This window comes from Taudactylus pleione, unplaced genomic scaffold, assembly GCF_031769625.1.
Source record: "Taudactylus pleione unplaced genomic scaffold, aTauple2 ptg000201l, whole genome shotgun sequence".
Classification (NCBI taxonomy): Eukaryota; Metazoa; Chordata; class Amphibia; order Anura; family Myobatrachidae; genus Taudactylus; species Taudactylus pleione.
In genome coordinates this window covers 50,063,982-50,136,070 of record NW_028284603.1, presented here as the reverse complement: position 1 = coordinate 50,136,070, position 72,089 = coordinate 50,063,982, and the positions used below count along the sequence as shown (strand labels likewise).

General features: G+C 44.3%; 1 protein-coding gene and 1 pseudogene across 1 annotated transcript; both read right to left on the bottom strand.

Moving 5' to 3' along the window:
- Positions 1-12,348: 12,348 nt before the first annotated feature.
- On the bottom strand, positions 12,349-66,605 carry LOC148518387 (uncharacterized). Its single transcript, XM_088477449.1, has 8 exons — positions 66,469-66,605; positions 54,761-54,944; positions 52,520-52,534; positions 37,760-42,745; positions 35,423-35,602; positions 30,610-30,782; positions 20,907-21,027; positions 12,349-12,755 (listed from the first exon to the last, which is right to left on the bottom strand). The coding sequence occupies exons 1-8, from the start codon at positions 66,603-66,605 to the stop codon at positions 12,639-12,641; spliced, it is 5,913 nt and encodes a 1,970-aa protein (XP_088333575.1). The 3' UTR covers positions 12,349-12,638.
- On the bottom strand, positions 23,431-24,093 carry LOC148518388 (RNA-binding protein 7 pseudogene; annotated as a pseudogene).
- Positions 66,606-72,089: the final 5,484 nt, after the last annotated feature.

Here is a 72,089-nt window from a genome sequence, read left to right as displayed (position 1 = left end):
AGGGATTTTTCTGGGTTATATGAGATTGTATGATATATATAATCTGTTCAGGTGCATGGCATTAGCCTTAATGAGAATGGTTATTAATATATGTAACCCTCTCTCCCGTACCTTATAAAGAGACCCTAGGTTACCAGATACTATACTTTACAATATATGTGCCTCCACCTAGGCTGGGGTTATAGGGCTAGCCTAGGAATGCCCTGTTTGAGTTATATGGTGTAATATGATGAATTTAATGTGACATGTAATTCATACAATACTGGTGCATTAACACTTTACGATAATGAATTGAACACCTGTTACTTTTCTCCACAGGCTTCCCTCGATGACGATCCTCCAATTCCTAGAGCAGTGGTACTCAAACTCGGTCCTCAGGACCCCACACAGTTCATGTTTTGCAGGTCACCCAGCAGGTGCACAGGTGTAATCATTACTCACTGATACATTTTAAAAGGACCACAGGTGGAGCTAATTATTTCACTTGATTCAGTGTGGAGACATGGAAAACATGCACCGTTTGGGGTCCTGAGGACAGAGTTTGAGAACCTGTGTCCTAGAGGTAAGTATTGCACACTGCTTATAGTAGGTTAACACTTTGTATTTACATATGTCATAAATTCAGAGGAAAAACATATTGATACAAGAGTCACTACATATATAAGACCAATTTTACTTCCATATGCAAATGGAATACCTTTTACACTAATATAATGTGATAGGATCACTGGTAAAGTGGTCAGTGGTAGATACATTTGTCCTAGGTTTTTGACCTATGTGTTCTAAAAAACCCCCAGGAGAAAAGTCTGCAGTGTAGCAGATTTGAGTGTCGGCTTTTTGAAAAGCTGGTTTGGGACCTGGGGGTGTGGATGTGAGGAAAGGGAGGGCTCCATCCACAGGCCACTCCAGGTTTTGGCCTTTTTGGCCTATTAGCCTGCTCATTAGGGTCTGCACCTGGAGCTGGCTGATATAGGCTGTGTGTGATTGTAAGCTAGTGTCTCATACCTGGCAGAGCAAGTAGACTGGCTGGCTCAGAGACACTTGGTGGAAACTACGTGTAAGTTTTGTGCATACTCTTGTGTTGATGGTGGAGGCAGTAGTCCCCACTATTTGTTTAGAGAGGGAACTTCTTGTCTAGTTAGCGCCCAGACGGGCTAGCGTTTACTTTTATGTTTTGTTTACATTTTACGTTGCACAATAAAGACTGGTGCCGACCAGCTAGTATGAGACCCCAGACTGGTGTACTATTTTTCCAGCTGCTGTGTGCGTGAAGAGGGAGTCCATCTACCCCAGGAGAGGGACCCCTAATCCGGTCATGTTACAATTGGTGGAGAATGTGGGCAAGCACACACAGAAGTTGCAGCGAGAGGAAAACTTTTCATTTAAAATTTAAAGGGACAGACACCAATTTGTCAGTGTGGTTGTAAAATTGAGTCCTTTGAAGTCCATAGAGGTGGCGACCGCAGATGCTTAGGGAAGCCAGGTTCTGCTTCCAACCTACACCCCAGGACAAAATGAAGGACATTATTAAAGCCTTGTTCCAAGCTATGGCAGCTAAGCAAGAAGCAAGCAAGGCTCAGCAGGAAACTAACAAAATCCAGAAGGAATCCACTAGGGTGCAACTATTGGCCTTGGAGACCACCCAGAGGCAACAACAGGTCACCATCAAGGAAACTTGCCAGGCCTTAGCGGAAAACCACCAGGCTTTAGCGGAAAACAGCCAGGCTATTAAGGAGGTGGTACAGCAACTGGTCGCTCGGCCTGGAGATGCTAATACTGATCCTCCCACCACCACTCACTCCATACGTGCCAGTCACTTCCTACAAAAGATGATTTTGGGCTATGATGTGGAAGCATATCTCACCGCATTTGAGAGAACAGCCCGAAAGGGAGCATTGGCCCAAGGAACAGTGGGCAAGTCTGCTGGCACCCTTCTTGTCTGGAGAACCGCAAAAGGCCTATTATGATCTATGCCTGGCTGATGCAAAGGACTATGTAAAATTAAAATGGGAGATCCTAACTCGCTTGGGGGTCACCACATTTGTTTGTGTCCAATGAGTCCACTGCTGGGAGTTCCAAATGGACAGACCTCCACGCTCGCAGATGCACAACCTCGTCCATCTATCCACCAAGTGGCTACAGACCGAGACGCTGACAGGACCACAAACCGTTGAACGAGTCATGATGGACCGGTATCTACGATCCCTACCTGCATCCTTGCGCAAGTGGGTGAGCCATGCCAACCCTAAGTCCGCCGACCAGTTAATCGAACTGGTGGAGAGGTACGTAGCAGCTGAAGAGCTGATGAGTCAGCCCCACCAAGCCCCGATGGCGCACCGGCGAACTCCCATCCACAATGGTAAGACTGTTCGACTGTTCCTGGGGAGAAGGGTACTGGGAGGTGGAATGTGCTTAAGACTGAGGGTGGGGAACCTGAAGACAGGCCGGCCAGGCCAGGAAGGTTCCTACCCCGCAAAAGACTAGACATTAATGTGACTCAATGTTTCCGATGTGGTGGCTTTGGCCATATAGCAGCTAATTGTTCACTTACCTCTGAGCCCATGCAATGTGATACTGCTTCTGTCAACCGCAGGGGATCTTTCTTTGCCCAGCCAGCTTGTACTGCTGACTGGCAGGCTGAGACAGATAAACACCTGTGTGTACTCACTGTGGAACCGAGTAGAGGTTCTGTTAGACTCAGGTAGCCTGGTTACACTTTTGATAACCGAGCTGGTGAACCCTTTGAAACATAAGGGAAAAACTGTTGGTATGACATGCATCCATGGGGATACTCGGTATTATATTACTGCCGAAGTGAACATAGAGATGCCATGTGGTTCTGCGGTAGTCTCTGTGGGTTTGGTACCAAGCTTAATGTATGATGTGATATTGGGAAGAGACTTTGCTCACTTCTGGAAGTTGTGGGAAAGCCGGTTTTGCACAGTGGTAAATCACCCTACCTCGTCTGAAAGGGTGATTGATGTAGTGGCAGAGTCAGAGATGTTCCCATTTTCTAGCATGATTGGCGAACTAGAGAATACAGAGCGTGATGGTGGCTCGCCAAGTGTTGTAGAGCCCGTTGATCGTCTGCCGTATTTAGAGGTCAGAAGAGAGGTCTTTGCCGTAGTGCAGTTAAATGACCCTACTCTGGTGAAAGCCAGGGAGAATGTTACGGTGGTCAACGGTAAACTCGTAGATCCCGATAGTCCCTTAACGTATCCTCACATGGTAATATGTCAGGATCTGTTGTATCAGATGACTAAGAGAGGGGAGGAGATTGTGGAACAATTAATAGTCCCCAAAGCTTACAGGAGAATGGTGTTAGATCTGGCCCATTGTCATATAACAGCAGGCCACCTAGGGGTAGAGAAAACCACTGAGCGGATCGTGCAGAGGTTTATTTTGGCCCGGTGTCCATAAAGACGTGTCTGACTTTTGCGCCTCCTGCTCTGAATGCCAGTATCATGCTCCCAGACCACATTTGAAAAGTCATCTATTCCCACTACCAATTATAGAGGTACCATTTGAAAGAATAGCTCTGGACTTGGTGGGACCATTGTTGAAGTCTGCCCGGGGACATCAATATATTCTGGTAATTCTGGACTATGCTACCAGACACACGGAAGCGATACCGCTACGCAAAACGTCAACCAAGTCCATTGCTAGAGAGCTGGTCCATGTTTTTAGCAGGTTGGGAATACCTAAAGAGATACTAACTGATCAGGATACCCCATTCATGTAAAAAGTTATGAAGGAGTTGTGCCGTCTGTTTAAGATTAACCAGTTAAGGGCCTCGGTTTATCACCCCCAAACCGATGGTTTGGTCGAGAGGTTTAACAAGACCTTAAAACATATGTTAAGGAAAGTAGTCGACAAAGATTGTAATGATTGGGATTATTTGTTGCCTTATCTGCTGTTGGCCATAAGAGAGGTTCCCCAATCCTCCACCGGGTTTTCACCTTTTGACTTGTTATATGAGAGACATCCAAGAGTGTTACTGGACATTGCCAAGGAGATGTGGGAAGAGCAGTCCAGTCCTTATAAAACAGTGATTGAACATGTTTCCCAGATGCAAGAGAGAATTGTGGCTGTAGTGCCAATAGTTAAGAAGCACTTGGAACAGGCCCAACTAGCACAGCAGAGGGTATATAACCGCAATGCACGGTTAAGAAACTTTGCTCCTGGGGACAGAGTGTTGGTGTTGGTTCCCACGGCAGAAAGTAAACTGTTGGCTATGTGGCAGGGGCCCTTTGAGATCTTAGAAAAAGTGGGACAGGTCAACTATAAAGTTTACCAGCCAGGGAAAAGAAAACCAGAACAGTTATATCATGTGAACCTGATAAAACCCTGGAAGGATAGAGCAGCACTGTCAGCCGTCCAAGCCCCTCCAGAAAAACCAGGTCCCATGGTACCCGAAGTGACCGTGGCAAAAACCCTGTCAGCCAGTCAACAGTAGGAGGTCAAAGAATTTTTGATCAGAAATAGGGTACTGTTTTCTGACCTAATAGAAAGAGAAGGACTGCGCTCTAATGTCTATGCTGGGACACCAGTCTAACACACATGAATAAAATTCACAAATATATTGCATAAGAATACATAAATCACACTACATCAATCATTGAAAGATATTACTTGGAGAACAGTACATAGACATAAATTGGAGTTGATCAGACTCCCATCTAAAACCATATACATTCACAGGTACTATGAGACAATACAAACAAACATGAATGAAAATAAAAGTCAATCTTGAGAGTATCAACTCAGTATTATTGTAGCTAGTAGAAAATTAAATTGGAAAGTTGCAATAATCCTGGAGATCCTTAAAAAATCTGGGTCTAAGTAACAATGTTTCTTTTCATAAATAGAAAAGCAGGATTAGTACCATTGACCTGGGGTGTATGGCATGCACATAACAGTCAAAATACCAGAGGCTGAAATTAAATCCTGTACAATGTATCAGTGCAATGTATATATCAAGGAGACTTCATTGACATCTCTTGGGTATGTATACCTATAACAACCACCCAGATAATAAAAGGAAAGTGGCTGCTTATAACAGGTAAAATTCCAGCGTGATGTACCAGTTGGATTTTAATTAATATCTCCAAAATAGGTAGCCGAATCTCTGTATCTCTGTCTGTGAAAAAACAGTAACGTGGATGATGCTGTAATCACTTGTGGTTACTCACGTAATAGATCACAGACATTTAGCCATTTCAAGACCAAGTGACATAGGTGACAATCAAGTGGATCGGCATCCTTAGAGCTCCATAATATATGTTAGCCCTCTGCTCCAAAGCGGTTTATGCCGCAATGCACCGTCAGTTTAAATCAGGCCCAGGTGCTGCAGAATGGCAACTGCTTGTGGCAGATGAATATCCGGCATGGTGTATCCGCTAAGGTAAATAGCGATCTCCGGAATATAATAGCCGGGTGTCGGAGCGTAACGGGGACAGTACTGTAAGCTGTGATAATCACTCACATTGAGGTTCACAGGCAGATCTCCGTCTCAGGACCAAACAGTGTCAATGGCAGGTGATTAGGTCAGCGTCCTTACAGCTCCATGGTATGTCAGTCCTCCACTACAAGAACATCTCTGCCACGATAGATGAGGAGCAAATTATAATATAAATCTCAGCTCGTTATAAGGCCAGCCAGGTATAGAGATGGACATTAAGTATAAATAGGATCTCCAGTCTCCTTGGTGGGAACGGCAACGCGTTTCGGCTACTGCTGGCTATGTGGCAGGGGCCCTTTGAGATCTTAGAAAAAGTGGGACAGGTCAACTATAAAGTTTACCAGCCAGGGAAAAGAAAACCAGAACAGTTATATCATGTGAACCTGAACCTGTCAGCCGTCCAAGCCCCTCCAGAAAAACCAGGTCCCATGGTACCCGAAGTGACCGTGGCAAAAACCCTGTCAGCCAGTCAACAGTAGGAGGTCAAAGAATTTTTGATCAGAAATAGGGTACTGTTTTCTGACCTGCCAGGAAAAACCATGGTCATCAAACATGACATAGTCACTGACCCGGGGTTTAAAGTTAACCTAAAGCCCTATAGGTTGCCCGAAGCCCAAAGAGAGTCTGTGTCAAGGGAAATTAAAAAAATGTTAGACTTGGAGGTAATTGAAGAATCACATAGTGAGTGGTCCAGTCCCATTGTGTTGATTCCAAAGCCTGATGGGAGTGTGCATTTTTGTAATGACTTCCAAAAGCTGAACAGTGGGCCTGATTCAGAGCCGGACGCTATTTGCGCTCGCTCGTTCAGAAAAAGGGGCCGGCTATTTAAATTGAGCGCTCGCTCTTTGCGGTCTGTTGACGCCTCTATGTCTGAGCAAGCGAACGAAACATGCGCTCGCTATTTTGTAAAGACGCCCCCTGGTCGCTCGCATCCTACGTCATCTCTGCTATTTATTTGATTAATCGAGTACATCGAAAGGCGTTTGAACTGCTCGCAGTGCTTGTGGTAGGATTTTCCTACCGCAATCATGCGAACAGTTCAGGCTAAGAAACAACCAAGTGACGTGGTCGATGACGCTCCTTTACTAATTATGCACTCCCATTAAACGCCCTTTTCACCTTTTGGCACGCCTGCGTTCGGATCTCCACTCCCCGTTTTCAAGCACCTTCCCCTGTTACCACCGACAAACGCCTCATTCTGTCACTCGCTATTAGCAGGCACTCGCTATTTTGCGAGCGCTCGATTTCCGACCGCAATGACTGGTTGGCGCATGCGCATTACGACCCATACGCATGCGCAGATGTGCGAACATCGCGCGGAGCGACGAGCGGCCGCTTACGAGCGGCTCTGAATCAGGCCCAGTGTTTCAAAATTTGATGCCTACCCGATGCCAAGGGTGGATGAACTAATTGAAAGGCTGGGGACAGCAAGGTATTTAACCACTCTGGACCTAACAAAAGGGTATTGGCAAGTGCCATTAACCGAAAACGCCAAATAAAAAACAGCTTTTTCTGTGCCAGAAGGGTTGTTTCATTAGAAGATGTTACTCTTTGGGCTACATGGGGCGCCTGCTACCTTCCAAAGAATGATGGATAGGATTCTAAGACCCCATAGACGATATGCTGTGGCTTATCTGGATGATGTGGTCATACATAGTCCTGATTGGTAGTCTCACTTACCCTGAGTACAAGCAGTGTTAGACTCCATCTTTAAGGCAGGTTTGACAGCCAACCCGAAAAAGTGTTGTCTAGTGATGGAGGAAGTAAAATATCTGGGATACACCATTGGCAGAGGTTTGATAAAACCACAGCTCAATAATATTGAGGCAATACAGAACTGGCCACGACCCCTCAATAAGAAGCAGGTGAGAGCCTTCTTAGGGATCACTGGATACTATAGGAGGTTCATACCCAGTTTTGCTACCATTGCGGTACCACTTACTGACCTTACCAAGGGCAAACAAAAAGTCATGGTGGAATGGGTTTCTGAAGCGGAGAAAGCTTTCCAAGAATTAAAAATAGCCTTATGTACCCAACCTGTTCTGGTGACCACTGATTTTGACAAAGAGTTTGTGGTATAAACCGATGCGTCCAGTGTAGGCATCGGAGCCGTCCTGTCCCAAAGCAGAGAGGGTGAGGAACACATTATTTTTTACCTAAGCAGGAAATTGAATATACATGAGAGAAACTATGCCACAGTGGAGAAGGAAGCTCTGGCCATAAAATGGGCGTTAGAAACTCTCAGGTACTATTTGGTGGGAAGAAAGTTCAAACTGATTACTGACCATGACCCTCTGAAATGGATGTCCAAAAACAAGGAAGGTAACGCAAGAATAACGAGATGGTTCTTGGCGCTACAAACCTTTAAATTTTCTGTAGAACACAGGCCAGGAAGCCAGCTGGCCAAGGCAGACAGGTTGTCAAGTGTTCATTGCTTGGGGGTTTCAGTTGTTCCGCCCCACAGGTCGAAACAAAGGGGGGGGGGGGTGATAGGATCACTGGTAAAGTGGTCAGTGGTAGATACATATGTCCTAGGTTTTTGACCTAAAAAACCTCAGGAGAAAAGTCTGCAGTGTAGCAGATTTGAGTGTCTGCTTTTTGAAAAGCCGGTTTGTATCCTGGGGGTGTGGATGTGAGGAGAGGGAGGGCTCCATCCACAGGCCACTCCAGGTTTTGGCCTGTTAGCCTGCTCATTAGGGTCTGCATCTGGAGCTGGCTGATATAGGCTGTGTGTGATTGTAAGCTAGTGTCTCATACCTGGGAGAGCAAGCAGACTGGCTGGCTCAGAGACACTTGGTGGAAACTACATGTAAGTTTTGTGCATACGCTTGTGTTGATGGTGGAGGCAGTAGGCCCCACTATTTGTTTAGAGAGGGAATTCTTGTCTAGTTAGCGCCCAGACGGGCTAGCGTTTACTTTTATGTTTTGTTTTCATTTTACGTTGTACAATAAAGACTGGTACCGACCAGCTAGTACGAGACCCCAGACTGGTGTACTATTTTTCCGGCTGCTGTGTGCGTGAAGAGGGAGTCCATCTACCCCAGGAGAGGGACCCCTAATCCGGTCTTGTTACAATAAACTATTATAAAGTTTAATACCTTTACACATAAAGTGTTGCTCAGTATTTTAGTCTCTACCTATGAAGTTCATTAATGTAGCAGATAAAGGTCCTTAATATGTCCAGAACCACCTGAGCATAAATCCTAGTATCACTTGGCAGAGCAAAAGGAAGTTCAAAGTCCATTAAAGTTCAACACAGTCTTCCTTAGTAATATTGCTGCAAATGTATATCCATATACAGTGACAATTTTAGAAGAATTACATATAAGTCAGTAGAGGTAAGCCAGTGCTATATATACAGCTAAATTATGCTGCCTTTCTTTCTAATATAAACTGGCTGAGAGCCAAAAGCATTCCTGAAGTGATTCTTCCTCAAACTACCTTTTCCTCCCCCGAATCCTTCATAAAAGATCATGTAAGACCATTAATTAGCTTCTGTCTCCATATAACGACTGCATAATGGTGCATACACACGATCAGATTTTTTCTTCAGATATGGACGATAACGATTTAAAAATCGTTCAGTCGTTCATATCTGATGAAAAATCGTTCATATCTGACATGCCTGAACGATGGACGATCAACGATGCGCGTTCCCGTTTGTCAGATAACGATATCTGACATCTGATGGGTTTGCAGTCAGACTTGGACGATTCCATTCATTTTAATGCAGGTAAAAATCGTTCAATCGTTCAAATCGTCCAAATCGTTCAAAACTTTGGTCAAATCGTTCAAATCGTTTAATCGTTCAGTCGTTCATCTGACAAATCTGACAAGTCTGACAAATCTGACCGTGTGTACGCTCCATTAGTCTTATATTTTCCTTTCCCTGTGAGTCTGAAACTCAGTGCCCGCAGTATGGGTGTCAGCTTCTATACTATATATATTTCTCTCTGAGTTCAGAGGTTAGTGGACTACTGTGGCTACTTAATGCTGTTTGCAGGGCAGTGTACTTTTCTTTATCTTCTCACTCGCTCCGTCCTGCGCTGCGACTCAGCTGATCATGAAGGGTGGGCTAGAGCTACAGTTGCCTGTAACTGCAACTGTGTTACACTGTTTAGCTGATGTACAGGGAGACCGAATGAAGGCCTTGCCCACTGCCTCTGTAGCTTCCTGTCGCAGCTCTCCACCTCTAACTGCCTGTCAGGCGACTCTCCGCTTCTTCACCCTTCTGATACGGCAGCCTGCCTCTGACCAGCATCTGGATCTTCCGGAATAGCCGCCGCCTTTTTCACTGCCGCACTTCTGCAGATACAAAGTCCGCGGCCCGCTGGAGCTCAGCAGGTCCTGCGGTGACTTCTCCCAGCTCACGGTAAGAGCCCTCACTGGCTTCAGTGCCGAAGGCTCTCCGGCACCGCCACCAACCGTCGCTAATAGCCAAACGGTACCAGAGAGACTATCCAACCTGGCGCTCAAGGGGGAACGGCAGACTGACTTAACTGCCACCCCAGTGCCTATATCCCCACTCTACAGCCGTGTGACCAGTCCCTAACTGCCAGCAGCACAAACCCTTCTCTCCTGTCCCTGCATTACTAATAGACTACCTAGCTGCTCATGTCATTTCTAGCACTTTCCTAGGTAGTCTCATGCCACTGCTACTGGCTCTACCTCGAGGACCCAATATGCTTACAAATATACACAATACATATAATGCACTCCATTACATAGATTTTATCTTATGCAGTTATATATTCTTATAATTTCAATATATATATATGTCCTACCTATATTACAGTGACAATCCTTTCTGAATAAATAACATCTAAACACAAGAGTTTATCCATATATACCTGGAAGTATACACCAAACATACAGATATGTCCACATACACTTCCCTAAATATTAGCCATATATAAAATATGGCTACATATATGATAATGGGGAATAGACCCTATACTGCCTTTGAGAAAGCTGTCTGTGACAGAAAAACGCGTCAGTCCTTCCACCAAAGGATTCTTTTCCCATTCCGTTGCTGTTGGAGTGCATACTGTTTAGGGATCGTTCAAAGAAGAGACATCCAAGACTTTCAAAACCAGAGGACTACAAGGACCAGCCATCTTTGGCATTCTCTGCTAAAGGGACTTGACCACAACTAAGGGATTGCACGAGCTGCAAGTTATTAGTAACCCTGCTGGACTCTTTGGACTTGTTTACCCTATGAACTAAGTGGCACCGGTAACTGTATACAGTCTATGACTTCTACACAAAGCACTTTAATTTGGGAATATGTTTCTTTCCTTTGGTGGACAGAGTATTATTCATATTACTCATGCATACTACAGGATGATATGCTATTATATGTGAATAATTAATCATTATATGTGGTTTATGTATGCCGTATATGCACCAGCTTTTTAGTCTGTGATATATTGTTTTAATAAATTTGGTATTTTTTATTGTCAACAATGATACTCACACAGTCTTTTTCTTTAAGATACAAGATTTCTCTCATATATACAGGACAGTACATGCGCCGTTTCTTCTATCTTATATAGTTTTCACAGTAGTGACTTAGTTTACAGGGCCTGAATCAGAGCCGCTCGTAAGCAGCCGCTCGTTCGCTCCGATCGATGTTCGCACAACTGCGCATGCATATGGGTTGTAATACGCATGCCCGAACCAGTCATTGCAGTCGGAAATTGTGTGCTCGCAAAATAGCAAATGCCTGCTAATTTGAGTGACAGAATGAGGCGTTTGTGGGTGGTAACAGGGGAAGGTGCTTGAAAACGGGGAGTGGAGATCCAAACGCAGACGTGCCAAAAGGTCAAAACGGGCGTTTTAAGGGTGTGCATAATTAACAAAGCAGCGTCATCGACCACGTCACTTGGTTGTTTCTTAGCCTGAACTGTTCGCATGATTGCGGTAGGAAAATCCTACCACGAGCACTGCGAGCCGTTCAGATGCCTTTCGATGTACTCGATTAATCAAATAAATAGCGGAGATGACGTAGGATGCGAGCGGCCATGGGGCGTCTTTACAAAATAGTGAGCGCATATTTTGTTCGCTCGCTCAGACATAGAGGCGTCAACAGACCGCAAAGAGCGAGCGCTCAATTTAAATAGCCGGCCCCTTTTACTGAACGAGCGAGCACAAATAGCGTCCGGAATCAGACCCACAGTCTCCCAATACACTAATTAATAAACCTACTGTAGCAAGAGAGACATTTATTTGGATTGCATGTATAGCAGTGGTCACACCAATTCCATGGGTCAGTGGAACTTTAGGAGCATGAAAAATAAATGTTCTAATAGTTATAACAAACTGGTCTATTTAGTATTTATTTTTGCTACTGATAAGGTGGAGAGTAATATTATATTATTGGTTTTCATATGAATGATGCTTTCTTTTTTTAATTTTTGAAAACTTGTTTTCATTTTGTTTCAAGGAGGACAGAACAAATACAGTGGAGGGGAGCAGGACATAGAGTAGGGATACGCAGTTCTCACATAATCAATAAATACTGTAAAATACTCAATGGCAGAGATTACAGGTTTAAAAGTCAAGCAAAGTGGCATAAGGAGGCTGATAACTCTGAAACTTATGCAGCCCAGTCCAAAACGCAATGCTTTTAGAGTAAATACATTTTAAATTATAATTTACAGTACAATGTGGATTCAAGCGTGCTATTTCTATATTTATACATTTATCTTATTTAATCTTGTGTATGGATCCAGTGTACCAACTAGGAGAACAGCATATTCCATACTGATTTACAAGGCATAATTTAATATATATTTCAAATATTATTTTAGATTAGATTTATATTCTATCCTTGTGATGGGAACAATTGAATTAATAAAAAAAGGAAAGATTATTTGTTAGTCCTTTTATTTTTTAAGAGTCTGCAATTCAAAATAAGTGAATGTTTGCCAATTCAAGTTCATTCTGAATTTAAAGTAGAGACAAGATCATATTAATAATAATAAAATAAATAATTATAATAATAATACAAAATAATTGCCCTATACAACTTTTTTGTCCATTTGCCATTCTTTCTGTTTGCGAAGATTTCAGGATTGATTGTGATAACATATTACACCCCTTTTCTCTATTCAGGAACTGAGAACTCCTAACGTAACAGGCCAATGTGCAATATCAGAATTGCCTTCACAGAGTATCACACATTGCAATCCGCATACTCTTTAGCTCTTTGACACATCAATTTCTTTCTCAACTGGGAACAAAATGCTGCAACTTCTGCCTCTTCTTCACTGTAAGTGGGGTTCTCTGTACCCTGCCAGGGATGAAAATGTAAAATACTGTATGAGAATATATGAAATTAATTCAAGCTTCAGCTTTCTTATACATTTTACATACAGGGCCTTAACAGAAAGTGATGTGCGGTGATGTCAATGGCTGGGGAGGCACACATGTATAAAAACATAGTTTTTATATACAAACTCTAGAACATGACAGGGAGTATGATATGGGAGGGAGTATGACCTCCCCTGCCTACCCTGACTACACGTCCTTGGTAAGGGGTACCGTGTGGCCGCTGCCATCGCACAGAGCGTCCCTGGGCAGCACCGTTGCAGCCCCTTGGCCCCTGCATCTGGCTAGCAGGGTGGTATGCGTTTATGATGCCGGCGGTCGCTACGCCGACCGCCGGCATCTCCACTACAGAATCCCAGCGAGGGTTAATTAACTTATGCCGGGAGACCGGCACCCGGCATCCCGATCTAAGGGATGCTGGGCGCCGAGCGCGGACAGCCGCAGGGGGGGAGGGTTAGGTTTAGGAGGGGATTTACAGTTAGGCATCGCCACCGGAGGTTACCGTTAGGCTATGGGGAAGGAGGGTTAGGGTTAGGCACCCCCCGGGGGACTTATGTTTAGATGGCGGGGAAAGGGGGGGTTAGGTTTAGGCACTTAGAGGGGGGATTAGGGTTAGGCACAAGTGGGGGAGGTTAGGGTTAGGCACCCTAAAGGAGGGTTAGGGGGTAGATTAGGTTAGATAATACTTACCTTTCAGACGATCGGGATTTCTTTCCACCTCGGGCTGGCGCTGCCGGGATTTGAACCGCCGGTCATGCGGCCAGCAGTGTAACATATGTATTCCAGCAGGGTGCCTGAAACAGCACCCTGTAGCCAGTATCGGTGCTGCAGTGCCAGCTTCTTTCAGACGCTCCAGCCACCCACCCTGCAGCCTGTACAACTGAGTGTTCTGCACTGCTCCGGGCATGGCGCTCCCACCCACACACACCCTGGGATGCAGCCTTATGACTATATGCGCTCAGGGGGAGGGGGCGGGAGCAGCACAGGGCACACTGGAGCCCTGGTACGGGGAAGCATACATATACATATTACGCATAAATATTTTGATTAATGTTACCTACAGGTAAGACATATTTTATTGTTGTGTGACCAATTTCACTCATTTTGTGGTTTTTGAGAATATGAAACACTTCATATATTATATATAAAATAAAAAATACATATTCATAGTACACAATAAAAACTACATTTTAAGCTTGGTCTGTTCACACTTCCTCTATCAGTGGTTTTTAAAACTTCATTAACCAATCATTTCTTATGTCCATTTAATGAATGATAGGAAATTATTAGTTAGTGGAGGTTTAAAACCCACTGCTGGAAGGGGTAAATACCGTTATTAGACATAGTTCTGTGATTCCCAAGAACTGCAACTGTTTATTGATTGTTCCACACATTGAGACAACTCTGTTAACACTGTTTAATAACCAATGTCATTGTGACTATCATCCTGGCGACAGGGGGCCACAAGAAGGACACATGTACTGGGCCCGAGCCTCCGCAGAACCCTGACAACTCAATGGCCCGTCACCACACAGACCGTAGGCTGCTGAATGGCTATAGTGATCTCGCTACCTTTATGTTGTAGTATCTTGCTGCAAATGCCATGGAACTAAAGGTGTCACAAGATGAGATAATCGGTCTCGCAAGACGTTCGCTGCAGCCCATATGGGACACATGGAGTAGCCACTTGCCCCCGTCTAAGGTAAGTGAACATGTTTATGGGGGCATTTTAGCAACTGAAGGCACTAGTAGTGGGGCATTTTAGGAAATGGGGACAATACTGTGGAGCATTTTCAGAAGTGGGGACAGCTACTGTAGGGCATTTTAGGTACCTGGCCACTACTGTGGGGCATTTTTCTGTACCTACCAGGGAAGGATGGGTTGGGGTTATAAATAACATAAGTGTACTGGGACCCAAGTTTTCTGTTGCCAAGCCAGGTGATAATAGATTACTTTAGAGAATTATATTCCCCAGGTGGACAGTAGTCTTCTATAGAAGGATTTTTTTCTGGGAATGGGTATGAAATACCGCCGGCCGCATGGAGCAGAGTGCGACGCAGCGGAAGCCCTACAGCGCTGGAAATCCCGATCGTGGATAGCTAAGTATCCACTAACCTAACCCCCCTAACCCTAACCCTCCTTAGGGGTGCCTAACCCTAACTTCCCCCCCCCCCAAGTGCCTAGCCCTAATCCCCCCTCTAAGTGCCTAACCCTAACCACCCCCTTCCCCGCTACCTAAACCTAAGTCCCCCGAGGGGGGTGCCTAACCCTAAGTCCCTCCTGGGGGTGCCTAACCCTCCCTCCCCCTAGCCTAACCCTCTCGGGGGGGTGCCTAACCCTAAGTCCCCCCCCCGGGAACCCTAAACCTAACCCTCCCCCCCCGCGGCTGTCCGCTCGCGGCGCCCGGCATCACTACGATTGTGATGCCGGGCGCCGGTCTCCCGGCATCGGGGAAATGCGGGCGTCTACATCTAGACGCCCGCATTTGTCAGGCGTCTAGATAAGACAGTCGGGAAGCCGGCTGCCAGTATATAGGCAGTCGGCTTCCCGATTGCTTCCCTTTTATTGTTATCATCAATTTATAACACAGATTATATTGTGTGGGACCTTAAAGGCTTTGGATTCTTCCTATTGTATTTTTGCACATGCTATTTTTTATAGTTAAACATTATTATGTAATTTGAATATGAAAAATAAATATGTATTTTTATTAGATACATTGGTTTAAAAATATTTTTTTATAAGAAAATATAGTATTATTATAGCTATTCGTGACTTTTGAAGATGAAAGAACTGGTATTAGTTTCTTATTAGGAGCTGCATTCTTAAATTAGGTGATAAACTATACACAGCATTCAGGTTTGTAAAGTCATTGGGGTCAATCCAATTGATTGCGAAGGGTGCGAGTTGCCGTTGCCATGGCATTAAAACACTGGCAACAGCACATTATCTCGCACCCCTCACGACCCACTCAGAGCCCAAATTCGCATAATTTTGCTCAGAGCCAATGGGCCCATTGTTTAACATCTGAGTTATACGCACAGTGGATTAGAAGTTCCCTGTATATTTTTGTTTTCTATTGTTGCTTTAAAGGACCACTAATGATGAAAACTATCATTTCCAAATGTGAACCTTGAAGAAAATTATACCTCACAGTGTTAACTGACATCAAACTGTTATTTAGGCACCTTTTCATGATCATTAATGAATCCATTACAAATGCGGAAATGCTAGTAATAAGTTTCTCTGCTACTGAAGTATTAAGGATTGATTTTTGAATCGGCTCTCCCTGCATTGAAGCAATCTCAAAATAGTTAAGTATCCACAGACTCGCTGCAAGTTACACCCTTAATTATCAGGGACAAATCAGTAATGAATAGTCCTTGTAGCGACGTATTGCCTAAATACTCCATTACTTGCCGACTTTAGTTAACTACTCTCCGGGAGAAGCCTGGAGAGGAGATGCTGCTGATAGCTTCAGGAGGGAGGGGGAGAGGGGGGCAGGCTCTAGATGCCGAGTCAAGACTGAAGACTTCTGGACACCTAAGTCCTGGTGGCAAAGTGGCTCTTGCAAAAGAGCTTTTACTGGCCCCCTTGCTGTTTCCAGATCAAGTTCAGCAGAATTCTATAGCCAGCGGTGTAAAGCCAGAGCAGAGAGTCAAGAAAGGATCTGCCTCATGACAAATTGAGGAGCGGCACTGACGCCTGCATGGAAGGGCTGGTGCAGAGGTTGGTTCAGATTGTGTAAGGCCTCAATGGGGCACCACTTCTCAATTCTCCACTAGGCCACCAGGAATTGGTTCCACTTGTAGGCCTAAGCTTGAGCCATTTGTGAGCACTAGACCCAAACCACCTGCAGGCACTAGGCCCAAGATACCTGTGGGCAGTAGGCTCTAAATATAAAAATCAGCACTCGGTAGGTAGGTATTAGGCCCAAGACCACCATAGAGCATTAGGCCCTAAGAATAGTTATTTGTCCCACTGATAGATGGCACCAAGCCATGGCCCAGGTAATTCCAGGTGTTAGGTCCTTTGCACAATTACTTAATACGGGTGTCAAGGGGCTAACTGGTTTCCACACCAAATCACACCATCGTCCCCAATTTGCAAAAATAATCTGGCCACTTAGTGTTCAGTGTGTGGCTAGGTGGCGCTACCTAACACTCTTTGCCCTATTTGTATGTGTGTGCATGCGGCACAAAACACCTTGATAGAGGATGACCCTTCTCTGCGCAGCATGTCCTTGTATAAATTGGCACCTAATGGTTGGTTCCCCTAGTAAGGCCTCCATTAAAGGTCTGCTAGGGGTATAAATTGTGTATTTACTGTATTGTTGTGCTGCCATTGTGGGTTATATAGTAGTATAAAGTCATTAGTGCAAGGCCAGATACACCACACCCAGTCTGTGAGTTGTTACAACAGGGCTAGTTGTTGTAGGGACTATTTGATGCTGTTCAGTAGATAGGCTCAGGTGTATGGCATACCATAGAAGGGTAGTGTCAGGAGCTGTAGGACATGTGGGTGGGTTGTATTTTGTAATCCTAGAAACCTGCAGAGAATGTAGCCAACCTACTATCAAGGTGACAAGGTTATCGCGGTGAGCGCAACCTTGTTTGTCTGTGGTCCCAACTCTTTGATGGATGATTCCAATCAGTTGTATCCTGGTGCTTGGCTTAGCTAAGTCTTAGGCCAAAAGTGCCAATAATGACCTTCCTCTGATCCCAGTGGAGGTCATCAAGACTTAGCGTATCTGCCTTCCCTTGCAGGATCCGGAGATGGGGATATTTCTTCATCCTGTAGCTGTGTCCAACCTGTGTTCCAGGACTGTCACCAAATCGGCAGCCTGAAGATACAGCGGGTGGAGCAAGGTGCGACACATACACGACAGCAGGCTTGCACCACCTCCCATGCACCACTTGCACATTATATAGATGTTTCTTACATGGTGTCATAGGAATTGGTTACAAAATTGAACACAGATTAGATGTGGGGAACAAGGAACAGTTCTGAGTGAATTATGACACCTTCACAGTGAGCTTAATGTGTAAGGTTTATTGTCGTGTTCACTGTAGTGAATGGAAACAGAAGTGTCAGGTAGGCAGTAGAAAGACCAACAATAGATCACATTTCAAAAGATTAAGGGATCTATTTAAGATTTAAAAATCTTCAATAAAGGCGATTATTAAATGGTAAATGCAGCATTTTACACAAAAACTTTTTTTATTTATATATTTTATAATGCTGGGACATACATATGCTCAGGGCCGGATTAAGGGGGGGGCGACAGGGGCGGTCGTCCCTGGGCCCCTACACACGGAGGGGCCCCCACTAGCAGCGGTGTGCTGTCTGCACCTGCCGCTAGTGTCCCTTCCGCTAGTGTAGTGTAGACCGCGCAGTAAGCACGGCCACACTACACAATGACATACACACAGCCGCCGGCGGCAGCTGTGTGTATGTTACAGCAGCCAATGAGAGTCACACAGACTCATTGGCTGCTGCACAACGGAGGGAGCCGGCTGGAGCTCACTCATGTGCTCCGCCTTCCGACTGCCCCCGCAGCGTGTGATGGGAGAGACGTCATGACGCTGATGTCTATCCAATATTGAAGGAGAACAGCCGGGACCCGGAGCTGACTGCGGCGATCGCGTCAGGAGCGGCGATTCAGGTAAGTTGTGATTTTATTTTTGTGTGTGTGTGTAAGGGGGCCGCTACAGAGGGCACTGCATAGGGGGGGGGCTGCTAGAGGGCACTGCATAGGGGGGGCTGCTACAGAGGGCACTGCATGGGGGGGTGCGCTTCATGGGGGCACTGGGGGGGCGCTACTAGGGTCAGTGCATAGGGGGACTACTACTGGGGGCACTACTACTGGGGGCAATGCATAGGGGGGATAACTACTTGGGGCACTATATAAGGGGCACTGCATTGGGGGGGACCACTACTGGGTCTGGGGGCACTATATAAGGGATACTACTGGGGGATTGTATAGGGGGACCACTACTGGGGGCATTATATAAGGGGCACTGCATAGGGCGGGAGCACTATTGGGTCTGGGGCACTATATAAGGACCACTACTGGGGGACTCTATAGGGGGACCACTACTGGGGCATTATATAAGGGGCACTGCACAGGGGGGGGACCACTACTGGGGGTTCCCCTATGCAGGTCTGGGGCACTATATAAGGACCACTACTGGGGGCATTATATAAGGGGCACTACTACTGGGGGCAATGCATAGGGGGGGATAACTACTTGGGGCACTATATAAGGGGCACTGCATTGGGGGGGACCACTACTGGGTCTGGGGGCACTATATAAGGGACACTACTGGGGGATTGTATAGGGGGACCACTACTGGGGGCATTATATAAGGGGCACTGCATAGGGCGGGAGCACTATTGGGTCTGGGGCACTATATAAGGACCACTACTGGGGGACTCTATAGGGGGACCACTACTGGGGCATTATATAAGGGGCACTGCACAGGGGGGGACCACTACTGGGGGTCCCCCTATGCAGGTCTGGGGCACTATATAAGGACCACTACTGGGGGCATTATATAAGGGGCACTGCATAGGGGGCCCACTACTGTCTGCACCGCATAAGGGGCATTACTACAGGTGGAACTGCATAGGGGGACTACTATAGTGGGCACTGCATATGGGGGACCATTACTGGGGGCACTGCATAAGGGGCACTGCTACTGGGGACACTGCATAAGGGGCACTACTACAGAGGGCATTGCAAGAGGGGCGCTACTACTGAGGTGAATACAAAGAAAAAAAATGTTCCTAGGGTGACGAGAAACTGTGGTATATAGGGGCCCCCACAAGTTTGTTGCCCAGGGGCCCTCACAGACCTTAATCCGGCCCTGCATATGCTGTATGTATCAGTGCAGATAGAGGCTCCAACCGGTATCTACAATACAGCGGCATGCTACTCCATTACAGTTTTCTCATACAATATATTTTCCCTATTGGAAATATTACGTATCACATAATACACTATATTATTGGTTGATATTATTGCTCTTACATTTGAAATAATTTTGATTTAAAGTTATATTTTATTAGACATATCTCTTTTCAAGTTTGCCCACACATACAGTCCTTTCTTTCCTCCTTCCCTTTTGAAATGCTGGAACAGACCAAGCACTAATGGTCTGTCCTGGGGACTCTTTATCACTGCAGAGCTGACGTTTTTCACCTTTGTGATATACGTCACTGGCATTACTACGCATGTCACTCCTGATCACTGCGTATGTGTGACTCACCTCTCGGTGACATCAGAAGCAAGATGGGGGTGGAGACAAACAGGCAATCTAAGAGGATTATGGGAGAGAGCAGGAAGATATCATTCTCTTCCCTGCTTGTCTCCGTAATGCCGGCAGGTGACTAACAATAGTGTCGCAAAGCAATACTATTGTATCTTTTTTTAAATTGCAGAAGTGTTCATTTAAATAGCATAGTTCCCATATCTCTGATTTAGATGGAGCAGTCTCAAGTTAAGTTTATACCTGGAAATGTTGTACACTGGAAGGGCTATATTTTTCAGTAAAATTTATATTTTTCTGCATGCTAGACAACAATTTTACCATCTGATATTATTCTCTATGTGATATTAATTGCATAGTTGCCTAATTTTGTAGTTTCCTACTAAGCCCGGAGAGGAGATGCAGGTGTGCGGTGATGGGGGCAGGTCTGGACTATTGGTGTCAATAGGCCCCACCCTCATTGCAAATTGATGAGACTCGCGCATAATTGAATAAAATTGTCAAAATTATGTGATTATCATAGAATTGCGTCACTAGGTCCCGTCCCCTTCTCATGGACAGCGGGTTCCCGGTATCATTCTGCCCACTTCACTAGGAAGTGGGCCGGTTGCGGGAGGAGTACCTAACTTTCCAGGGGTACGTAGGAGTACCTGAAAAGTCAGAAGCCTCTCGCACACAAAAAAACACTGAAATAGCACTAAATATAATAAACAGCCAGGACTGACAGTTGCTGCCATTTTAACCCTTTGGGCTTGTGTATGGGAGTGAGATTGGTAGTATATTCCTTCCATCTCCGACCCAGCACTGAGAGATGTAATAAGATTTTCAGGTGATCGGCTTACCTTGATGCAAGCAGCTTCTGCTGCTTTCCAGGTCTCTAAGGTGCTGTGTATCAGGTTCTGAGCATTTTTCAGTAGCACCTCCTCGGCAGAGTAATCACCACATCCCGTAGCTGCTTTTACACTATAAATGATTGTGAGGAGTATTAAAACAATGCACACAATGAGCAGGTAAGAAGACTGAAATACACAAATATTCAGGCATTTCTTGAATTTGGGACTGAATCAGAGATGGACGCTGATATAGATTTGTATGCAGTGGCTATGCGAAAAGATGCAAATGTCGCAGCCGCCGGGATTTGTATTGATGCCCACCGGCGGCTTCGCAAATCCAAATGACTGCTTACAAAGACGCAGCATAGGACGCAGATCAGTAGATAATCAACCTTCTGAGTAACCATGTGCTCACGCTACATGGGAACTGAGACATCGGAGCCATTTTGACTCCGTAGAGGATTGCAGTTGCAAGCAGAGACACACCCCGAATACGGTTGCGACACACCTGCGTTTGGGTCACCACCTCCCCGTTGCGCGCACAAATGGTCCATGCCTGTTAATCACTTAAGCAAATAATCCTCATGCGAGCAACATCGGTATTGATATTTGATGCATATGCAGTGCGACTCAGATGCACAATCACTCAACTGCGTATACATCGGATTCGCGTTCATCTCTAAATCAGACTCTTTGATTGGTTTCTGTCATAGAACACACATTAAAAATGAGCAATATCAGGTAAGTCAGAGATGCCAATTTGAGAACTTTTAGACAGACAGATGGGTTATGCGAGATAATTTCATACCTTAAGTCGTACACCCTTAGGACCTGATGCAGAGTTGAGAACATGAATGCTCCCGCATTACTGAACGTGCACAGAAATAAATGCCCATAATCACCCATATGCAGAGCTGTGCCCATCTTATGGTGTGTCTGTGCCTTATTTATGCGCTTGGTTTGCTACTCATCAGTGCACCCCTGCACCAGCCTATACTTCTTGCAAATGATATGCCCGGACATTACGTCTAACCTTGCAAAGCTCGCAGCTGGGTCAACATGTACTCACTGAACTTTGCCTACGTGAGAACAACCCCTTACAGCCCGGTTAGGCCTCATTAGTCTTAAGGGGAAATGCAATCGAAAAGCGCACAACTCTGTATCGCCTGTATTTACATTAGGGATGAGCGGGTTCGGATTTCCGAAATCCGAACCCCCCCAATCCGAGCCGGGAACAGAGTCCGGCTCGAGTATTCCCGCCTAGCTATGATCTGACATCGAGGCAAAATGTCATCATCCCACTGTCGGATTCTCGTGGGTTTTGGATTCTATAAAGGTCCCATGATTGCCACCACACTGTGGAGTGTGCAGAGTTAGGAGGGAGCTGGGAGCTCAGTGTTGTGTGTTAAACTTAGACTAGTTATAAAAATAATAAATAATAAAGTACTCCTGGCTGGCTGCTGTGAAGAGGGAGGGAGCTGTTGCAGATGCTGACCATAGGGGCTGGCTGGCTACTGTTGTCCATATACAATACATAGGGGCTGGCTGGCTACTGTTGACCTTGTCCATATAGGGGCTGGCTGTTGCCCTGTCCATGGGGGCTGGCTGGCTGTAGTGCTGTGTTGTCCAGGGGGTGCTCTGTCCTTCAGGGGTGCTCTCTTCACCCACCCCCAGTGTGAAAAGCTGGGCTGGCTGGCTACTGTTGTCCATATATACATAGGGGCTGGCTGGTTACTGTTGCCCTTGTCCATATATTGGCTGACTGTTGTCCTGTTCATAGGGGCTGGCTGGCTGGCTGTAGTGCTGTGTTGTCCAAGGGGTGCCCTGTCTGCTGTAGGGGTACACTCATACAAATAATTTTTACAGGTGCTGCCCTGTCTGCTGTAGGGGTACGCTAATACAAATAATTTTTACAGGGGCTGCCCTGTCTGCTGTAGGGGTACGCTCATACAAATCTTTTTTACAGGGGCTGTCCGGTGGGTTGTACACTGCCCTTCATCAAACTAATTTTTACAGGAGTTGTATGCTGCCCTTCATCAAACTAATTTCTACAGGGGCTGTCCTGTTGGTTGTACGCTGCCCTTCATCAAAGTCATTTTTATTAGGGGCTGTCCTGTGGGTTGTACGCTGCCCTTCATCAAACTAATTTTTACAGGGGCTGTCCTGTGGGTTGTACGCTACCCTTCATCAAACTAATTTTTACAGGGGCTGTCCGGTGGGTTGTACGCTGCCCTTCATCAAACTAATTTTTACAGGGGTTGTACGCTGCCCTTCATCAAACTAATTTTTACAGGGGCTTTCCTGTGGGTTGTACGCTGCTCTTAATCAAAGTCATTTTTACAGGGGCTGTCCTGTGGGTTGTACGCTGCCCTTCATCAAAATAATTTCTACAGGGGCTGTCCTGGACAAAAGTCCATGAAAGATGATGTTTGTTCATAAAAGATTATGTTTTGCCTCTTTCTGAGACCCGATTTATGGCAAGAAAAATCCGAACTTGGCAGGAAAATCCGAACTAATACGAGCCTGCACATCCCTAGTCTCTGCTTTGATAAGGATGAGATCTATGGCTTCTACTGGATCGGTGGCTGGAAGAGGAATCATATCTGTGTGGGGGAGAATGATCGGATCCGTGACTGTATCGACTTTGGTGAGGCGAATAATGTGACGGCGAGTAACTGGGTTAGGCCATCATTGCTGTGCTGGATCCATGAGGGGTTTCCGACCTATAGAAGTTATTCATCATTGCTTGTCTTTGAAGATTGTCCGGAGAAGAGTAAGATCTTTGATAGTTTGGAACAGGAGGTGAAAGTTCTGAATATTTTGTGATCTCCCCATTGCCATCATGCCTGCAGTCATGTGTTGATGGACTGTTTCCAGTAAAACTGACATTTCCTTGTGGTGAGTAGGCTGCGCTATTTGCTTCTGCGGAGCCATGGCTGCTTCCTGATCTGAACTGAATTTTCAGCGGCCTCCCAAAGAGTTTGATTCCATTTAACAAACTCATTCCATAGGGAACAGACTCCTCATGTTTGAAATTGACAAAAGCAAATAGTTTCGACTTTCCATCCTTGTCCTTTGGAATTTTAACGTTAATTGCAGGACCAGCCTGCAGAAACAGCTCGAACAGGATCTCCTCGGTGGCCCTGGGATATAAGTTCCCCACGAACAGCGTCCTATCGGCCTCGGCGGCGCCCATCTCTCTCCTGAGTCCCGTCCTGTGTGCCCAGCAGCAGCAGTCGATGAGTGACGTGATAAGTCACCGCGCAGCGCCTTTTGGGGCCTAGTTTTTCAAACTGCCACCCTGTCTGTTTTTGTGCCGCCCACTTGTGTCGCTTAGAATAGTCATCCAGCTACCTTGGTGCAACCTTTTGGCCTAAAAACAATATTGTGAGGTGTGAGGTAGACTGGAAATTAGTGGAAATGAATGTAATTGAAGTTAATAATAGCGTAGGAACAAAAAAAAAACTAATTCTGTGATTTTAGCTGTTTTTATGCTTTTTTCCAAAAAAATGCAGATACAAAACACAAAACCCGGAAGGGTGGTTTTGGCAAAACCAATCCAGATCCAAAACACGAAGAAAGATCCAGATCCAAAACACAAAACACGAAAAGTGGCTGGTGCACACCCCTAATTTACGTATTTTCAGTTCTGTAGCATGCGCAGTGTGAATAGATTCAAGATACACTCTATAAACAGGTGCACACCAAACTCTACATTACATCCTTAGAATTCACAGGTACTACTGTGTCTATTAACTTCTAGCAATTTTTCTTTTAACATATTTCAATTAGTTGCTCTTGGATACAGCACAGGCCTGCTGGGGCCATTTGTCATACCAAAGGATAATAACACTGCTCATTCATTGTAAAGACTGAATCATTATATAATATCGCTGGCCGCATGGTTCTAATCCCGACAGCGGCAGCCCGGTAGGGGTGAAGATCCCGATCGTTATTTAAGGTAAGCACTGTATCACTAACCTTACTCCCCCCCCCTAACCCTCCCTTAGAGGTGCCTAACCCTAACCTTCCCCCCAAATGCCTAACCCTAACCCCCCCCATTCCCCGCAGCCTAACCCTAAGTTTCCCGAGGGAGTGCCTAATCCTAACCTCCAGTCGGGAGTGCCTAACCCTAACCCACCTTTCCCCTAGCCTAACCCTAACCCTCCTGGGGGGTGTCTAAACCTGTCCCCCCAGGAGCTCTAGAACCTAACCCTCGCACCCTACCCGTGGCTGTCCGCGCCCGGTACTTGGCTTACCTTTGGGCTCCCGGGATAATGACAGGCATCGGGATTTCGACGCCAGCCATTAGTACCTTGCCGGGATTAGACAGTCGGGAAGACGGCGGTCGGCATTTCAACCATCGGCTTCCTGACTGCATCACGTAAAGACACGGCTGGAAAGTACAAAATAAGACAGAAAGGTAAGGCAATGTACTTGGTGAAAATGCAAAAACACATGCACAATGTCTATAAACTCTTATGATATGAAAGCATCTCTATATGCAGTCAACAAAGGAGAACATACTGGGGGAGACGTACAGTATCAAGCCTTGGAGAGTAATAAAGTGGAGATCAGCTTCTGTCATTTATGTAGTGCAGGGCCTGATTCAGAACTGTACTGTACGCTAATGCCGTCGCTGCTGTGTCTTTGTAAGCAGCTGCGATTTATTTATTTATTAACAGTTTCTTATATAGCGCAGCATATTCCATTGTGCTTTACAATTGGAAACATAAATAGAACAAAACTGGGTAGTAACACACAGATACATAGGTAGGAAGGCCCTGCTCGTAAGCTTACAATCTATAGGGAAATAGGCATTGATACACAAGGATAGGTGCTATATATTGCAATTTTGGTCCAGCCAGAATGGAGAGTTTCTTGGTGGGCTGCATGATCCAGTCCCACAGGAATGTTGGCCAAATATCAGGAGGATGTGAAAGAAAGACAATGTGTGAGGTTATGTGTGGACTGTGAAAGGGAATGTAATTAGATATGGAAGCTATGAAGGTTATGTGGGCGGTTCTGGAATCTGATAAGCTTGCCTGAAGAGGTGAGTTTTCAGGGAACGCTTGAAGGATTGGAGACTAGAAGAAAGTCTTATTGTGCATGGTAAGGCATTCCATAGAGTGGGTGCAGCCCAAAGAAAGTCCTGTAACCATGAGTGGGAGCAAGTAATGCGTGGGGATGAGAGACTCAGATCTTGTGCTGAGCGGAGAGGTTGGGTTGGGAGATATTTTGAAATGAGTGAAGAGATGTATGTTGGTGTGGTTTGGTTAATAGCCTTATGTGTAAGTAAAAGTATTTTATATTGAATACGGTAGAAAACCGGCAGCCAATGGAGGGACTGACAGAGTGGTGCAGCAGACGATGAACGTTTGGCAAAGAAGATAAGCCTCGCAGCTGCATTCATGATGGATTGTAATGGCGATAGCCTGTTTTTGGGAAGGCCAGTAAGGAGACTAAATAGTCAATACGGGAAATAATGAGTGCATGGATTAGAGTTTTAGCAGTGTCTTGTGTGAGATATGGTCGAATTTTGGATATGATTTTTAGATGTATGTAACATGATTTTGAGACAGATTGAATGTGGGAAACAAAGGACAGTTCAGAGTCAAGTATAACACCTAGGTAGCGAGCTTGTGGGGCAGGGTGGATTGTCGAGTTATCAACAGAGATTGAGAGATCAGGTTGGTAACTGTTATTGGCTGGTGGAAATATAATTAATTCTGTTTTAGAAATATTAAGTTTCTGGTGGCGAGATGACATCCAAGATGAAATGGCAGAAAGACATTCAGTGACACGGACCAATACAGATGGTGATAAATCTGGGGAGGATAGGTAGATTTGAGTATCATCTGCATACAGATGGTATTGAAATTCAAAAGAGCGGATTAGTTTGCCAAGAGAGGAGGTATAGATTGAGAATAGCAGAGGACCTAAGACAGAGCCTTGCAGTACTCAACTGATAGAGGTAGCGAAGAGGAGGCAGAATCAGAAAAACGAACAGTAAAAGAGCGATCAGATATGTAGGAAGAGAACCAAGAAAGAGCGATGCGGAAATATATCATTTTGCAGCCACCAGTGATGTAATACACCATCTGTTCACATTTGCAACTTGTCTTATGGGGAAATGCAGGAATTTGCAGATATTCAAACATTTCCTTCAGCCAATGGGAACAATTAGGAAAACCTGGAGCATTTCTTTCTGAATACGGCAATATGCAACAATTTATTTCAGATTTGTTGCATAATGTTAATGAAATAAATAAAAAGTCATTTAGAGCCTTTTCAGGGGTCTTCTATGGTTTGCAGTAGTGTAAAGATTCCTTCTCTCCAGAAAAGGACTTGATTTTGCTAAGAGCCTCAGAGATACAATAGATCTGTTCCATTGGGGATGTGGTGATAGTGTCGACATTTACAATATCCACATTCACAATGTTGATATTTATTACATCGACCTAGTTAAGATGGTGACATTGGAAATGTCGTTATGTGCAGAATGTCGACATGTGAAGTCAACATACTGTATGCCGACATTTCTACACGGACTGGCAGCAGAGGGTTGATCATGTCTAGTGTGTACCAACCGCGCTAGCGATGGGACCCAGCGAGGTGCCACCATCGGCAAGTGTGTACACACTTGCCTACGCTGGCAACAATGGAATGACAGCGGGGGCCATGCTGCATTCGGCCAACATGGCCCTCGCTACCAATGTCCCCCGTCGGACCTGGGCGATGTTGCTGACGATGCATGGGAGCGTGCATCGTCAGCGTCATAGTGGGTACACACTAGACGATGTGCTCAATGTGTCGTACAGTGTGTACCCAGCATTAGGGTTAGACCGAGGGAGGGGAGATAAGGGTTAGGCACTAGGGGGTGCATTAGGGATTAGTTTTAGTGATACTCACAGCAGGAAGTCAGCTGACCATCGGATTCCGGAAGATAACGCTGGAGCCGCCGTACCAGGTCACCACTAGACCAACAGGGACGTTTTGTTGGCATCCTAATCATGTCAACATTTCATCACTGTAGACATCATGAATGTTGATGTGGTCAATGCCGACATGCCAAGCATGTCAACATTATAACTATGTCGAAATGATAAATGTAGACAAAATATACCACACCCTTCCATTGTTCTATTGTTATTTTGGGAGGCATTTTACACCTAGTTGCATTTCTGCAGGAAAGTGCATTTCTGGTGCCAGTCAACCTAAAGCTGTAAACATATATGTGACTTTTTTAATAAATATGATAAGTGGCAGCTCCAGGGGTGGGTCTGCAACTCAGTCCAAAATTTAAATAGGGAGCCACACTAACTGCCCTTATAAACGCTGCAAACATCACCGGCCTGGACTCACTGGCAGTTGTTGTGGCTCCCCTATTGGAATTTTGGACTAAGCTGCAGCCCCACCCCTGGAGCCGCCACTGAATATGATTGTTAATATGGTGATTCATTTAAGCCATAAATGAGCAATATGTTATGAGAAAGGTGATAGACGGCATTAAATATATATTACATATGTATGGTGGAGGTTAAACCTCTAGGCTAGGGTCAGGGTACATTTAGGAAATGGTTTGTGTAGTATTGTTTGTTATACATTGTGCTTTAGGTCATCAGAGCTGGGGGGAGGGATGTGTTATGGGCGGATCTTGACTGTCCATATTATTATCATCCCCTGTGCTTGGTGGTCTCTTGATACTTTTATTCCCATCTTTTCTCCCTTTTACATGCTTTTGTTGTTTGTTTCTATGCAGGAAGAATGGTAGCAGTAGCTGTCTTAAAGTAGGTCGTCAGGTGCTCTCGCTACAAATACATGGGTTAGGTGGATTCTACACTACAGGGGTCAGTGGCACCACTCGTTCAGGTGGAGGGGAGTTTGGATACCTTCAGTCAGAGTATGCCAAACCAGTCCTCAAGGATCCCCTAACAGCATGTTTTCCAGACCACCTGTGGATCTGTAGAATGTGTCAGTAGGAATGAAAACACTGAGGGGTCTATTTACTAAGCTGTGTTAGTAGATAAAGTGAACGGTGATAAGGTACCAGCCAATCAGCTCCTAACTGCCATTTTTCAAACACAGCCTGTGACATGGCAGTTAGGAGCCGATTGGCTGGTACCTTATCACCGTTCACTTTATCTCCTAACACAGCTTAGTAAATAAAAGATTCAAGATACACTCTATAAACAGGTGCACACCCAACTCTACATTACATGCTTAGAATGCACAGGTACTACTGTGTCTATTAACTTCTAGCAATTTTTCTTTTAACATATTTCAATTAGTTGCTCTTGGATACAGCACAGGCCGCTGGGACCTATGCAGCCATTTGTCATACCAAAGGATAATAACACTGCTCATTCATTGTAAAGACTGAATCATTATATAATATCGCTGGCCGCATGGTTCTAATCTCGGCAGCGGCAGCCCGGTAGGGGTGAAGATCCCGATCGTTATTTAAGGTATTTAAGATTGTGTATCATTCACAATCTCTTAAAATGTGACAATTAGTAACTTAGTAATGACCACAGCTGTGCACCAGCTTTGTGGTCTGGAAAATGTGAACTGTTAGGTGATCTTGAGGGCCGGGTCGGTCATTCCTGCCTTAAGTTGTGGTGATGACCTGGTAGTTGGACCTCATCTAGACATCGAGTTGACAGTGATGAGCTAACAGTTGGCGCCTATCTAGGCCTTGTTGGTTTCAAGTTATAGACCGGCAGTTGGCCACTATTTTAATTTAGTTTGTTTGAGCAGGCAGTGTTGCTGCATTGTAGGACCATTGTTTTTTCACCACAATACCTTTTTCCCCTTTTTACTCAACAAAAGCTGACCCTTTTCCCTACCTATATTTATTTCTTTATTTTAGATAAGTTTATTTTGGATAAGTTTATTATAATTTGCTCTTTGCATAAATGTATCCTGACAGCTGATAGAGACTTTAATCCAAACGAATTGCACTAAGCGGACAAGTAGGTATTGTTGCATACATAAATATGTGGGGGTCAACATTGTTGCTGTTCAGAAATGACCTTTAATGATAGAATAATTAATTACACCACAGAGGGCAACATCTCAGCTCTAATGTACAGTACTGGTCACTTTTACGTCATGCAGTCAGGAAGCCGACGGTCGAAATGCCGACCACCGGCTTCCTGAATGTGAAATCCACGACTAATGATAGGCATCTAAATACTGATGCCTATCATTATCCCCACACCGAAATCCCTGTGCCAGCATACCGAATGAAGGTAAGCCAGGCGTCGGAACCTCTTAGCCGCGGGGGGAAGGGCATTAGGTTTAGGGACCCCCGGGAGGACTTAGGGTTAGGGACCCACCCCCAGGAGGGTTAGGGTCAGGCTAGGGGAAGGGGGGTTAGGGTCAGGCACCACCGGGGGGGGGAGGTTAGGGCTAGGCACTCCCCCGGGAGGGTTAGGTTTAGGGTGCGGGGAGGGAAGGTTAGGTTTAGGCACCCCTGGGGGGAGGTTAGGGTTAGGCACTCTTAAGGGAGGGTTAGGGTTAATACTTACCTATGTCAGGATCTCCACCTGCCAGACTTACGGCATTGGTATTTCATCCGCCGGACTTAGGTCCGGCGGTATAAGACACCGACTCCACTTTTACAGCCAGTTCTATGTTTGCTGATTGTTTTTTTTGCTGCAGACTTTTTTCTTTGACAAAGATTACGATAAATGCTGTAGTATATTACCTGGAAACGATGTGGAGTTGGTTGCTAATCATTTGAATCTGTTCCATACCACATAGCAGCCCAGATGTGTTCCTCGTGTCTGTGCAGTTCTTGGCCATGATTCCAATAAACCTAACGAAGGTCTGTCCATGGGCAGCGATGCATTTAGCAGAGGCAATGAACTGCTCTGGAGTCTATATGGAAGATTACAAACAGCACGTAGAGCTCACATGAACACTGAGTCATTTTAGGGACATGCACTGCAAGCACATCACTTCAATCCATGCAGGTAAGTTGTATTGTATCTGGATGCATCGGTGCAAAGTTTTCTACACAGTTACCACAAATGTCTCCTATTTTGTCTTGAAAGGAATAAACATATTATGGCGCACTGGTTTAATTTCAATTTGGCTCAGCATTGATCTTTATAACCAGATGATAGCTTTAAAAAAAATCAGATTACGTTTTTAAAAGTATAAGCAGGTTTCTACAATTTTATGATGGCCACCCACAGTGGAGTACCAAGATAGTTTTGGGACTTGAGCAGACAGGGGACAGTGTGACTCTACAGGGCTATCCTCAAACTGCACATGCAGATTATTAGGATGTGACCACTTGGACCTCCACACTCCATATGCTGCGATCACAGCTTTGGTGCATAGTTTGGGAGAATGATGTAACTCAGATTGGGAAAGGATAGGTAGATGGGACCGAAGTAATCCATCCACCCACTAATATCCACCAAGCCTACCTCGCCTTGCACTGTCACGAGTGATAATCACCAGACATATGATTACACCTCCTCCACAAAATCAGTTGCTGGTTTATTCCTAGCAGTATCACTTCATATGTTACCAGTATATTCTTAGTAAGGTTTTGTTTCCATTATAAAGATCTATAATGTATTCCTTCCTATTACAAACTGACCAGTATAAAAAGATCACAGTGAACACAAGAGATCACACACTCCACCAGCTGATATCAAAGTGAATGATGTTATAGATATATGTGTGAATGGAGTGAATGAATGGAGACAGGTCATAGTACAGGGTCTTATTGCCTTTGTTGTAGATAACTGTGTTCATAATAATTATACAATAATTTGTTAAAATCAGCATTTAAATCTTAAATGTCAGATATGCTTGTAAGTTGTAAACGACTAATTAAATTAATATAACCTAAGTTTCATGTCACTAAGCTCTTATGATAAAATGTTGAAGTGAGACAAATTTAGCAAAGACAATAGAAAAAACTGTATGTATTAGAAGTTTATATTAGAAGTATATTCTTTGAACGGTATGTATGTGAAATGTAATGTTCCTTCTAGGTCTATGATTGCTAATCAGCTATGAATTTATTGTCACCATTGGTGTTTGAACACAAACATCATTCCCATTCATATATACAGTACTTGAATGGACCTAGATCACATTGCCATTCAGAGCTGAGAATTGTATTTCTGTTGATAATAAATAAGTTTTGCATTTATCTGATTGTGACATAAAGTCAGGTGCATAAATATTGGGACATTGACAGAATTTTCATATTTTGGCCTCTATTCACCACCACAATGGCTTTGAAATGAAACAAACAAGATGTGCTTTAACTGCAGACTTTCAGATTTAATTTGAGGGTAATTACATCCAAATCATGTGAACGGTGTAGGAATTACAACGGTTTCTATATGTGCCTCCCACTTTTTAAGGGGCCAAAAGTAATGGGACAAACTAAACAATCCTAAATCTAACTTTCACTTTTTAATACGTTGTTGCAAATCCTTTGCAGGCAATTAATGTCTTCATCAAGTGAAATGCATGGTCAATTGGATTCAGGTCAGGGGATTGACTTGGCCATTGCATAACATTCCACTTTTTAGTCTTAAAAAACTCTTTGGTTGCTTTTGCAGTATGCTTCGGGTCATCCATCTGCACTGTGAAGCGCCATCCAATGAGTTCTGAAGCATTTGACTGAATATGAGCATATAATATTGCCCGAAACACTTCAGAATTCATTCTGCTGCTTTTGTCAGCAGTCACATCATCAATAAATACAAGGGAACCAGTTCCATTGGCAGCCATACATGCCCACGCCATGACACTACCACCACCATGCTTCACTGATGAGATGGTATGTTTTGGATCATGAGCAGTTCCTTTCCTTCTCTTCTCTTCCCATCACTCTGGTACAAGTTGATCTTTGTCTCATCTGTCCATAGGATGTTGTTCCAGAACTGTAATGGCTTTTTTAGATGTTGTTTGGCAAACTCTAATCTGGTCTTCCTATTTTTGTGGCTCACCAATGGTTTACATCTTGTGGTGAACTCTCTATATTCACTCTTGTGAAGTCTTCTTTTGATTGTTGACTTTGACACGTATACACCTACCTCCTGGAGAGTGTTCTTGATTTGGCCAACTGTTGTGAAGGGGTTTTTCTTCACCAGGGAAATAATTCTTCTGTCATCCACCTGTCACGAACCTGTCTAGTTTTCACCTTTTGCCTGTAGACCTACCCCTGCCAACTGTCTCCATGGATTTGTATGTGCTCTGATCATGCTGCTGCAACACTTCTCCCTGCATTCCTTCCACAGTGATTATTTCACCTGGGTCCTTTCCTGTCTGTGAACACTGCTAGCCCTGATTGGAATTGCAGGTGTGGTTCTGATTCTCAGTACTGCAGAGATGAGTACTCCCTCTGCATGTTGTGCCTTCCACCACTCAGAATGCTACTGCCAGACCACCTGTCCATATCCACCAATTGCAGCCAGACCCAGGGTATATACATCCACCCCTGATAGCATTCTAGGCATGAACATCTCGTTACTTCCCGTGGTGTATGGTTCGTGCTGTTTCTGTATTCTAGTGTATCCCTAAAACCTGCTACAGCAACCCCTGGAGCAATCCAGAAAACCTGCTACAGCAACCCCTGGTGTGTCCAGAAAACCTGCTACAGCAACCCCCTGGTGCATCCAGAAAACCTGCTACAGCTATACCTGGCAATCCAGTATCCTGCTAGTCCCCAGGCCAGTGCAACTCGTGTGTTTCAGCATCAGCAAAGTGAGTTCCTGTGCTTCTGACCTTAGTCTTGTGTCCTGCTGCTTGCCCTACTCCTGGTTGGTCCCTGGCACCCTGCAAACCTGCACCATGTTACCCTGCCTTGCTTCCTGCTGTGGATCAACTCCTGCTCCTTCTACCTACCCACTCCCTCCCTCAACCTTAACTCCCAGACTTACCCATTTCTTCTTGAACCTGTTATTCCCAATTACCCAATCCAGCCTGCACCTGACTTCCAGCCTTTGTCACAGCATTTCCGGATTACCTTGTTTGTCCCTCATCTCAGCATTACCTGATTTCCCTTCAGCCATTGTCACGTTATTCCAGTCCAGAGTCAAGTTCCAAGTTCTTCAGTTCAATCCATGTAATTCCAGTCCAGAGTCAAGTTCCAAGTTCTTCAGTTCAATCCACGTTATTCCAGTCCAGAGTCAAGTTCCAAGTTCTTCAGTTCAATCCACGTTATTCCAGTCCAGAGTCAAGTTCCAAGTTCTTCAGTTCAATCCACGTTATTCCAGTCCAGAGTCAAGTTCCAAGTTCTTCAGTTCTATCCACGTTATTCCAGTCCAGAGTCAAAGCCCAAGTTTTCCAGTTCAACTCAGCAAGTCTTCCTGCCGGTTCCGGTCCGGTTCCTCTCAAGTTTCTACTGGTTCTAAGTTCCTGTCATTTATCACCAAAGGCGGTTCTCACTGCCACATAAGTCTTGCAATAGAGCTATTCATCTCATCTGTGGTTCCAGTCATGCCGGTCTCCGTTGAATACCGCTCATCACCTGAGACAGGTAACTCACAAACACCAAAAGTGACACCACCACAGTTGTTTTCCGTGGTCCTCCGGGTCTTTTGGTGTTGCTGAGCTCTCGAGTGCGTTCTTTCTTTTTAAGAATGTTCCAAACAGTTGATTTGGCCACACCTAATGTTTTTGCTATCTCTCTGATGGGTTTGTTTTGATTTTCAGCCTAATGATGGCTTGCTTCACTGATAGTGACAGCTCTTTGGATCTCCATATTGAGAGTCGACAGCAACTGATTCCAAATGCAAATGTCACACCTAGAATCAACTCCAGACCTTTTACCTGCTTAATTGATAATGAAATAATGAGGGAATAGCCCACACCTGTCCATGAGATAGCTTTTGAGTTGATAGTCCCATTACTTTGGCCCCTTAAAAAGTGGGAGGCACATATAGAAACCGTTGTAATTCCTACACCGTTCACCTGATTTGGATGTAATTACCCTCAAATTAAATCTGAAAGTCTGCAGTTAAAGCACATCTTGTTTGTTTCATTTCAAAGCCATTGTGGTGGTGAATAGAGGCCAAAATATGAAAATTCTGTCAATGTCCCAATATTTATGCACCTGACTGTAAATAATTGTAAATTTCACATACACTAGAATAATATTCAACTTAATCACTCTGGGGTCCATTCATCATCCCTTCATTTCTACAAAAGCAGGCGAAAATTAATATTTTCACCAACTTTTGTAGAAATTATGTATCTGGGCTATTCATTCTAAAGGTAATGCAGGAGATATCAGTGAATATGTATCCACCACTGCCACTCGAAGCGAGTTGGATACTTAATTATCGGGGGCTGTCCGGGCCCCGATAATAAGCATGATGAATGGACCCCTTTAAAAGGACTATTGTAGATGAGCACAAAAATTTACTGAGATGTGAAAATTACACCCATCCAGCACAGAACATACAGTTTTTATTCTTATGGCCCAGAAGTTCAGTCATCAAAATCCATTCTCGATAATTTGGTGATAGCTAAGAGAGGAATACCTGTATTGGTCCTTTTCTATTTAGGTATTGTATCATATAAGACATTTGTGCTGCCATTTCTCTGGTGATTTTTACAACTGTATTAGTCTCACCCTCCCACGTCTCCACTTCTTCTGCTAGGAGACATTGAGCCACTCTGTGAGGCTGCCAGCAGACATCTTCAAGTGATGTGCAATTTACCTGGCAATATGCAAGAACACTAGATGAATCACCTGAAATATGCATTCCTTTTCAATTATGCATAAAAAAAAATATGGGCCACAACTCAAACCATAAAAATACAAATGATTATACTGAACACAATGTGTTTGTTTCAAAGTTTTCGACTTAGACACTGTTTTGAAAACCACCATCGATGCCTTTAGGTTTGTAAACCCCTATCCCGCTGCAAACCTGCCATAAATCTGCCATGGTTTTCAAACATTGCATTGATCCCTTCGATCTGTGTATGCATCTATATTTTAAAAATACCCGTCACCCCACGAGGTCCCATTCATTCTTATGGCAGAGTCTGCTATGGACTTGTCATTTACAACAGTACTGGAAACAGTTCTACAACATTTATAAGGGTTTTTGTTTTTTTTGGCAAGTATCAAGATGTCTACATGGACTGGAGAGTACTTTTGCCAAGGGATGAGTAAATAATAAAATAAATAAGGGGGTGTTTAAAATAAAGTATTACCCCATTCGGTGTGTGTGTTTTTTATTACAGCTGCCAGTGGGGACTGTCTGACTGGGCATGCTAGCACTTGTGGTTTTCCTAGTGCCAGCATGCCCTGGCAACCAGGGGCATATCAAGAGAGGAGAGGGCCAGTGTGCAGTTTCCATCCAGGGCCCCCTCCCCTCTCTCTGGTGGCCAGCAGCGCACTGAGCACAGTGCTGCGGCAGTAGACTGGGCACTAGTCTGTGCCCAGACTTTACTGCGCATGTGCAGGTCACTGGGAAAATGGCACGGCAGCCATTTTCCCGAAGATTTCTCTACTGCGCATGCGCAAAACGCAAGTTTTACAGCGCTGATACCGCCGACGTTGGACTCTAGGGAGGTAAGTATTAAAAATATGGGTGCAATGTGGTCCCTCCTGGACCCAGAAGCCCATGTGCCCCGCAGACCCTGCACCCATTATAGATATGCCCCTCCTGGCAGCCCTTAAAATTGAGCATGACAGGACTAGCTAGGACCTGTAGTGTCCTGTATTAAATATATTATTTACATAATATTATTAGCCCCACAACCAATGCACAGGGGTGTGATCAATAACCCTATTGTATTTGCTACCATGGCTGGGTATACCTTGGAGGGGGCTCACATGTTTTCTTTTCCAGCTCAAACCCCTAAGAAACCCAGCTCTGATGGCAGCTGGGCAATGTTGGAGGTATAGTGGTGGGGGACCCACACTGTTGGTCTCCCCTCTATGGGGGATGCAGTCAATATGCCAGCACATGGGATGCCGGTGCTCAGAATACCTGCGCCAGAATCCCAACACCTGTCATAATCCCGGTGCCGGCATCTCGACCGCCAGCATCCCGAAGGTAAGCAGCGGTATTAGGGGGAGGGTTAGGCACTAGGGGGAGGGTTAGGGTGCAGGGGGTTAGGTTTAGGCATTAGGTGGGAGGGTTAGGTTTAGGCAGCAGGGAAGGAGGGGTAGGGGAAGGGTTAGGATGCCTACCAACAGATGTCGGTATCCTAACCCTGTCGGGATGCCGGTGTCTGAATTTCGGGTTCCAAAGTGCCGGCATCCCGTACCCAACCCTTCTATGGCTCCCCACCCCAGGCTGGTATAGCCTAGTGCTGGTTAGTGGAAAATTTGGGGGACCCCACTCTCTTAATTCCCCCATTTTTTTCCACTACCAGCCTAGGCTTCAAGGTCTACGACTGTACATTAATTTGGGGGAGGTAACCCCCAAAATAAAAATACAATTTATATTTTGCATCTTTTATTAAGATCCTTAGTATCTGTGCAAGCTTTCTAAAGAGGCAGAGGTTGGTTATTTATGTTGGCAAGTTTGTTGTCGGCAGGTGTGCGGTGAATTCTATATATGAGGTTTTTATACTTATAATGCATTAAACATTGATGGTGTTTCGATAGTCAATTATAATGTGATGTGTGAATTTGCAGCAGGATTGAGAGGTTTTGACCTTAGTTAATCTTTGGGATGCAATCCTGCCAAACAAAGGCCACAAACCAACAAAAATAAATAAACCCACTGATTAGTAAATATACCCCCAAGAGTCCCAAAGCAAAAGATAGATGGTCCTTGCCACAGAAAAAGAGTAAAATGATGTTTGCGGTGAATGGCTTATCAACAGTTACTAATCCCAAAAATAATGAATTCTACCTTTTGCTGTTCCACAATGACGGTTGTATTCCTGGGGTTTCGACTGGACACGTGTGGCTGCTTGCTGTCCGTTTCTACCAAATTCATGGTAGCCACTGTTCCTTCTTTAAATGCTCCTTGTTGCGTTTTCTCATACTGAGTATGCCCTTGCAATGTATAACGTCTTATTTCCGATTCTTGTTGCTCCGTGTTTATTTTCTCATGCATCCTCTGAATAACGGCCTCCTTTTGCTTGTTGCTGCTTTCTTTCTGCCTTCTATTGGGTGTCATATATGTGTTGGGATTAGTTGATTTCTGATTGTCTGTTTCCATCCAACTTTCTTTAGAATCCATCTTTCCTTTGTCACTTGCTGATTGCCATTGAGAACATTTTATTTTATTTTTAGATATTGATACCTTTGATGCTTTGTTGTTTGTATCCTTTTTAACGGTAGTCAGTACCATGTTCGTTTTTTGGTTGGCTAATTCATGGTTTGCAGCTTTTGTCTGTGCCCCAGCTATTGTCATATGTAGTGGCATCATATCTGCTTTCTGGTCTCTTATTACCTGATTGGTTGTTGTCTCTGTATCTATTACAGTTACTAAGTTATGCATTTTCTTATTGCTTGATTCCTGGACGGTTATTTCCTTCGGTACAGCAGTGTCTTCTGTGTGTGTTTTCTGATTTATTAATTCCTGGCTGATTGCCCCCTCCTGTATACCTATGCATTCTGCATATGTTCTCTCATTCATGGATTCCTGAATGTTTATTTCTCTCTGTACTCCACTGAGAACTCCATGTGTGTTCTGGTCCCTGAATTGCTGATTGTCTGCTTCACTCTGTACTCCAGTGAGTACAGCTTGTGTTTTCTTTTTCTTGGATTCCTGATTGGCTGTTCCCGTCTGTACTTCTGTGAGTACTCCATACGTTGTTTTCTGTTTCCTTGTATCGTGATTGGATGTTTCTTTCTGTACTCCAGTCAGTATAGCATGAGTTTTCTGGTTCAGGGTTTTCTGCTTGGCTGTTACCTTCTGTACTCCAGTGAATACTCCATGTGTTTTGAAATTCTCTGCTTCCTGATTGGCAGTTCCCTTCTGTACTCCAGTGACTACTCTATGTGTTTTCAAATTCTCTGCTTCCTGGTTGGCTGTTACTTTCTGTACTCGAGGCAGTACTTTATGTGTTTTATCTTTTATTGATTCCCAATTGGTTGTTTCATTCTTTACTTCAGTAAAACATTTTTTCGTTTTCATGCCTGATGTCTTACAGTTTATGTTCTTCTGTAGTCCACTTGTTATCACATGTGTCTCCAGTGTGGATGATGCCTGATTGGTTGCATTTGTGTATACTTGAGGATCCATATTTGCTTTCTGATTAAGCGATGATTCCACCAGAACGCTTTTTATTTCATGATCCAAGAGAGATTCATTTGATTTTGCACTAGTTGTATGCTCTATAGCCACGCTAGATGTCTTAAACTCGTTACCAATACAGATTTTATTGTGTTTATTATTAGTTCCTATGTCTGTCTTTGATCTGAATACCTTTATTGATTTCCTTCCAGTTGTCTCATGTCCATTATTCAATACATTCCATTGTTTTCCTTCATTTGTACTTTGTTCTCTCTGGATTATACTATTTTCTGAGCTAATTTTGTTACTGCTATCAATTTTATTGTATTTGTCACCACAAGAAGCAGTTTGTTTGTAGATGGTATTATTGCCATGTCCATTAGTTGTGTCATGTTGTCTCCGTGTTGAAGTTTCATGTATACCAACTTTGGCTGCTCTCTGTTCACTTACATTAACGCCCACTGATTGTATAGTCTCATTTGATGTTGCATTATCAAGACCATCGGGATTGTCAGTCATTGGAGTCTCTGTACTGTCTGCCTTTGCCAAGCACTGCTTGATCAATTCTAAGACTGTCACATCCATCTCGGCGTTAGACTGAAGGTGCAAAATTAATTGGTCAGCTTTTGCTGACCAGTTTAAGTACATGGCTTCAAGCATAAAGATATCCCACTGGTGCTGATTCTCTATGAGTAGCCTTGTTCTTGCTACAATATCAGTCGTGAGGAAGAACAGATGATCTACCAAAAACTCAACGTCTTCTTTCTTTGTGAAACAAACTGCACTTCTAAGTGTCTCTTTCACTAACGTCACATTTTCAATGAGAAGTTTTGCATCCTTTTCAAAAGGCCCCATTATACCAGATCTGTCATTAGAATTTGATGGAGACAAACCAAAATTTACTACTCTGTTCATCAACGTTTGGTTTTCTCTATACAGGTTTTTCATGTGGTACATAAGCAATTTTGCCTTCAATATCAGCTCTTTTTGAAGTAACCCACACTCTACAGTAAGGAACAAGGCAGGAGGAGAAGAGATATTAAGATCATCTCTTACTTTCAGGACAGCCTCAGTCAGAGAACTTACATCTTCTGTGAGATGCCTGACTTTTTCCCGCTCTTTCTCCTCAGTAAAGTTCTGAACAGAGAGAGATGACGCTTCCTGCAACCACAATGACGTCTCACACAAAAGAACAAGGGTTTTGCTCTGAGAAATATTTAGTTCTGTCAAATCCATCTTCTCATTTGTTAATAAATTATTAATACCTATGAAATCATCTACAAATTCTGATAACTGATGGACTGCAACTGACCAGAGAATACAGTAATCTTCCAGTCTATGTTTGTCAGATTGCAATCCATGACAAAACATCCTTGTGAGTAACTGATTTGCTGCAGCTTGACACTTGGAGAACGTGACATGTATTTTGACCAGGGATTCATGCTTCTCAGAAGACTCTGGAAACTCCAGATCGTTATGGCGGTCATATAGATCTTCACTTACTGATTGAACAATCCCTGCCAAGCGCTGCATGATACTGTTAAATATCTGAGTATTGTTGACAACTTCAGAATTAGTTGAGGTGCAGAATAAATTAAAGGAAAAACTATACCAGTAACTTGATAGGGACGCAAGATATGTTTTTATCTCTTTAACACGATGTGAAAGTAGAATTGCAGTTTGAATAACTTTCTCCATCCCTAAAACTGAGTCCATATTTCCCTGCTTACTAAACTTTACAAGACTGAACATTAGATCCTCTGTGTCTTTATACCTAAGGATGTAATTTTCTGTCCTAGCATCATCAGGGAAGGAATCCTTGGCCGCCTGAAGATAAATCCTGGAGATTTCAATCAGAGAAGAACAGCAGACATGGACCTCTTTTGTGTTTTGTTTCCTTATTGCTATTAGAAGGTCACCTACTATTGGTTGAAGATCTGTAAGCTGTATGTTTTTTTCAATATGTGGACAGTTTCTTATTGCTTCCTTTGTACTATTTATTAAAGGAAGGGGCTTACTTAAATATTCCTTATATAATAAAAAATGATTGTGATCCTCATGGTTCTTACCATTGTCTTTTGCTTCCTCAAATTCATTTAAATCAATAATCATTGGTTTGTGACTGACTGGTCCAGCTTCACTTCTCAAAGGACTAAGTAGATCTGGATGTTTGCAACCACTAACACCTTCCTGTACATTGTAAATAGACTCAAACAAGTTGTTAACTTTTTCCAAGAAAAGTTTTTGAGCCGTTAAACAGGAAATTGACTCAACACAATTTTTAATGGCTGTTCTTGTGTCAAGAACTGAGCTTTCCATCTGCCTCACTAAAACCCGCAGGCCATTCCGGAATATAGGGTCCTTGCTTTGACCAACATGCCTATTCACAACCTGAGCCATACGTTCTACCAGGTCACATAAATCAGCAGCATGATGCTGAAAGAGATCAGCTTCCTGACTTCTTAGGAGCTTTCCACAGCGGTACCTGATCTCCTCAGTCTCCCTAATAGACAACTCCAAGAACTGGTGTACCATTAACATGCCATCAAAACTCATCATCAGGCTTTCAGTTGCTTGGATCCATTTTTGATAAATGGACTGTGCCTTCTCACACATTTTAGATTCATAGTAAGCCTTGTTGGTATCAATAACGAGAGCAACCACCTCTTCCCTCACTCTGCATAAGTAATCAACTGAACTCTGAATTTCTTCAATGTTTTGTTGTTGATGGCATTGGGCCAGGACTAAACTAGATATCTTCAACAGCTGATCAGTGTGACTTTGAAATGCTTGTAGAAGGGGCTGGAATGCCTTTGAGGCAAAAAGATTTTGCGGGTGCAAACTTGCTTTCTTATTGGTCTTCATGGCAGCTTTTAACAACTTCTTTAATGGATCTTTGACAGCAAATGCATCTAGAATCTGGTAGAACATAGTAGAGACCAGAGTTTTGTTGAGATGTTTGAGTTCAACTTTCATAGATGCACACTGCTGCTCTAGTTGGTAAAGGATTTTTCCAAAACATGGACTTTCCTGTGATTCCTTTAAGTAGTCACAAAGCCTTTTCCTCTTATCTAGAAGATGCTGACAGTGTTTTATGAGACACAGCTTTATGTTTGGTCTTGAACAATCAGCTACATACATGGCGTAAAAAATTATAGATCCCGCTAGGTAGTCTAGGTCACTGTTGTTGAGCTCCGTTGGCTTTGGATTACCTAATATCTCAAGTAACTGGTGCAGATCTTGAGCAAAGGACCTCTGATTACTTTGCTGCTTCACAGGCCCAAATGTTAAAAAACTTTTTAGATCATGTACTGTTTTTGAAGCCATATCAAAGATGTACAACTTTGAAGCAATCATCTGATCATTATATGGATGCTTTATGTTGCTTTGTGTTGCTGTAAATAACATTGGAACACATTTGCGTAAAATTTGCAGTGTTTGTGACAAATGTTGCTGGTGTAGGGAATCCTTGAGGTCAAGAATTCTTCTCTCGGTCAAGCTGTTAACCAATAGTAGAGCATCTGAAAATTCATAGAAATTAGATAAAAGATGTGACGTGCTTTCAGCTTTCTCTAAATACTTTGAGCATTCCAGGAGCCAATCTGCAGCCTGCTGAATCTTCCTCACACCTGCATCATCGTCTAGTTGAAGTAGCTATTGATAGAACACAGAAACAAAAGAAAGTTTCAATACGTCTCACACAGACATTATTAACAAAAAAGTGCACCCTCTAGGACAGGGGCGGGGAACCTTTTTTCTGCTGAGGGCCATATATAACATTATTTTCAGGAGGGGGCATGCAGGCCATGTCCCCTCCGTGTGGTGTCACACAGGGGCAGGGCCAAAATCACAGGTGATTATAGCAATGCCCGGACCATCCTGAGGATGCTGCGAAGAGCTGTAAGGGCAGCGGTGTGTCCACCTGAAGCGTCCTAAGGACACTCCAAGGGGGCACTGCTGCATAGATTCTGGTTGCAGGGTGCCATTCTAGGCAGGGTGCAGATGAGGCTAGCAGAAAAAAGCTCTGAGGGCCAGACCAAATGATTCCGCAGGCCTTATACGGCCCCTGGACCTGAGGTTCCCCATCCCTGCTCTAGGGTATAGATTTTATTTTGCAATTGTTATTCTCATTAACCATATTTTACCTTTAATTCTTGGAGCGTTACTGTAGTACACTTTTCAGAAGCTTTTAATATTCGAATAAATTTGTCAATTGACAGCTATGGTAAAATATTTTTTGTTTCATTTATGTCAAAATTAGATAATTGCATATCTATACAAAATATGTGAACAAATATCACAATATCATATATTTTTCTATTCATTATTAGCGTCATTTAAAAAAAAACAAATTCATGAATAAAGTCCCTTAGAGATAAACACTGCTTGCACCTCTCCAACCCTATTATTTATCCAGGCCCTTCGCTCTGAATTCGCTTGCCACCTTTTGTAAGATAGGGTTACTCAGACCTCCTGGGGTTTGATCAGCCAGTATGCAATTTATAGTAAAATAAGGAACAGAGGTGCCCAATGTAAAATAAGTTAGCTCAGACTTAGAGCCTGATTCAGAGCCGGACGCTATTTGCGCTCGCTCGTCCAGAAAAAGGGGCTGGCTATTTAAATTGACCGTTCGCTCTTTGCGGTCTGTTGACGCGTCTATGTCTGAACGAGCGAACAAAACATGCGGACGTTTTTTTTTTTTAAAAACGCCCCCTGGCCGCTCGCATCATACGTCCTCTGCGCTATTTATTAGATTAATCGAGTACATCGAAAGGCGAATGAACTGCTTGCTATTCTTGTGGTTGCATTTTCCTACCGCAATCATGCAAGCAGTTCTGGTTAAAAGACACCCAACTGACGTGGTCGATGACGCTGCTTTGTTAATTATGCACACCCTTAAAACACTCGTTTTGAGCTTTTGGCACGCCTGCGTTTGGATCTCCACCCCCCGTTTTCAAGCACCTTCCCCTGTTACCACCCACAAATGCCTCATCCTGTCACTCAAATTAGCAGGCATTCGCTATTTTGCGAGCACACGATTTTTGACCGCACTGACTGGTTCGCGCATGCATACTAAAACCCATGCGCAGATGTGCAAACATCGCTCGGAGCGAACGAGCGGCCGCTTACGAGCGGCTCTGAATCAGGCCCTTAGTACACTACATTTATAATTAATTAAAAGTGTTTTAACAAATGAACAATTTGTAAAGAGCAAACTCTCCTGAAGTCTCTGATGTTTCTTCCTTTGTACTCTAGTTTGCACATTGCACATTCAATAGTGAAGTACTGTATACACAGCTACATTCTGACAGGGTCTCCCAGATAAAATCAGTGGTGGGTTTGCTGACTATTCCAGTATACGTTGACAATATCATAACTCACTTTTATAAAACTGATATTTGATGCACTTCGATGTACACAGCTCTTTTCCAAGTTTATTTGGAACTAGCTGAAGTACCCGGCATTGCCCAGGTTTAAATAAGTTATTAAGTTTTATTATGTGATGTTGTCCAAATCCATCAAGTCGAAGGCCCAGAACAGGTTCCCTGGGTCAGAGTTCTGCCCAGCGCACTCCACCATGAGGTCCATCTGGGACACCAACCACTCCAGTAAGCATCTCAGATCAATTACCACCCCACTGTGAAGTTTTCATCCAAATCCATCCAGTGGAAGGCCCAGAACAGGTTTTTCGGGTCAAAGTTCTGCCCATTGTACACTAACAGGAGGTCTGACCGGGACCTCAACCTCCTAGTATGTCTGCTGGGAAAAAAAGTTAGCACTCTATTAAGTTTTCATCCAAATTATGTGATGACGTGCAAATCCATCCAGTGGAAGGCCCAGAACAGGCTCCCTGGGTCAAAGTTCTGCCCAGTGCACTCTATCCTGAGGTCCGACCGGGACCCCAACCACTCTATGAGGCATGCCAGATCAATTGCCACCCCTCTGTGAAGTTGTAATCCAAAACCATCCAGTGGAAGTCCTACAACAGGCTCCTCAGGTCAAAATTCTGCCTAGCATACACCAACGGGAGGTCAGATCGGCACCTCAACAGGCTCCTCGGGTCAAAGTTCTGCCCAGCATACAACAATGGGAGGTCCGACCGGGACCTCAACTCCCTAGTATGTCTTCTGGGATCCAATGTTACAACAAACTGTGAAGTTTTTGTCCAACTTATGTGATGTCGTCCAAATCCATCCAGTGGAAGGCCCAAAACAGGCTCCCTGGGTCAAAGTTCTGCCAGCCACACTTCGTCATGAGGTCCGACTGGGACCCCAATACTCCATTAGGCATCCCAGACCAATTGCACCCCTCTGTGAAGTTTCATCCAAATCTATCCATTGAGAGGCTCAGGACAGGTTACTCAGGTCAAAGTTTTACCCAGCATCCTTTGGTTAAAGTTATCCCCAGCATACACCAGTGGGAGGTCCGACCAGGACCTCAACCCCTAGTATGTCTTCTGGGATCCAATGTTACCACTCTGTGAAGTTTTCATCCAAATCCATCCAGTGGAATCCTAAGACCCGGCTTCCCGAGTCAAAGTTCTGCCCAACGTACACCAACGGGAGGTCCGACCGGGACCCTAACCCCCCTAAACCTGGCTAGGATCCAACTGGACCACCTCACGTTGGTTTCATCCCAATCGGTGCAGGGGTGTCCCAATGCATAACCAGATAGTCAAACAAACAAATAAACAAACAGACCAAATTATTTTATATACTGTATAACATTTAAAAAAGAAAACCCTGACTGCAGAGGAAAATAACTTTTCTCTCTGAAATGCAGACAGGGCTCAGGGTTCCAGACATATTAGCTCTTGTCCAGTCTTCTCTATTTTGTTATACATCGACTGGCTTCTGCACACCACTAATTTCACTAACCCAGAGATGGAGGAATCCCTTTTTTAACCCATGCCATGGCAGTGTTGTTGCATTCCCCGGTGGTGGCACTCCCTCTGTTTCTCCATGGTAAAATTCTGCTCTCTGACACACATAGAGCTTGACTTACTATTAGCACGTGGCTTGGTCAGAACCTGTACAACTCTCCTTATGTACTACTAAGAACTAACCCCACTTTATCTCCGTCTTTAGAAAGTCATATGTTTAAACTGTGAACTTTTAAGGGCATCCGATTTATTAAAAATATTTTCGGCACAGAAAGCCATCTTCTCAACTTTCAATAACTACAAGAATGCTTAACCCACCCACATTCACATATTTTTATGTTTCTGCAAGCTCGGCAATACATAGCGTCCCTTTCACAGCAGCGGATTCCTCCTCAAACTACAGATGTACTGGCCAAGATACTGACTTTTTCCCACACCTGTCGGTGTAAAATAAGTTTTTTTATATATATATATTTAGATTTACTTGACACTGACGTGCCTTCTTTAGCCAAGGACACTGATCTGGCATGGCACAGAGAACTTCCCGAGATGCTAGATTTTCACTTTGCACTCCAACATACTGATAGCATAATGCCAGGTCTGAAATTTGATACCCTCCAGGAAACTCATCTCAGAGTTTTGTATAGGTAGTACATTTCTCCTGCACACAGGAAACATTTTGTAATTGCAGCAACTGGGTACAGTCCCCAATACTGCCAGCCCGATGCCACTCTTGCTCATCATTTTTGGTTGTGTCAAAAATAGTGAGATTCTCAGATAAACTTTTGGCCTATTTCAATGTCTGTTTTGGTCTTAGTCCTCACGAAAATGTTGTGGCCTTATTGTTTCCTGACTTCTCTGCTTGGGACATGGATTCCTTGTTATCACGGGATGTGCACGTGATGCCGGTGGTCAGAATACCGGCGCTGGCATCCCGACAGGGTTAGGATACCGACAACTGTCGGTAGATATCCCAACCCTTCCCCTAACCCTCCCTCCCTGGTGCCTGAACCTAACCTCCCCCCTTAGTGCCTGAACCTAACCTCCCCCTCCCCGAATCCTAAACCTAACCCTCCCCCCTTAATTCCTAACCCTCCCGCTAGTACCTAACCCTCTCCCTAACCCCAGTACTTACCTTCGGGATCCCGGTGGTCGGGATGCCTGCGCCGGTATTCTGACTGGTGTTGGGATTCTGACATCGGTTGGAATCCACGCGGTCGGGATATTGACTGCATCCCGTTATCGCACCTTTTTCCCTTTCTAATTGCAGTCACTATGGTGGATAAACAGGCCATTTTAAAGCACTAGATCTCCCGGATGGCCCCTAGTTTGGATTTAGTAAAATCTACTATTATGAATATTCTCTATTTTGAGAGGCGGATGGTCACTTTTGACAATAAGGTGGGCATCAAGAAATTTTACGTAAAATGGGGGAATAACATTGAGAGTCTCCTATCTCATATCCAAGCTAATATGTTAAAGATTTTCATGTTCAAGGGATAGTATTTGTTAAGACAACTCTCTTGATTTTCTGTTGTTCTTGTTTAATTTCCAATGTATTTGCTTGTACAATGAAGAGGATTATATAAAATATATATTTGTTTCAGCTAAGAGTCGCATGAAAGGAAATGCACCAAAAAAACAGCAGTCCATCCAGTTGGCACCAAACATTCGGAGACCTCTAACTATTCATATACGGAAGGTGGCATTACTGATATTGAACTATCACCACCAATTATTTGCCACCTTCCTGAGCTGGAACCTTTCTGTCACTAAACCAACCCCCACCCTCTTCACAATTTGCTCTAGTCAACTGCTGTCAAAACCACAATGGGAGCATAAAACACGTTTGAGAATATTCAGCTAAATGTAAACTTCAATGAAAATCACAACACTGGAAATGTCCAAACCATGAAACTTGCAGGCTGGATCATATTAAGGAAAGATAATATCAGTAAATAAGCGGAAACTACAATGGATTATGACAGGACCATGAAGAAAGCAACATCTGATCAATTTTGGAGAAGAACCCTTTAAAAAGAAACATTATTCATTAGCAAAAAGGAGGAATTACACTGGCAAAAAAAATAGGATTACGGTAAAAAAAATTGGAGATGTAGCATTATCATCTAAGGAACTAAATTATCAGAAGAGAGAAGTATGGCCGTATTTTTAAAGCAGCAAGCATGTTAAAGGATAAACCAACTTGGTTTATCCTTTAACATGCTTGCTGCTTTAAAAATACTTACATGCGATGGCAAGCTAAGATGGCGGATGCCTAAGATTTGAGCTCCGCTATAGACCACACAGGATTAACCCCGGATCCCGCACTACTCACATCCCCTGCCGCCGGAGTGGATCCTTTCTCCCCGCTTGGGCCACCTGACAGGGCCGATAGCCTGAGGCCGGGAGTCTCTGGGCAGACCTAATAAACGCGCCGAGTGCTCACTGCGGCACCCGCCGGCGCCATCTTGCGACTCCCACCTCTCCTCTCCAGGCTGCCTCCTCCTCCTCTTTGCCGCGATCCCTACCCTCTGGCTGGAGACTTGGAAGAGTGCCCGGAGGTTGGTGCTACTGCCAGCGACTTAGAGATACCTGTGGGGAGCATACTAGTGGAGCCTGTAACTCAGCGCCTAGCGCTGACCTGAAGCTGGGGACTGGAGTAAATAGAGCAACCCACAGCGCGCATGCGTGATCTCATACAAATAGCCCTGAAATCCAGAAAACCAGAGTAAAAGAAGTACACTTATATCACTGAGTAAAGCTTTACCTGCCTTTATCCAGAGGTGAGAGTATACGCTAATCTTCATGATATTATGCCACTTCTGAAGCTCTAGACACAGAACTACAGGCAGACACTGTGAGAACAGCCCTTGACATACTCCTGTGATTTCTCTGTGTAAATCTTCAGGTTACTGGATCTTCTATACTTGCTCCATTGAATTTTGAATATGTAATCATCCAAGATAGTGCCCGATGTGCGGGTCCGAGACTCATATCTTTGGATGTTTCCTATAATGGACTGATTATTAACTCACCCATGCAGTAACGTACTAAAGACCGGATCTAACACTATCATCCCAGGCCCTCTATCTGCCTGAATCTACTCCTGGTGTTTTGATATTCCATTTATTTAATACCATGCCAACGAAGAAAGGGGTAAAACCCCCCGCCAGCTATTCAGTTCCCTAAATCAGCTATATCCAGGAATGAAACGCCCACAACAACTCCAGTGAAACTCTCAGGATCTGCAGTAATGCCTTCAACAATGGGATCCACTCCACAGGCAGGAGCATGCCTGGATTTAGACCTGTCAGCTCCCCTCACTACCCAAACAATGCTCCAGCTGTTTACCGCTTTTTGTACGTACATCCTCACAGGTTTGGAAACATCAGTCCAAACTCTCCGAGCAGATCTAGTGGGAATTGTGGGACGTACAGATCATTTGGAGTGCAAGATGCAGGAGTTGGTGAAATCCCACAATGACCTTCTCACAGCTCATTCTGAGCTACCGACCGAGATGATTTGCACCAGAGATAAGTTGGCAGACCTCGAGGACAGATCGAGAAGAAACAATCTAAAGATCAGAGGCATACCAGACTCTGTCGCGCCTGGTGAGCTCCAGGAATAGCTTGATGATCAAGCTTTTTCAGAAACTACTCCCATTAGCGTCTGAGCAAGATCTGCTTATCGACCGAATACACCGCTTACCAAGACTAAGGGGGGGATCCTCTAACTTTCCCAGAGACACCCTGATGAGGATACATTTTTTCCATGTTAAAGAAAATATTCTAAAGGCGGCTAGATTAACGGAAGGCTCTGACACTTTGGGTGGTTTACAAATTTTTCAAGATCTATCCCCCTACACCTTAGCTAAAAGGCGCTCATATCACGCCATCACTGCTGCTCTCCGAGAGAACGACATTCCTTATCGCTGGGGATTCCCTGTCAAGATTTTGATACAATATCAGTCCTCCACATATGTGATTTCTTCTATTGAAATGGGAGTCAAGCTTTTGGCAGTCTGGGACATTCCTATATCAGCCACTAAATCTACCTCTTCAGACTGAGTCCTCCCAGATTGAAGTGTCATCTAAAAGACACTGGTATGACGACTCCTGATCTTGGCTAAGATACCTTTGGTTATGCGTCTATAGAGTTTAAGATTTGATGCATATCTGATGACGTATATAGATATTGTAAGTTATCTAACTATCAATAGATATATCAATGTCTTTTTTCATTATTTGTTATTTTTTTTTATGTCCCATCCCCCCCTCCTTTTGGGAATCTGGATTTCTAATATTTTTATGTCTATATAAGCTACTCACCATATCCCATGGTTACGTTTTTCTGTTTAAACACACATGGCCTTAATTCCCCCAATAAACAACGTCTTGCTCTTGATACATTCCATAGAGAAAAAGCTAAGGTAGTCGCTCTTCAGGAAACCCATTTCTCTTCACTAGCCCCCCCAGTCATTAGCAATTCCAGATATCCCACTGCTTACTATGCTAATGCCCCTTTTAAAAGGAATGGAGTAGCCATTTTGCTTCATCGTTCAGTACAGTTTGAACTAACATCTAAGATAGCAGATAAAGATGGCGATACCTTATTGTAGTCGGGAAATTAGAGGATAAAATTATGACATTAGTTTCGACCCATGCCCCTAACTCACGTCAAGCATCTTTTTTACGCAAATTTCTAGAAACTCTTCAAAAGTTTTGTCAGAGACATTTAGTACTAATAGGTGATCTTAATCTGGTGCTGGATGATAAGCTTGATATAACACCAATGGCTCAGGGTTACTCAGGGAGGGGGAGTTCTGCTGGTGCCCTGCGGCGTCTACTCGCGGAGTTTGATTTATACAACGTATGGAGGACATACTCTCCTCTAGTTAAAGATTACACGTATTTCTCTCACGTACACAATTCTTACTCTCGAATCGATTTTATATTAACGGACAAGTGGACGTTGCAGCACACCCTTAGATCTACTATTGTCCCAGTAGTATGGTCAGACCATGCCGCGGTGACATGGAATCTTTCCCAATCTACAATGCCCCCTAGACAGTGGAGATTCCCTAGCTACTTGTTATCCTCCCCTGAGGTGGTTAGTGCACTGTCCGATGCCATGTCAACCTATCTGGCGACCAACTCTCCCCTTGATACCTCATACCCTATATTTTGGTGTGCCTTGAAAGCTGTTTTAAGAGGAGTAGCCATCCAGACAGGATCTAGACTTCGAAGGCAATATCTTAGCCAACAGACAGCTCTAGAGGAAAGACTTCACCAAGTGGAGTCACTGAATAGGACTCAACCCTCCCGTGTGCTCAAAAGAGAATTAGTCTCTATCCGAAATCAACTACATAAGCTGTTTCTATCCCGAATGCAATCTGCCTATACTAAAATGCAACAAAGGTTTTATACTTTGGGAAACAGATCTGGCAAGTTTTTAGCTAGTAAACTTCGGGTTAGACATATTAGAAATAGAAATCTTTACGATCCCCTGACGTGCGAACCCTTCTAAACCCCACAGATATAGCTAGAGAGTTTTCTAAGTACTATGGGAAGTTGTATAACTTAAAAGATGACTCCTCAATTCCTCAACCAAACGCCACCCTTATTTCTTCTTTTCTGAAAGACTTAGATCTCCCTGCACTGAACGAGGAGGATCTTGAATCCCTTAACTCGGCATGGTCTACTGAAGAGTTTGGATCCCTACCTTCAGAAAAGGCTCCTGGTCCGGATGGATTCACAAACTCTTTCTACAAGAAGTTCGCAATAGAGCTTTCCCCTCTACTTAGAGATCTTTTTCTGTATGTTACTAAAACGGGCTCCCTCCCTAAGGAAATGCTCCAAGTCCAAATAATTACTATCCATAAACAGGGGAAGGACCCTTCTCTATGCTAGAGTTATAGACCAATTGCATTACTCAACACTGATGTGAAAATTTATTCCAAATTAATTGCTAATAGACTATCCCCCTATATCCCAAAACTAATCCATCCGGACCAGGCAGGGTTCGTTCATGGTAGACAAACATCTGACAATACCCGTAGAGTCTACGACCTTGCCGAATTGTTCCTCAGGGAAAAATGCCAAGCTGTACTTCTCCCCCTAGATGCCGAAAAGGCATTTGATCGTCTTAACTGGGATTTTCTTAACGCTGTTTTAGTAAGATTTGGGTTCCAGGGTGAAATAGCAACCTCTATCTCGGCACTTTATAGCTGCCCATCGGAGTCTTGAGTAATGGTTTTTCATCTCCAATTTTTGAAATAACAAATGGCACTAGACAAGGCTGCCCCCTCTCCCCATTTATGTATATTCTTGCTGTCGAGCCATTTGCCGCTACAATTCGAGGTTCTAGTGTATTCCCGGGAATAAAGGTGGGATCTTCAGAACACAAACTGAGTTTGTTTGCAGACGACGTAATTTTATTCGTCACAGATCCCTGCTCTTCATTACCAACCTTACACAATATCATAGATCAATATAGCACATTGTCTTTCTATAAACTTAATACTACTAAAACAGAGGCCTTACCTTTCCATATCCCACCTGAAACATTGACAAGATTTAAAACAATTTTTTAATATATATGGAAGGAGAATTCCATATCATATCTAGGGATCCACATATCCAACACTATGTCTAACATAGCAGAAATAAATTTTAAGCCCCTTTTGACTCATATAGATGACCTATTGAAAATTTGGTTAAGTTTTGAAGTTTCATGGTTGGGTAGACTTGCCGTGTTCAAGATGTCGATTTTACCAAAGCTTATGTATTTGTTCCGAGCAATCCCTTATCTAGTCCCAAAAATTTATATTAGACAGATCCACTCTTTAATTTTGAAATATATATGGAAGGGTAGGACCCCTAGGATCGCTTATTCTCGGTTATCTAGACAGCACAGGTTGGGTGAGCTTGAAGTCCCCGATCTGTTAGCTTACCATTATGCTTGTCTGGTGGCTTAGATAGGCGACTGGTCCCTTCCCCCTGGTACCAAACCATGGGTAGATTTGGAGAAGGAACTATGCTCATACCCTCTATGGGAGTTTCTGTGGACCCCCAAACAATTACGTCCTTTGGCGAAAGATACTCCCCGAGCCGTTAATAGATTTATTAATGGCTTGGGATCTTACAGCAATCTCTACTAGGGGACTCTCTCTACCGACGTGTAACCTCTCTTTAGGAACCCTCTCACATTTAACACCAGATTTGAACATTTCTCGATGGCAAGCCTGCGGCATCTCTACTATTTCTGATTTGATTAATAATAGGTTTATCAGAACTTTTTCCTCTCTTCAGTTACAATACAATCTACCACATAGGGAACTATTTACGCATACCCGTATACACCATTGGTTATTGAGTATGTTTAAAATCCTGGGCTCTTTACACCTTCCACCTCCTCACATCCTATCTAGATTGTCATCAGGGAATTCCAGAGATTCAATATGGTGCTGGTATTCCATATACCAAGATAGAGAGGAAATTAGTAAATCTACCATACAACTTCAATGGGAAGCTGACTTACAAACCACATTTACACCCCATCAATGGGAATCCATATACTTAACAGCCCACCGCTTCTCCAGATGCCATAACCATCTTGAAATGCAATATAAATTGTTACAGAGGCTTTATTTTACACCAGCTAAACTACATAAGATTTGGCATTCCCTTTTTTTTTTTTTGAAAAACAATTTTTATTAGTATTGTAAGCGCATTCATAACAACAAAAATAAAGTTTGCACAGAATATACAAAAGTACAATCAATCTCAGTTCCAAAAATTCAAAATAGAAAATTGAAGTTTTGTTGGAGGAACTGTATGGAAATAGGCGATATATATTCCTCGCTCCATAAATGTCGCATACGACATTTATGGAGCGAGGTGTTCACATTAGCTTATAAAGTTTTACAGGTACGTCTCCAAGAATCCCCTTCTTTGGCACTGTTCCATATCTACCCTTCGGATCTATCTAAGGCAGATTGTTACGTTTTAGGACATATATTTATTGCCACAAGAGCAGCTATTGCTCAGAATTGCAAATGTTCATCTCATCCTCCTCTTTCTAAAATAATTTGTAAGATTCATTTTGCTTTCTTAAAGGAAACTTTAGGGCAACCATATTCCTCTTCGATCTCTTCCCCTTTAGTAAAATGGTCAAGTTGGTCCAAGTTTACTACAGATGGGGAAGGAGCACTACTCCTGGAAATCCCTTAATTTTCTATTTTATTGAAAGTTTTGTTGCTGTTTTCCTCCCTATGTCATTTTATTATAATTCAAAAATGGGGTATGAGATAAGTCTGATGATCTTACTATTTGTTTCTTATATACTGATTGTATTATTGGAAATATTGTGATTATCCTTGAATCCCCCCCCCCCTCCTTTTTTCCTTTCTGTATCCCTTCCCCTCCGTGGCTCACGGACAAGATTCTAATAAAAAACTATTGATGAAAAAAAAAATACGTACATGCTCGCGTGTATTCCCGTTCGGATTCGGCTCGCAGGCTATAACATTTTTTTGAAATAACCTGTAATAGTGATCTTATAATACCTTATATGAAAAAACAGAAATTAGTATCAATATTGCCATTGTTATTTAGGTTGCTTTGCATATTAATGGGGAAGTGCAAATTTACATAAAAATTTATATTTGTATGAAAGCTGTTAATTATATTATATTTCATTTTATGGATAATAAAAAAAAAATATCCTATTTGTATATACAGGGTATATGACATCTGTATCCACTAAGCACTGTTTTACCACACCTTCAGAGTTCCTGTCAAAATGTTTTGTGCTGCAACAATCAACTCCTCTTGGTGCTTCCGAACAGTGGGTTGAATGGTCAGTTTCTGTACAGACAAGAGAAAGTTTTTCCCAAATAGCAGGAGAGTTTTCTCGGCTTGTTCCATTTCTTGCCTCAGAATTCCATCATCACACTCCGCTGCCACCCTGTTTGAGAAAACAATATCTAGTATTTTTGACCATGCAATTATACATATACATTCACTTACTATTTAATCCAACTTGAGGCTAACTGAAGGACACTAACTGAAGAACACTACCAAATTTTTAAAGGATTCCTGCCAGCAACAAAACAAACACACACATGATCTTTATCATCCAAAATCAGTACACAACTTGCAATAGACAATTACTCCAGACAGACACAGTTCCAGGCCCCCCAGAGGTGTTAGTCCGCAGAGCATCGAATTTACAGCAGACTCATGCTGGGACTCGGTTCTACTCAATACCCCAAAGGTGATATGAGCTAGGACTCTGAACCACAAAGTTTGTGTGTGTTTGGTTTTCAGGAAAACTAAACTGCATATCTCTAACCCAGATCACCTCAATATTAGAAAAAGGAGAACTATATGGATAACTGCCAAGGGGGACAGACAAGATTTGAGTAAAGGATGGAGATTACAGTTCCCACTGAACTGTCACTCTTGATAAAGGAAGAAGATCGATCATCATAACTACCTGCAAAAGCCTGCACTTTTTTTTTTTTTAGATAGTTTAATTTTATTTAAAATACATAAAACATTCACAACATAAGCTTTTAGATGATAATAAGAAGACACTGTGTCAGATATAAATCTGGAGAATATGTTGGACATAGTCGATCCTATATAGCATAGCAGATAACTATTTAAAATTACCTTCAGAAAAAAGGGTAGAAGAAAAGAAAGAGAAAGAGAAAAGAAAAGTAGAGGGTGAAGGGAGACAAAGAAGAAACGGAGAGGGGAGGGGGGACCTCACTGGTATAAAACCTCAATAAACAGCGGGGCATTATTAAATGGTACGAAAATAGATTTATGTGAGCATGTAAAAGCACACATAAAGAAAAAAACAAATGAATAGACAAAAACAAACGATCAGAACAGAAGGGCTGAAAGTCCTCCCAACAAGTGGGAGCTATGTGAGGGGTTTTGATAATTGTACCAAGGGTTCCAAACTTGTAAGAACTAAAGGATCTATTATTAAGATATGCGGTGATCTTCTCCATATTCGCCAGGTACCAGATTTTATCAGTAACTAGGTGGAGAGAAGGAGTTTCTAAACGTTTCCAATATAGTGCAACAAGGCATCTGGCTGCATTCAATATTTGAACCACCAATTTACTAGAGATTGTGTCTAGTGTTTCAATTGGTAGACCCAAGAGAAAAGACTATAGGGTCATTAAACACTTTACTTAATAAATTTGCAATCATGTTCCAATATAGCGCTATTTTGGGGCATGTCCACCATATGTGAATAAAAGAACCTAGGGCGCCACATCCTCTCTAGCACTGAGGGGAGACAGAAGGAAACATTTTGTGTAATCTAGTAGGGACCAAGTACCATCTGTAAAAGATCTTATAGGCGTTCTCCTTAACCAAAGTTGAAATAGAGGTCTTTGAAACAGACATATAAATATCCAACCATGCTTGCTCATCAGGTGGTGGCCCCAGGTCTCTTTCCCACTGATGTACAAACAATGGGGAAGGAAATTGCCCATATGATAGGAGAGAATAAGTGGCGGATATAATGCCCTGAGCTAGGGTACTGCGATAACATATAGATTCTAGGTCTGATAGAGAGGAAAGCGGTATAGGGCTAGTTAGAGAGGCCACAAAATGCCTTATTTGAAAGCATATAAATGGATTCACCTCAGGGAATTAAATTTAGTTATAATATCCGGCAGCAACATACATATACCATTATCCAAAACATCTAAAGCAAATCGTATATATTTCTACTAATCCAGGGACGTGCACATTTCGAGGATTGGCCTGGTGGGAAAGCAGGATTATCCCATAAAAGGGTAAGGGAAGAGGGAGACGAGAGGAGTTTGAAGTGGCGGGTACAGTAGTCCCAGGTATGGCAGGTAAAATTAAGGAAAAAATGTAAACCAATGTGAGGAGATCTGGACTTGGAGGGTGTCAGTTGGGAGGCCAGTGAGTTAGCATGACTTAGATCAGTCTCCAGTTGGAGCCACCTAAGAGTTGAGGTGGGGGCAAACCAGGCAATAGCTTGACTTAAATGGGAAGCATAATAGTATAGGTGGATGTCCGGGAAACCCGTCCCTCCCTCCCTCCACTACAGGTCTCCGTAGAATTGAAAATCCTGTTCTGGGCACTTTTTTCCTCCAGACAAAATGGAGAAACCGTGTGTGAAGTTGAGCTAAAGCTGATTCTGGAACCTTAACTGGCAAAGTTTGAAACAGGTATAAAAGACATGGAAGTATATTCATTTTAAGGACCACAATACAACCCAACCAGATGATAAGAGATTGCCACCTGTGCAGGTCCGCTTTGATGGATGATATCAGAGGTAGAAATTTCTCTTTATAAAGAGTACTATAGTGGTTTGTAATAGAGATGCCCAGGTAACGTATCTTAGTAAGTCGCCAAGCGAATTTGTAGTTGGTTTGTAAGAGTGACAGACAGGCTGGATTAATGTGGAGAGGCAAGGTTTTGGTTTTGGACCAATTAATTTTATAGCACGAGAGACGGACATATTCAGTGAGAAGTTGGAACAAATTTGACAGGGAAGTGTGGGGAGAGGAAAGGGAAAGCAGAACCTCATCGGCAAACAATGAAATCTTGTAATCGGACCCACCAACAACAATCCCCGTGATATCATTTCAAGCGTGGATACAGGCCGCCAGGGGTTCGATGGTTAAGGCAAAGATCAGGGGTCTAGTGCCATTCGTAATCTCCAATGGACACAAGGCTAGTCCATTTACAGACACCTTAGCCGATGGGCCCAAGTACAAGGCCTGAATCTCAGTGAGGAAGTCGCCACCAAGACCGAAATGTCTAAGAGTCTCAAACATAAGGGCCAACTAATCTTATCAAACGTCCAGAGAAAGCATAAGAGCAGGAGTATGCAGAGAGTTTATAGAATGCATGACGCTAATGATGCGTCTTGTGTTGTCCTGTGTTTGTCTGCCTGGGATAAACCCCACTTGATCATTATGTATAAGTTGAGACAATACAGTGTTTAATCGTAACGCCAGAATTTTAGCATATAACTTAATATCGATGTTAAGTATAGATATGGGTCGATAGTTAGCACAATTCGTTGTGTCTTTACCATCCTTAGGTATAACAGTAATATTGGCCTCAAGAGCTGAGCTAGAGAGGGGGGCGCCTTGTAGTATATCATTAAATAGAACCGACAAGTGGGGTGTAAGATGATGCTGGAAGGTCTTGTAATAGCTGGCCGTAAAAAGCCATCAGGGCCCGGTGCTTTGTTGCTCTTTAAAATTTTAATGGCGATGCGACCTCCTCCTCACATATCTCAGCATTAAGTACAGGTGCTGCCTCTGGAGATAAGCGGGGCAGGTGGCATTGTGAGAGGAAATCCCAGATCTCTGCCCCAAATGTACGCGAAGCCCGAGGGGACCCAAAAGCATTATAGAGTTTGCCATAGAAGTGAAAGAAAGCTTGGTGATGAGTTTAGGATCTCGCAAAATTTGACCTGTGAAGCCTGCACATTTTTACACCAGGTGTGTCTGACAAAAAGCAGCGTGACGCCAAGGCTGTACTGTAACTCCAGAAGTAGGGCAAGAGAAAGCAATAACTTGTGGAACAGTCTACAGTCAACTATTGCACTAAAGACTCACTCACTTCCCTATTTGTTATACCAGCATTTTTCAACCACTGTGCCGTGGCACACTAGTGTGCCGCGAGTGGTTGTCAATTGTGCTGCGAGGTCAGTGCCGTCAGAGCTGACTTTACATGTACTGCTGGCCCGGGCAGTATTTGGCTCTTCTGGGAGGCTCATGTGTGCCCAAGACGTGACCTATGGTGACGTGGCGGCATGACAAATCTCACGCATGCTGTGTTGCACTCCTGCACTGTGTGTTTAATCACTGAGTGTGAGTGAGCAACCCCAGCCGATGAGGGACAAGACAGGGACGACAGTGAGCCTTCTCAGCTGGTTATTTATTTCTTTTTTTTCTGTGTGGGCTAATGTGATTTTTTTTGCCCCTGTGGAAAGCAATGTGATTGTTTGTTTTTTTCTGTGGGGGACAATCAATATGAATGGTTTTTTTTCTGTGGGGGTCAATGTGTGTGTTTGTTTTCTTTCTGTGGGAACCGTTTTGTTTTATATTGTTTTCTGAGGGGTCATTGTGTTTTATTTTTTTCCTGTGGGGCCCAATGTGTTTGTTTTTGTTCTGTAGGGACCATTGTGGGTTTTTTTTCTGTGGGGGCCAATGTCTGTTCTTTTTCCTATGGGGGGGCAATTTCTGAGTGTTCTTCCCATGGGGGCCAATGGGTGTGTTTTTTCCCGTGAGGTGCGCCTTACCAATTTTAAAATCTTGTTCATTGTGCCGCAAGTTGGAAAATATTGAAAACCACTGTATAATATATGTTTTTTTTTTAAATATTTTATCTTGTTAAAAGTAGGGATGAGCAAGACCAGTTCTCCGGGAACCGGACTCACCCAAATTTCGGGGGCTCGGGGCGATCCGAGACACAGCTCGGATCTCCATGCTTGCCCCAGGTCCCTCTGCGAGGCAAAACTTTGCGATCCCGCTGTCAGATCGCGAGATTTTGCATCTAGCAGGCTTAACGCTTATTGGCTGAGAGAGCCGTCTGTCACGGCTCTCAGCTAATCAGCATTAAGCCCATTGAATATGGGCACAGGAATCAGGACAAGATGTCACCCATCCCCCTTGCCTGACATCACCGGCACCCCCTGCTGCAGACCCCCACTAGCAGCATCCCCCGATGCCGACACCCCCCTGCTGGTAAATAAAATATTGGAAGATACTAGAATAATACCCTCGGTTAACAGATATACAACTAAGAGTAACAGTACTACTAAGCTGGCTAAAAAATGATGGCCTATAGTAAATTTAGATGTGGAGTTACCAACCCTTTTACACACTCGACTTCTACCGAGTTATGCCAGGGGACGCAATCTGAAAGATCACTTAGTTAAACTAGATGTAACAAAATTAAAATCACTAAATAAACCAAAACATTTCCTTACCCAGGAGAATGGCTACCACCGGTGCCTAGGGTGTATCACCTGTAGGTCGGTGGCTGATTCATTCAATACAGGAGTTAAAGTCACTATTAGGTACCCTGTTACTTGCAGTACCACATATGTTGTTTACCTGCTGTCTTGCCCATGTGGGTTATCCTACGTGGGCAAGAAAGACTGGCAGTTTAAGGAACGGATGGGGCTACATCGTTCCGCTATACAAGCTGCACTAAATAACAACAGTGGCCAAACATTTTTTGGCTGCAAAGCATAATGTACCTGTTTGGTTTACTGCCGACACCGCTACTGCTGGCACCCCTGCACTGCTGCCCCACGTACTGAGGACACCATCAGTGACCCTCACACTGCCGACACTGCCAGCACTCCCGCACGGAGGACACCACCAGCACCCCTGCACTGCTGACACTGTCAGCACACATGCACTGAGGACACCGCTGGCACCCCTGCTTTGCCGACACCACCGGCACCCTGCATTAAGAGCACCCCTGCACTGCTGACACAGCCAGCAAACCTGCACTGAGGACACCGCTGGCACCCCCGCGATGCCGATATTGCCGGTACCCTTCACTGAGGACACTGCCAGCACTGCAGCACTGCCATTCCACGTACTGAGGACACCGTCAGCAACCCCCACACTGCCGACACAGCCAGCAAACCTGCACTGAAAACACCGCTGGCACCCCCGCACTGCCGATATGGTCGGTACCGTTCACTGAGGACACTGCCAACACCGCAGCACTGCCACTCCATGTACTGAAGACACCGTCAGCAACCTCCGCACTGCCAACACTCCCACACTGAGGACACCAGCAGCACCCCTGCACTGCCAACACTGTCAGCACACATGCACTGAGGACACCGCTGGTACCCCTACACCCTGCACTAAAGACACTGCCACCACCCCCGCACTACTGCCCCACGTATTGAGGACTCTGTCAGCGACCCCACACTGCTGCTACTCCCACACCGAGGGCATCCCTGCACAGCCGACACTGTCAGCACTCCTGCACTGAGGACACCACTGGCACCCCCGCTCTGCCGACACTGCCGGCACTATGCACTCAAACACTGCCGGGGCCCCCACACTGCCAACACAGCCACACTGCCAACACTGACGGCACTTCCGCATTGAGGACACCACTGGCACTCTCGCATTGAGGACACCGCCAGCAACCCCACACTTCTGTCACAGTAAGTGCACTATTGGTGTATCCAACCCACACTGTGTAACACACTGTATCTGTGTTGGAACGTGGAGGCTGAACTGTCACAGTTAGTGCCGCCCACTGTGTGGCTTAGCTTAGTCAACCAGCTAGCTGGATGCAACCTTTTGGCCTTAACTAGATGAAAAAAGTTATATTGTGAGGTGGTCAAAATTTATTGGAAATTACTGGAAATAAATGATATTCAGGTTAATAATACTGTAGGAACAAAAACAGGCCCATTTATGTGATTTTAGCTGTTTTTATGATATTTTAACAAAAAATCCAGATCCAAAACCAAAACCGAAAAACAAAACACCAAGGAAAGAAATCCAAAACCAGATTCCGATCCAAGACCAGGGGAGATTCAGATCCCAAACCAAAACACATCTCTACATATTGATATTAAGCCAGGCTTACTATGAGTCTGAATATGGTAAAAATTGCTATCTGCATCCATGAGGAGAGATCCATCTGATTTAGAATCAGGCCCATAAAGATGGCAACTATACTGGGATGCAAAATCGCAGCTCTGCAGCACAAATTTTTATTTATACTTGCTCATGTGTGAGCTTACACAACTAGATGGTGTCAACAGTGGCGACCAAACTTTTTTGTCTACTTCCTTGGTTGCTGGACCGCACTATGGAATGCACAGAGGCTACTTCCGGTTCAATCCTTTGTCAGCCGCTGAAGGGTAAAACAAATTGGATGAATCTTATACACCTGTTGACCCTGAATGCCGTTAACAGCTGCACAAGGAACTGGAAATAGTTGCTGTGCATTTCATAGTGCGATCCAGCAACCAGGAAGTACACAGTCATACTGGTATCAGAGCAACAGAAGCTCTTGGCCGTGTTTACACTGTACATCCGACAAATTTTGAATGCTTCTATCTCCGAAGTTTGCTTTACATCATTACAGGTCCTACTTCCTTTGAAGACCTTAGGACTGTGGATAGGGCAGTTTGTCACACTTTTCGTGTGGCCTGCCTGAGGAGAGGTTTGTTGGAGGATGATGTGTGAACAAAACAAACATATATATATATGTTATGTGGAAAACCTCCTCAGAAAATCCTGCCCAGTGGACCCTGTTCCCGGATGTGGGCTGATCTGCCGCTGATCTGTGTTCTGAATGCAACAGCACAGTCAGCGCTGCTGCATAGAGTGCAGAGCGGGTCCCGAGTCCCCTCATCAGCATCACTTGACACATGTCCGTGATGCTGATCACTGATGTCGGGCTTCTGACTGTGCTGCTGCATTCACAACACAGAGCTAGAAGGTAAGTAATCAGGAGGGGTAGACAGGGGCGGATTGGCCGTTTACTTCAGCGGAAACTTTCCCGGTGGGCCGACGGCTCATGGGGCCGCTGGCTGCAGATTTTGTTTTTTTTATATAAATATATTAACGGTGTTTCACCGGCCCGAGTGTCACTTCCGGATAGAGATGCGGCCGCAGGTCATAACAGAGCAGGGGGAGGCAGTCCAGCCAGAGTAGGGGAGGGTCCTTCCCTCCCATTTCCTCCCCTCCCATTTCCTCCCCTCCTCTTACCTCCTCCTATCTGACACTGCTTGATGATGGGGCTCTGATGTCACGATCCAGTGACCAGCCTCAGCGCGAAAACCAGAGGAGACTGCCAGCCCCAGACGTGCTGGTCCAGACCTCCTCCATCACTTGTTGGGCTTGTTGCTTTGCCCCTGCTGTGCTGTCTTTGTTATGTATCACAGGATCGGTAACTGGGTGAGTCGGTCCTTCACTCACAACAACATTCTCTTTCTTTTCTCCATGTCTCTCTCACTGCTACATTTCTCTCTCTCTCTCTCTGCTCTCTGTCTCTCTCCTCGTCTCTGTCTCTCTCTGTCCTCTCTGTCTCTCACACTGCTCCGTCTTTATATCACACTGCTCCCTGTCTTTCTCTCACACTGCTCCCTGTCTCTCTTAACACTGCTCCCTGTCTTCCTCACACTGCTCCCTGTCTTCCTCTCACACTGCTCCCTGTATTTCTCTCACACTGCTCCGTCTTTCTCTCACACTGCTCCCTGTCTTTCTTTCACACTGCTCCCTGTCTTTGTATCACACTGCTCCCTGTCTTTGTATCACACTGCTCCCTGTCTTCCTCACACTGCTCCCTGTCTGTATCTCATACTGCTCCCTGTCTTTCTCTCACACTGCTCCCTGTCTGTATCTCATACTGCTCCCTGTCTTTCTCTCACACTGCTCCCTGTCTTTCTCTCACACTGCTCCCTGTCTTCCTCTCACACTGCTCCGTCTTTCTCTCACACTGCTCCCTGTCTTTCTCTCACACTGCTCCCTGTCTTCCTCACACTGCTCCCTGTCTTTCTCTCACACTGCTCCCTGTCTTTCTCTCACACTGCTCCCTGTCTTTGTATCACACACTGGGCCTGATTCAGAGCCGGACGCTCTGACCAGAGCGCTCGCTCTGAATCAGGGCCCTCCTACCTAAAAATGGAGCGGCCTCCTGGCCGCTCGCATAGCTGTGGATGACCACCCACAGCTTATGCGAGCGGCAAAAAAGATGGTCGCGATGGTCAAGACCATGGCGACCATCGGGCTTGCGACGAGACCCTGCAGTAGGGTCTTGCTGCCGCAAGCCCTGGAGTGCTTTTGGCTCTATCAGAGCCAAAAGCACTCCCACTGACATCACTAGTGATGTCAGTGGGGCCGGACCAAGACGGTAGGCGTTCCCATGGGCGTTCACCATCGACAGCACACCCCCTTTGGTGCGAGACCCATAGTGACAGCTTGGCTGTCGCTATGCAGGTCTCGCGCATGCGCACAACGGAGCTCCCTCCGTCGTGCGCATGCGCATTAGGGCACCATAGACCCGCTTGCGAGCGCTGCTCCGTCTTTCTCTCACATTGCTCCGTCTTCCTCACGTCACGTCTTCCTCCTCCCTGTCTCTCTCTCACTCTTCTCCCTGTCTCTCTCCATACTCACCTTCCAGTCCTCCAGCATCTCATGGTACCCCTCTCTTCCTTTATTGAATATTGACTTTATAGCCACTACATATTGTTGACATGATGGCTTTATTCCTACACAAACAGGCGGATACCAGACCATGTGATATCCTGCATGAGTAGTGACCACCGCTGCCTGTCCAGAAAGGATCAATTTCTTCAGAGGCTCCCCATTGCAGAGCAATCATATAGGTAAGAAAATACTCATTCACAATGCATGCTTGCTCTGTTTTCTCACTGGAGAGAGGGACTGGGGGCATGCTTCCAACATGGCAAATTGGGGGGGGGGGAATGGCTTGCAAGCACAAAGCCACACCCCTTGCCACAAAACCACGCCCCTTTTCAGTCGCGCGCCTTCGACGCGCATATAGGGCCGCTTTCGGGGAATGTTCCAGGGCCACGTTAAGTTCCCAATCCGCCCCTGGGGGTAGGGGTAGGCATCGTGTGGAGGGGGAGGGGGGTAGGCTCCGTGTGGTTTAGAAGGGGCCCCACAAGCCTTAATCCGGCCCTGCCTGTGTGCCTATTTTCATGGTGGGCCTGGAGCTGTAGCTCCACCCACCCCATTAGTAATCTAGCCCTCGGCACCCCTGGCGTCCTCTCCAATCCACCAGCGCCACCTGGACCAATGACGTCACAGAATCAGCATCATAAGCCAAGCCCAAACATCTTTCATCCCAAAGGACTTCCTCAGTGGGTGTGTGTATATATATATATATATATATTAGGGATGTGCAGGCTCGGATAGGTTCGAGTTTGCACGTGGAGTTCGGATTTTTCCCTCCAAAAAAACGGAACTCAGAACGAGGCAAAACGTCATCTTACATGGACGAACATCATCATTCCTGGACAAAAGACCAGGAATGATGATGTTCGTCCATGTAAGATGACGTTTTGCCTCGTTCTGAGTTCCGTTTTTTTGGAGGGAAAAATCCGAACTCCACGTGCAAACTCGAACCTATCCGAGCCTGCACATCCCTAATATATATATATATATACATACACACGAGGGCTGATTGAAAGTAATAGACTGATAAGACTGATATTTTTATTCAGAATCAGATGACTCCACATGATCTGAACATTTCTCTTTTTCAAAGTAGCATCCTTCACATTCAATACATTTTCTACAGCGTTTCAACAACGATTCAAAGACGTGCAGTAGACTGTTTTGTGACATCACTGTTAGTGTTGCAGCTGTGGCATTTTCCCTTCATCATCTGTTGAGAACTTCTTTCCGCACAGTTGTTTTTTCAGGGTTGGGAATGGCCAGAAATCACAGGGCGCTAAGTCCGGGCTATATGGAGAGTGTTCCAGTGCTGTCCCATTAATTTCAGTCAGTGCTGCCAATGCAACAGCAGCAACACGTGGTCAGACATTGTCTTGGAGCCATAACCACTGTTTTCTTCAGCAGATGTGATCTTTTCTTCCTCATGGCCCCACGCACATGGGTTTTCAGGATGTTTGCATAGTAGTCACCGTAAATTGTTTGTCCACGGGGAACCCAGGCTTGCAGGATCATACCATGCGCATCAAAGAACAGCAGAAACATGACTTTACACGCCGAGGGAATCACACAGAATTTTTTGGGCAGAGGCGAATTTGCATGTTTCCATACACTGGACTGTTGTTTGGATTCCAGATCATAATGACGTATCCACCATTCGTCACACGTCATAATCAATGTCAGGAAATCAGGTATCCTCTCCGACATTCGAACGGTGTTCGTGCACGATTCAACTCGTCGTCGCATCTGCTCTTCTGTGAGAATTCTGGGTACCCACCTGGCACACACGTGATGTATTTTCAGTTCCTTTGCTGAACCTGTTCAAATGAGATGCAAAGTGAAGCCAAAAGTTTGCGTTAAGTTAACCTTCTGTAATTTTGCAACATCTCTGCAGCTTTGGCAATGTTGACATCTGTAACCGCGGTGGATGGTCTCCCAGAACGCGCTTCGTCATTCACTCGCGTATTACCCTCTTTGAAGTTTTGAAGTGCTTCCACCACCGATATACTGCAGCACGGCTAATTGTTTCCCCACCGTATACTTGCCGTAACATGAGTTTAATTTCTGCTTTTTCCAAGTTTAACACAAAATTAAATCACACATCTCTGACGTAATCTCACAGACACGTCTCCGCATACGAAGATCTTCCACTCACTGTAACCAAACAAAGAAGACTACGGCAGTCCAACTACGTGTTCAGACACATCGATGTATGAGCTTCACAATAACATTTACTTGTGTATTGCTGCACTGTATATAATGATAAATAATGAATACTAAATAACATACCTGACAGCTGTGTTAGCAAGTTGCTGTGTTGCTTTGGCTAATTCCTCGGCCATCTGTTCTACGTCACCACTCATCCTGATATAATTGCTACCATCACATTCCAGAGAGATGATCAGATGACAAAGCTGCACCGCCATTGGAGATATAATTCTGTCTATTGTTTTGGTTAGAAATACTGAGCTGACGTCACAGTACGAAAAGGAATCCATTGCACCCTGTATAATATAAGTATTATAATACAATGTAACATCTTCAACCAACTTCACTAAAACATGTTAGAAGTACTATTTAGAAGGTATGGCCTTGTGCATCAGTATTTGTATTGATATTATATTTACTACAAATATCTATAATGTGCTGCATTCGTTTTTGATGCACTATTGATTTTTGTTAGTATATTTACAGTAAACTGTCAAATGAAGGTAGGTAACAATTTAAATGGATAATCAAGAAAATGAGAAACACATTCATAATTAATGACAAAGATGATTTCAATGCAGTTGGAAGAAGGGTTTCCACACATTTAATAACGTTGCAAATTATTACTAACTTTTCTGCAGTTGGATAACAGCAGATTTTTAATTTGTTTGGACCTTTCTACAGTACGTGTGTGTTGTACTAGTCAACTTGTTTGTTAAAACTATGATGCATTCAGCAAAATCCAATACAAAAGTTGCTAAATAGAAGGGTTCTTCTATAATGCAATGGGAAATGCATAAAAAACATATGAAAATGAATGAGCTTTATAGTGATGCATTTTTTGAGTTTATCATTTGCTTCCCACATGTTGAAATTTTCCCAATTTTATCTACTTTACTGTGTGTTTAGTGTGTTTATGCATAAAAAATAATGTGATGCATTCCATAGACGTGCGCACTGGGTGTACATGGTATGCGCACTCACACCACTTAGGCAGCCAAAACCCGAACTATCACCGACTAGGGATGACCATCAACTATCAATGTTTTCAAAACATCAATGATGACCGGCAGATGTTAACTAGCTTTGCCATCGATGGCAGAGAACCAATGGTTCTCCGCCATTGATGTATGAGTGGGAGATGATTTTTTTTCTTTTTTACAGCGGGCACCGGGGGCGGGGCCTACCTGAGCCCCGTCCCTGGTGCCTGCTACGCCCCATCCCCATTTTAATTGGTCCGCAGCCCGGCGTGCTCCCAGCAGCTGTGGCCATCGAGGGGGTATAAACCATCAATGGTTCACCATAGATGGTTTTTGTGCCATCGATAGTAATCACTAATGGGCCCATCGATGGCAAAGATCGATGGGCACCTCACAGATAGCCATCCCTATTACTGATTGTATTGGGATCGGTGCCTAGTACCTGGGGGCGGGATAGCCCAGGCTATGATGTAATCTGGCGCTCCAATCCAGCACAGTCACGTCTTCAGCTGGCCCCCAGGAAGAGGTGAGTGGGCTGGGTTGGGGGTGGGGCTGTATAGGTGTATGGTTACACCATGCACACCCTTAAAGAAGAGCCTGCACACTTCTATGATGAGTTGTAACATTTTAAACTCTGGGTTCAGATTTTGAACACAATGGTGGAAACAACACTGCTGGCTATTATTTATTATCCTAAATTTATTGATATTTAATGCATTTATAAACACGTGAAAATCAGCAAAAGAAAGCAAATATGTGTGAACAAGCCCTTAATTATGTTTTTCAACCACACAACAGCCCATCCTTGAGTAACTAGAATAAACCTATAAATATGGTCGTTCTGATTATGTTATTATGATGCTGAATATGACTATTAGAAGTACTGTATATTACAAGATGTCTTGATAAAGGTACATGTTTAGACTTTGACCAGTGGACTATTGTCCGGATACTTTTTTGGAGAGTTAAAGGATCATAATTCCAAATTGTTCTTGGTGAGTGCTCTCTGGGCCTGATTCAGACGCGCTCGTGAGCGCTGAGCGCTCGAAAGCGGGTCGATGTTGCCCAAGTGCGCATGCGCACGACGGAGGCGGCTCCGTCGTGCGCATGCGCGAGACCCGAATAACGACGGCCAAGCCGTCGTTATGGGTCTCGCACCAAAGGGGGCGTGCTGTCGATGGTGATTGACAGCACGCCCCCTTTGGTGGGCGTGCCGGGGGCATGGCTGCCCAGACGGAGACGGCCCCACTGACATCACTAGTGATGTCAGTGGGAGTGCTTTTGGCTCTGATAGAGCCAAAAGCACTCCAGGGCTTGCGGCAGCGAGACCCTACCGCAAGGGTCTCGTCGCAAGCCCGATGGTCGCGATGGTCTTGACGATCGCGACCGTCATTTTGGCCGCTCGCTATAGCTGTGGGTGGTCACCCACAGCTATGCGAGCAGCCAGGTGGCTGCTCCAAAGACTAAGAGGGACGGCCCTGATTCAGAGCGAGCGCTCTGAATCAGGGCCTCTGTTCCAATCTATTGTTTTGTATATGTACAAATATATATGTTATATATATATATATGTGTATATATATATATATATATATATATATATATATATACTCTCAAAAAACGCATACCTTGATCCGATGCCTCCACAAAAGGTCCATACAAAATTCTCCATAGGTGCAAACAATTAAATGCGAGGCAAGTATCTTACTTATCAACGTTTCAGTTTATGAAAGACAGTTTTTTTTTTCATAAACTGAAACGTTGATTTCTAAGATACTTGCCTCGCATTAAATTGTTTGCATCTGAGTGCCGCACCTATGGAGAATTATATATATATATATATATATATATATATATATATTTAGACCAACTTCATAATTATCTTTTTTAATTGGTAACAATCATACAATAACTGTTTAGTGCTGCGTAAACCAATTGTTGCATGTGAAAAATAATGTGAAAGTATATAATCTACAATAAAAAAGCTTTTTCTTACCATGTCCCTCAGTGTTGATCTGCTCCCTGAGTTCTGGTGCGCGCTGTACATCAATAAATGATGCAAACACGTCACTCATCTGAACTGCTGGTCTCATAGCAACGTCCTGCAGATAAACCAGTGTGTTTATCAGGTGGTAGAGGACATTACAGCTGGCTTCTACCACCTGATAAACACACTGGTTTATTTATTACACAGCTCAGGCCTCTGTGGCTTATTATGTATTGTACAGAGGATATCATGTAGACTGCTCTTAGCAAGCACATTGCAGCCTTTATGTTTTTAGAGAGCATAAAGTCTTTCTTATCAAAGACAAAGCAAATATTCTTGTGACATTGGAATATGTCATTCAGAAATGACAAATGAACAGAGGAAGCTGTATGGGTGACCAAATCATTGTCCCGCTCACCCTTCCTGTATGTTGCCCCCACCTGTTTCTTACCTTAGCAGACGTAAGTTAGGCCGGCATCATAGCCCAGTACCACACGCTCATGTATCACAGACATGGAGAACAGAGCAGCTGCTTCATAGGTAAGAAGTTGCCAGAAGTCACTGCTGCTCCACCATGTTCACCCTGTCAGCGGCTAGCAAACAGTGGGCCTGATTCATGGATTACGCTAATGCATTGCAACTCCATACTCCAGCTCCATACTCTCACGGATTGCATTTGCTAAAATATGCTAATTCCTTCAAAAGCATAGCCGAGCATAGGGACGCCACTGCTGCCTCCTCATATCCGTCCTGCAACGTACAACAGTGTAAACATCGTACTATCAATGCACATCGGGCAGCCATGCTGTATATGTGGCAAGTCTGACCAGCCGCAAACACTGCAGCTCTCCTGATACACAGAGAGCTCTCATGCTGCACAGGAGAATGCAATGGCTAATCTATGCATGCCCATACATGGCATATAAACAGTCAGACACGCCTGCGTTTTTCTAGCCACCCGTTACCACCCCAAAACGCTGACTACCTGTCACTCACTTTACGAGTGGTTCCTGTGTATGAAAGTTAATGGCAAAGCAATCGCTGTGTTTGCGCAGTGTGGCGTGCGCTCATGCACAATAGCAAACAGCCGCTCATTCTGCAAAAATATCCGCATTGCGTCTGTCATTATGCAACACAATTATACATTGAAATATCCTGGAGCCTAGAAAGCCGCCACATAGGGGGCGGGGTGCCCTAACATAGTGCGGTACTTACCGCCAGACATCGCATTCGTACTGATCGCATATGCACTAACATATGCGATCAGTACAGCAAAGGAAAGCTCTTCCGATAAGAGCTGTCCTTTGCGATCAGCGCTGCGCACTGGACTTCCGGGTTTATGACTCGGGAGTGCACCTGCGCATGTGCATAGTGACGCGGCGGCCACGGGGCATGCTGGGAGGGATCCGATCAGATCCCTCATAACAGTGCGATGCAGTAGAAGCCCATAGGCTTCTATAGGGTAATGCCAGCAAAAGCTGGCGTTACCCTCCGCATCCAAGCCACGGTGGCCACCAATAGTGCATATGGAAAATGTGGTAAAACCCCCAAAACAGGGTGTTTATCGCATTTTCCATGTAGTGCATCCCGACCAGAATTTCCTTAGGGCAATTGTCACCTTTCCTGTATAATACAGATCATCCTGGATTTTGAATTGAAATGCTACATCCCGTATTGATTCAATACTGGACACAGTTTGTCCCATATTCCAGCTCTAACCGCTACTTGCTCCACAAGGGGGATGGAGTTGTAGAGACACTGTGGGCCCAGGGCGCTGAGAAGGGAGAGGGGATACTCTTTACAAGCCTGGGCTTGTTGGAGGGGACTAACGGGAGCCCGGGTCAGTTGCTGAAGGGGACATTGGTGGATACTTAGTGAACAAAATGGAGCAAGCTGGCAGCAACTGGAAATGGCAATAATCACCAGATGAAATATTTTATACATCTTCACAGATAATCAGGAAGATAAACAGGCCTACATTGATTAATTCACGTGGATTCTACAGGTTTGAATAATTTGTATCAGAGCCCTTTGACTGGGAACAGAAATCTAACATGAGTCAGATTTGTATGTAACATGAGTCACATGTCAATTGATTTGAAGTATATACAACAATAATGATAAAACTTGCACTCCAATTCAATAGTGCTGCAATAACCACTAGGGTGGTCACTAACACCCTGCTCAGAATCAAATAAAACATAGGGCTTGATTCAGCCCCGGTCACAAACGCTGAGCACTCGCAACCGGGTCAATGGTGGCCCAGAGCGCATGCGCACGACGGAGCCGGCTCCGTCATGCGCATAGACCCGGATAGCGACGGGCAATCCGTCGCTCCCAGTCTCGTACCAAAGGGGGCGTGCTGTCGATGTTGAGTGACAGCATGCCCCCTTTGGTGGGCGGGCCGGGGCATGGCTGCCCAAACGGCTACCGTTTGGGGCCGGCCCCACTGACATCACATGTGATGTCAGTGGAGAGTTTCTGGCTCTGTTAGAGCCGAAATCTCTCTGGGGCTTGCGGCAACGAGACCCTACCACAAGACCCTACCACCCTCGTCGCAAGCCCGATGGTCGCGATGGTCTTGACCATCGCGACCATCTTCCTGGCCGCTCGCTATAGCTGTGGATGGTCACCCACAGCTATGCGAGCGGCCAGGAGGCCGTTCTAAAAAAAAAAAGACTGGCCCTGATTCAGAATGAGCGTCCGGCTCTGAATCAGGCTACAGTACTTGCGGTCAC

Bases quoted from the DNA above. Each gene is read 5' to 3' on its own strand.
- LOC148518387 (XM_088477449.1), bottom strand. From the start codon at position 66,605: ATGGCGGTGCAGCTTTGTCATCTGATCATCTCTCTGGAATGTGATGGT. The intron at 54,945-66,468 runs GTATGTTATTTA...TTTCTCAAACAG, and splicing joins CTTGCTAACACAGCTGTCAG to GGTGGCAGCGGAGTGTGATG. The intron at 12,756-20,906 runs GTAAGCCGATCA...CATCCCTGGCAG, and splicing joins CAGAAGCTGCTTGCATCAAG to GGTACAGAGAACCCCACTTA.